This window comes from Uranotaenia lowii, chromosome 1, assembly GCF_029784155.1.
Source record: "Uranotaenia lowii strain MFRU-FL chromosome 1, ASM2978415v1, whole genome shotgun sequence".
In the NCBI taxonomy this organism is placed as follows: Eukaryota; Metazoa; Arthropoda; class Insecta; order Diptera; family Culicidae; genus Uranotaenia; species Uranotaenia lowii.
Window position 1 is genome coordinate 204,947,059 of NC_073691.1, and position 72,089 is coordinate 205,019,147.

Here is a 72,089-nt window from a genome sequence, read left to right on the forward strand (position 1 = left end):
TGTCATTTTTGTCATTTTTTGTCATTTTTGTCATTTTTGTCATTTTTGTCATTTTTGTCATTTTTGTCATTTTTGTCATTTTTGTCATTTTTGTCATTTTTGTCATTTTTGTCATTTTTGTCATTTTTGTCATTTTTGTCATTTTTGTCATTTTTGTCATTTTTGTCATTTTTGTCATTTTTGTCATTTTTGTCATTTTTGTCATTTTGTCATTTTTGTCATTTTTGTCATTTTTGTCATTTTTGTCATTTTTGTCATTTTTGTCATTTTTGTCATTTTTGTCATTTTTGTCATTTTTGTCATTTTTGTCATTTTTGTCATTTTTGTCATTTTTGTCATTTTTGTCATTTTTGTCATTTTTGTCATTTTTGTCATTTTTGTCATTTTTGTCATTTTTGTCATTTTTGTCATTTTTGTCATTTTTGTCATTTTTGTCATTTGTCATTTTGTCATTTTTGTCATTTTTGTCATTTTTGTCATTTTTGTCATTTTTGTCATTTTTGTCATTTTTGTCATTTTTGTCATTTTTGTCATTTTTGTCATTTTTGTCATTTTTGTCATTTTTGTCATTTTTGTCATTTTTGTCATTTTTGTCATTTTTGTCATTTTTGTCATTTTTGTCATTTTTGTCATTTTTGTCATTTTTTGTCATTTTTGTCATTTTTGTCATTTTTGTCATTTTTGTCATTTTTGTCATTTTTTGTCATTTTTGTCATTTTTGTCATTTTTGTCATTTTTGTCATTTTTGTCATTTTTGTCATTTTTGTCATTTTTGTCATTTTTGTCATTTTTGTCATTTTTGTCATTTTTGTCATTTTTGTCATTTTTGTCATTTTTGTCATTTTTGTCATTTTTGTCATTTTTGTCATTTTTGTCATTTTTGTCATTTTTGTCATTTTTGTCATTTTTGTCATTTTTGTCATTTTTGTCATTTTTGTCATTTTTGTCATTTTTGTCATTTTTGTCATTTTTGTCATTTTTGTCATTTTTGTCATTTTTGTCATTTTGTCATTTTTGTCATTTTTGTCATTTTTGTCATTTTTGTCATTTTTGTCATTTTTGTCATTTTTGTCATTTTGTCATTTTTGTCATTTTTGTCATTTTTGTCATTTTTGTCATTTTTGTCATTTTTGTCATTTTTGTCATTTTTGTCATTTTTGTCATTTTTGTCATTTTTGTCATTTTTGTCATTTTTGTCATTTTTTGTCATTTTTGTCATTTTTGTCATTTTTGTCATTTTTGTCATTTTTGTCATTTTGTCATTTTTGTCATTTTGTTCATTTTGTCATTTTTGTCATTTTTGTCATTTTTGTCATTTTTGTCATTTTTGTCATTTTTGTCATTTTTGTCATTTTTGTCATTTTTGTCATTTTTTGTCATTTTTTGTCATTTTTGTCATTTTTGTCATTTTTGTCATTTTTGTCATTTTTGTCATTTTTGTCATTTTTGTCATTTTTGTCATTTTTGTCATTTTTGTCATTTTGTCATTTTTGTCATTTTTGTCATTTTTGTCATTTTTGTCATTTTTGTCATTTTTGTCATTTTTGTCATTTTTGTCATTTTTGTCATTTTTGTCATTTTTGTCATTTTTGTCATTTTTGTCATTTTTGTCATTTTTGTCATTTTTGTCATTTTGTCATTTTTGTCATTTTTGTCATTTTTGTCATTTTTGTCATTTTTGTCATTTTTTGTCATTTTTGTCATTTTTGTCATTTTTGTCATTTTTGTCATTTTTGTCATTTTTGTCATTTTTGTCATTTTTGTCATTTTTGTCATTTTTGTCATTTTTGTCATTTTTTGTCATTTTTGTCATTTTTGTCATTTTGTCATTTTTGTCATTTTTGTCACTTTTTGTCATTTTTGTCATTTTTGTCATTTTTGTCATTTTTGTCATTTTTGTCATTTTTGTCATTTTTGTCATTTTTGTCATTTTTGTCATTTTTGTCATTTTTGTCATTTTTGTCATTTTTGTCATTTTTGTCATTTTTGTCATTTTTGTCATTTTTGTCATTTTTGTCATTTTTGTCATTTTGTCATTTTTGTCATTTTTGTCATTTTTGTCATTTTTGTCATTTTTGTCATTTTGTCATTTTTGTCATTTTGTCATTTTTGTCATTTTTGTCATTTTTGTCATTTTTGTCATTTTTGTCATTTTTGTCATTTTTGTCATTTTTGTCATTTTTGTCATTTTTGTCATTTTTGTCATTTTTGTCATTTTTGTCATTTTTGTCATTTTTGTCATTTTTGTCATTTTTGTCATTTTTTGTCATTTTTGTCATTTTTGTCATTTTTTGTCATTTTTGTCATTTCTTGTCATTTTTGTCATTTTTGTCATTTTTGTCATTTTTGTCATTTTTGTCATTTTTGTCATTTTTGTCATTTTTGTCATTTTTGTCATTTTTGTCATTTTTGTCATTTTTGTCATTTTTGTCATTTTTGTCATTTTTGTCATTTTTGTCATTTTTGTCATTTTTGTCATTTTTGTCATTTTTGTCATTTTTGTCATTTTTGTCATTTTGTCATTTTTGTCATTTTTGTCATTTTTGTCATTTTTGTCATTTTTGTCATTTTTGTCATTTTGTCATTTTTGTCATTTTTGTCATTTTTGTCATTTTTGTCATTTTTGTCATTTTTGTCATTTTTGTCATTTTTGTCATTTTTGTCATTTTTGTCATTTTTGTCATTTTTGTCATTTTTGTCATTTTTTGTCATTTTGTCATTTTTGTCATTTTGTCATTTTGTCATTTTTGTCATTTTTGTCATTTTTGTCATTTTGTCATTTTTGTCATTTTTTGTCATTTTTGTCATTTTTGTCATTTTTGTCATTTTTGTTCATTTTGTCATTTTTGTCATTTTTCATTTTTGTCATTTTTGTCATTTTTGTCATTTTTGTCATTTTTGTCATTTTTGTCATTTTTGTCATTTTTGTCATTTTTGTCATTTTTGTCATTTTTGTCATTTTTGTCATTTTTGTCATTTTTGTCATTTTTGTCATTTTTGTCATTTTTGTCATTTTTGTCATTTTTGTCATTTTTGTCATTTTTGTCATTTTTGTCATTTTTGTCATTTTTGTCATTTTTGTCATTTTTGTCATTTTTGTCATTTTTGTCATTTTTGTCATTTTTGTCATTTTTGTCATTTTTGTCATTTTTGTCATTTTTGTCATTTTTGTCATTTTTGTCAGTTTTGCCATGTTTGTCATTTTTGTCATTTTTGTCATTTTTGCCATTTTTATAGAATTTCGTACCACTAAATTAAAACTGAGGTAATCAATGAAATCTTGAGGAATTTTGTTGTTTTTAAAATTTTTCAACAACATATATAAAAGATCAAAACTTCATTCCGTTTAGCGGAAGGTTCACTTACCCAATGTTTGATTCCTGATGGAATGTCATTCCTTGTCAACAGTACATACATGAGCCAAACCATCACACCTGGAGAGTTGCTGCAAGTGACAACTGATTTGTATGCAAATTAACTCTGCAAAAACAGCAAGTTTGTTTCCCTCTTCATTGCATGAGAACTCTTTCAGACTTTAGATCGGTGTGGAAAAACATTCTGGTGTCTACCATTTGAAACTGAAACCACTTCACAGAAACTTGTAGTTTATGTCAGCCAATTGAAACTCAAATAAATTATCCAAAAGAATGTCTGTTTTTAAAGAGGCAAAATTTTGAAGAGCAATTACTCCAAGCTTTGAAGAAATTTATTGTCAGATTTGGATGTTTTATTTTCACATTCGAGAGTCCTAAAAACCTTATTAGCAATCGACTACGATACTCCTCTCCCAGATCACTCCACCCAATCGGACTGGATCAATCGATTAACGATCATCGTCGATCGGGAAGCTGCACCTGTCGAACCGATCAATCATTTTTTGCGATCGGTAGTTTTTTTTTCTTACTGCTTCGGTCTTCTGCTCTTGATTTGCGCCCAGGCAGGCAGCGGCTTTTGTGTTTGTGTACAAACAAATGGCCGACCTGAGAGCCGAGCAGAGAAAAGCGACCGCAAATGAAATGCAAATGAATCCCGGCCGGTTGTTGCCAATCACATCGTCAGACAGAGCTAAGAAAAATGACAACGTCCTTCGGCTATTTGAGAAAGGGTTTCGAGAAAGAGAGTTCGCCGAACGAAATTTTTAATTGGCATATTTAACTGTTTCACTGAAGAGTGTCACAAAAAAGTGAGTGGGGTTTCTGTCCTGGAGAATTGAAGTCTCCCAAGGTTTCAACGAGGCTAAGTTGGATCAGTTCAATTAGCAATCGGTTGAATGATGCTTCTTCTTTACAACTTTCAGAAAAAATATTGTGACTTCCGTTTCAATTAGGTAGCGAAATAATGAACGACCAACGAACGGCGCGGTGCAACTTTTTAATTAAACATTTTTCAAGTTTCTACTTTGTCGAAGTAAAGAAGCAATCGAACAATAATTGCCAAAGACAAAGCCCCGAGGAGAACCATCTTCAAAATTTATAGAAATTGAATTGCTGCTGTGGTCCAAATTAAGCCCGATGACAAGTGCTTTTTTGTCTCCACTTGTCTAGCGTTAATTTTCCGTCTAGCGCATTCAAAACTATCCATTTTGGACAGGTCTCTTCTTTTTTTGGAAGTTTTTCTATTCTGTGATTTTTGGTTTTTCGTGGATTTCCTCCCTTCCACAAATCATAATTTACCGTCTATTATTCAAATTGTTGTATCTTCACTTCGGAAAATAATTAGCTTTTTTCTCACACTCCAAGCGGTTGACTGCACGCGTGTGACGGATTTCTATGCAATTATTAAGAATGATTAAGATAAATGTGAAGAAATGACAGTCTTCTTTACATAAATATCAATTTTTTTTTAATTTTAATGAAATTGATTTGTAAATAAATTAAAATCCTTTAACGAAAATGACATCTAAAATCCAAAACTGAAAGACGAACTTATAAATCTTATTATTCATTTAATGAGTGAGCATGGGACTAAACAGATAGGCTGGATTTAACGTCTTTAACAGAAAAGTTAATGCTGCACCATAGAATGCATCCAAGCAATCGGTTTTCTGTGGTAATTTAAGTTATTTTACCAAGCATGAGTAAGGCATTCACAATGCATGCTTCGATAAGATACGTATTAGGTAACACTTAATTCTAGGTACCGTAAACTGGGGGAACTTTGATCAGCGGGGTAATTTTGATCAACATGAAATTTTTGCATATAATCACCATTAACTAAGTATAAAGTTAAAATATCAGATAATTGTTTACTGCGTTTGAAAGCCTGTAAATTGAGTTACAAATAAACTAAATTTGGTTTTTATTTGGAAATTTTTTATAGGACTTAAAATATATTTTTAAAACCTTAAAATATCCGGTTTTTCGAAGGCTCACAAACAAACATCTCTCCTGATCAAATTTAAGCATTTAGGAGCAAAGGGTTTGTTCAATGTGAAAGTCCAACTATTTTTCTTGGTTTAGGTTAAGTTTTAGAGTTATTTTTATGGTCATTTGATGATAATTTTTGGATTTTGAAAAAAACAGTCATTTTCCATGAAAAAGCCTGTATAGGGAAAATGGCTAAAAACCCTATATAATGGTAAAGTTTGAAGGAAAAAAGAATGTGGGAACAGTACGAGGATTTCGGGAATTACATGAAAGTAAAATTTTATTTGATTTCGAGGCCAAAAAATATTGAGAAATGTTTACAATTTTTGCCCCTAAATGTATGCAGCAACATTATCCATCTTTCGAGTATATTTGTATTTGATAGAAAACGTTGAAAAATTTAATTGAGTCCAAACAAAAAATTACTGGTATCGATGTTTTGAGCCTTCTGTGCCTAATGGCATCAAAACAATATATTTGGAGATGTTGAGATACGTAAAAACCATAGTGATCAAAGTTACCCCGAAACTCGAAATCTGGTTTTGTAACAAACATTTAATTATGACCACAAATGTCGTTCGAATTTACTGCAATCCATGATCATGTTTAAAACTCCTCACCTCAGTAAGGGTTTTAAAGCTGTTAGGTATTACGAAAAAGCAACCCCTTCCAAAATATTCTAAAATGAATGAAAAAAGTGATCAAAGTTCCCCCAGTTTACGGTACTCAATGCATCACAGCAACCATGCATGTTATGCACTGTTTCTTGGTAACCGCATGTGTTTTTTTTTTTTCAAAGAGCCTACTGTAAAGTGGCTTCGTGTACCGATTAGAATTATCATTTATCAGTCAGTGTCATTCCCATCGTGCAAAAGATGTGTCAAATAATGTGTCAAATTTTTTCTCTTCCAGTGAAGGAACATCAATGTCAGAAAATATACGGGGAGGTTTCCTAGTCCTGACAGAATGAAACTTTGCTGCTTTCTGTTGGCCGATGATGAAAAACCAACCGGAAACCAGTCCAGTTGTCGGACGACAATTGACAAGTTCAAAGTTAGAAAAAGTGATGTAAAATGAAGCGAAAGCTTAAAATATAGTATAATCAAACTATGAAAGTGAAATATTTTGTGACCTACTTTATTTCAAATCTGAGACCCTCTCTGCGTTTCCTGAGAAAAAAAAATTGTAAATAAAAAAGTTGACCGGTTCTTTTTCCACCAGTTTTTGCTAAAATTTGAGTAAAAAAATGCTTAATTAATTTCAAAATTTCCAGCTGCTCAAATTTGATCATAATTATGCAAAAATCCGGCCTCGGAAATTTTGTATGTCTATCCAAGTGTTTTCCGTTGCTGATCCAGAAATTTCTAATAATATTTCTGAACTTATGTACATCCAGAAAATTCTTTCACGATTTGTTTACATTTGGCAATTTCGCCCTTATGAAATTTTACGCGAAAGATTTGGAACGAAAGTGACAGTGGTGCTTGCATCTGACAGATTTGACCACAGGGTTGCTATATATGTGTTTTTTTCTAATGGATCAGATGGCGCCTTTTTATGTTTACTTTAGTCTCTTTAGTTTTTTTCGACCCTCGTGTATTTCTTTTTCGCAGATGGTATATTCTCGCACTGGTAAGTTTTTGTAAATTCAGGGAAGCTTCCTTTGGTATGAGCTACAATATAAATAATATTTAAAATCTTTGTAAAAAGGCTGCAGAAGAGCTTTATTAAGTCCGGCAAATAGTCAATGAATCATCACAACGGCTCAGGAAACAACTGAAAAAAAATTGTGTATGTTTTGCCTTTTATCCTCCGCTTAGCTATCTATTCGAACTATCACTAGTATTTTTTTTCTTTTTCAAAATGTCATACACAATGCCGGTTATTGCCACTGAGATTTGCTCATACAGGGCTTTTTTGACGTTTGAATGTCACCTAGCCTTTGGCGTGTGTAAATATTTTAAAGAGCTTAGAGGCACTTAAATGCAAAAATACAGCCCAAATGCAGCTTATAAAGGGTGTCAACGATAAAATTGCCACTCTATGAAATTGCTCTAATGTTTTAACCATTGGTTAGGTAGAATGTAATGAAAATTTGGGTGGAATTAGTTCATAGTACATTGTTTACATCCTGCAAGTTTTGAAGTCCTGTGATCAAAACTCGCGGAAATGGAGTCGAAAGAACAGCTCGTGTGTGATAAAGTCTTGCGCATTCATCACGAGAACAAGGATCTCTCGCATCGTTCCATCGCCAAAACCTTGGGAATCGCGAATTCCACGGTGTCGCGAGTGATTAAGCGGTTTGAGATACGATTGACCACCGATCGGAAGCCCAAAAGTGAAGAAAAAAGTATTCCGTACAACACCAAAAATCACAACCGTGTAGTTGGGGCCTTCAACCGAAACACGAACGCCTCCGTGCGGGATGTGGCTAAGAAACTGCACCTAAGCCGAAGTTTTGTCCAGAAGGCCAGAAGGTTTAAGGTACAAAAGGTCCCTAATCGCGACGAGAAACAGAACAAGTCCGCCAAAACCCGTGCCAGGAAGTTGTACCTCAACATGCTGACGAAAGTTGAATGCTGCATCGTGGACGACGGAACATAACGGGTGTCAAATAAAAAATGAGAATTTTTTCAATCACATATAAAAAAGTTGTTATCATCGATTTCAGTATTTTTTTATTAATAACATAATGTATTTTCTTCAAAAAAAATGTCAGTGAATGGTAAGTTTGAGTTTGAGTAAGGGCCGTGGTCTGATGTTCGACGCAACTTTGTCGCGATGCTCTCACAAGAACGTTGTACGGCACTTACGTCCATTTTCCGGATACAATTCCGGATTCTTGTAGTCAGTTGCTTCGTGTCCTTGGCCCTCCAATTGTTTTTATACACTAGGGCACTGAGTGAGCCAAAGAAATCCTCTATTGGGCGGCACTGGGGCAAGTTTGTTGGGTTACGATCTTTCGGCACGAACGGTATCTTTTTCTCCTCAAGGTACGCCAGCCAGCCAGAACGAAGGACGTCCCGCGGTATTTTTTGGTCATCCACCGACACTGTGATTTAACCGTCTCAATCTGCTCCTCCGTGTACTCCAGCGACCTCGTCTTCTTCCTACAGACGATTCCTTCCATCTTGAGGGTACGATGGATCAATACGTGGGAGCAGCCATATTTCCGACCGGCGTCACGTAAGCTGGTTGCGTCCTTGTTGTCAAACAGCTTCTTTAACGATGTCTTCCACTGCTTCGTCATTATCGTCACCGAACGACCACTTCCGACCTTCCGCTCTAAGTTCAGGGAACCCAGGATACGATATACCGTACTGACAGGTACATTTCCTTCCTTAAAATGTGCCACCGTGAACTTTTTTCCTTGCTGGAAATGCGTTTCGTAGAACCGTACAATGCGTTCGCGGAGCACGTGCTGTTTCGACGCCATCTTTGCTTTGACCAAATTCAAACTAGTAAAACCAAACACGCCTACTGTTTCTAGGGAGCCCAAAGAGCAATTTTCTTGGAGTAAGAAAATTTTACGCACTTCATATGAGTTACTGAAAGGTATTGAAAACATTCTCATTTTTTATTTAACACCCGTTATGTGAAGGCCGGCTCAAACAGATCCCCGGCAACCTGTTTTTCACTGCCAAGGATGAGTTCAGCGTTCCGGAGCATGTCCGCACTCAGAAGATATCCAAATTTGCGAATAAATTTCTGGTTTGGCAAGCCATCTGCACGTGCGGGAAGCGGAGTGCACCTTTCGTGACCAGGTGTACATGACAGGTGTACATGAAAGAGTACCTCCAGAAGCGGCTGCTTCCTCTCCTGAAGACCCATAACGTCCTAACAATCTTCTGGCCGGATTTGGCCTCATTCCACTACTCCAAGGACGTGCTGAAGTGGTATGCGGACAATAAGGTCAATTTCATGCCGAAAATGTTCATCTCTCCCAACACTCCAGAGCTCCGCCCCATCGAGAATTACTGAGTGATTATGAAACAGCACCTGAACTGAAGAAAGTATGAGTTTACATGCAAAAAACGGTTGATTCACAGCTTGTGCAGAATCTTATGGCCGGGGTTAAGGCCAAGGTGCGGGAATTTGCGTATGGACTGTAAATAAAATGGTAAAATGACGTTTAATAGTTATTTTTCAATCCCTGAAAATTTGACGGCAATCGGATGAAAACTCGAATTTTGCGACTCAATTTGTGTGTGGCAATTTCATCGTGGACACCCTTTAATAGTGCTTAAAGCTTAAAGGTTTGTTGGGTTGTTTCTGGAAAAATAGTACTTTGTTTATAAAGAAAACAATGTCCTTAAATGCATTTGAGAACTTCTACTTCATTTCACTGGCATGGATCGCCAATGTGGAGTCCTGGGTCTAGACCCTATTAAGGTCCAAATCCAGACTGCCGCACAACTGACTTGATTACTGGCAAGATTCTGCAAAGGTCAGTTGTGCTAGCGTATATCGAGTGTATACCGATACAGCCCTTGAAGGAAAAAAAATCAATTCAGTACATGGCAAAACTGTCATCCGAACAGTTTTTTTTTTTTTGTAAATTCTTTATTTGAAACGGCTCATACCTTTAGGCTTTAAGGAGCCAAACTCGTTTTGTTTGATAACAATTGTGTGCTTATATCTAGTTCACTTTAAAAGAAAAAAGAAGATAGATAGGGAAATATGAAAATAAGAAGAAATTATAGACGAAGATCAATAGCTTTTAGGAAAAGATATATTTCGAACATGTAGTCCAAGTCTCTCACCCCCAGCACATCTCTCACTGGAACATAGGGTGGTTTTCCTCGGGCCCGAAGGGAGTCTATGAAATTCGTTCTGGCGAATCCGAACAGTTGTTTGTACTTAAGTGTTTTTTATGAGTGCGATAAAAAAAAAAGAGTGAATCGGAGGTAAACGTCAAGTTCATATTTAGTCGGATGAATCGTGCTAGCAAACATAAATCTTAAACCCTACCGATTTGAGCTTCCAGTATTTTGACATGTTCTCACCTTTCAAATGGCAGTTCATCACACTTGAATGGATGCGGCGGCAGCAATATCAACAGTGCCATAGTCCACACTCGAGCTGGCCACGTTGCTAGTAGCATCAATCTCTAGACGAGCAATAGAAAGCGCTACCCGTCGCTTAACCTATCCGCTTTGCTCAGTAGCCAGCTCAAGCTCTAGCGGCGTCGTTCATCGGGTAAGCCGGAGTCGTGATGATCGAAGAAGCTCTGCAGAGCCATCGAAGCGGAAAAATATCCATACTCGACATCCACTAATTAGCTCTTTCCACTACTTTACGACCGACGAATCGTTTTGTTTTTGTGGCCGCTTCGCTGCACCGCATTTGCATACCTTCTCTCTCTCTTCAGAAAGCCATTACACGGCAAAGAGTGCAACATTTGACCACCGCACCCGTTTCCTCCCTTACTCAGCCAGCGCCATCTTTCGGCAACTTCGCCAAGCGAAATGTATGGTTGCATCGTTTGACTTCTATGCCCTGATGATCGGAGGCTTTTAGAAACACGCGGCCTACTGCTACTGTGTTTCGCCCGATGTTACGGGTACCCCTGGGATTCAGCATTAAAAGTAGCGTGAGTACCGGACGATCCATGAACTAGTGAAGTGAGAGATTTAGAGGAATGTCATCAAAGGAAAACTGATAGGTTGTTTTTGTTTACGTTTAACCAGGAGCTTAAATCCACGAGTTCAACACGCTGTTGGTTTATAAGAAGTCATCAGATTAAGCTGATATAAGTAACAACGTTAGGTGTGATTTTCTCAGTAGATCTGGTAAGCAGCCTTGCGATCCTTGAAGATAGACTAGTTAAACATGTTCCGTTTATCCCTAGATCGATTACCCATCCGTTAGCCCGAAGTTTGAGACTGTTTGCGGTAAGAGCTAGCGATTGCATCGTAAGTTAAAATTATTTCATTTATTGAGATTAGATTCAAAAACATCTTTCGTTTACAGCCTTCGTTACAAACATTATCGTTTAACTGAACTTAGCCTTAAAAGTAAAAGCGAAAAAACAAACAGTATGTATTCACTAAAACATTAATTAACAAAACTAAACCTATTGTAATAAAAATAAATAATATTTCAGCTTTTGAGCATCAGCTACAAAAATTGGTTTTTCCGTAAGGCAGTTCCGAACACCCGAAAAGCCCAAACTACAAAACACAGCGCAACTCCAAAGGCATACTTAGATGGTGTAAACCGTGATTTTTGCCCCGCACATCGTGCTACCATAAACGGCCATAAATATACCACCAGCTAACTCCTTGCCTCGATCGAGGGTATTTTTTTCTCTTTCGACTTTCAGGAGGAAACCAACCGCGCGCAGTCAAAAGTTAGGACCCAAAGATCGAAAGGTATGCCTCCAACAAACGGGAGTACATACATTTTTTTTTCGCTCCCGAGTTCCCCAATGAAAAAGCAAACAAAAACTGCACAATTTCCCTCGGCAGTTCCTACAAAGTGGGGAACTTGAGTGTGTGAGTAGTAGCAGAGTTTGTCGTCCAGCGAATGAGCCTAAACATGTTTGTGCTAATTTATCACTAAAAGTGACGGCACAATAGAATTGTCGAAGGAGTTATGGGCTCCGAACAAAACTGTAGCGTGCCCCAACTCGTCACAGCAGAACGGTGGAGGTCCGCTCTTTTTTTTGCTGCTAATATAGCTGGCTCAGGATGCGCCAAAAAAGGAATAATTGTTATTTGGCTACCCACTGTGAGAACTGCGATCGTTTTACGATTGGCGCTGCTGCGCTGATCTTTGAAATCATGACCATCCTTCCTAGCTACAGCTTGGGAAGCTTCCTTCTCTCGGCGGAAGCCACTCTAGGTGAGATGTCATTTTGACACATTGAGCCGGATGAGATAAGTACGAACGTCGTGAACATTTATGCTCACACCAGAACGATGAGGTGAAATATGGCACGCAGGGATTCGTAAGAATCGTTCCAATTCCCATGAAAATAAATCTCTCGAAGCTTATCAAAAGTCAATTATGGGTATAAAAACATCCAGAAAAAAAATTAGAATGAGGTATTTGCATCACTGGCTGGAACGTACAACCTTTTTTCAGTGAAATATTCTTCAAAATCTGAGAAACTCAAATGTATTGGAAATTTGGAGATTTCCATGAGAAATTTTCAGAAAACATTAATTCTTTTAAATTTACTATAATAATTTTTAAGAAGCGAACTCACCAAATAATATTTTGGGCCCTGACAGTCGGGGATCGATTTAACTTTCCAGTCAGCTCTTGATGGATTCCCGCTCAACACAGCGCCGAAGGAATACGAGTCTTTATTTCGCTGAGGACGACTATTACTTTCCTGACGATCACTTTTAACGATTGACATATTTTGGTGTACGATATTTAAATGTTTTTCACGTTTTGAATCAATTTAACCACTAAAATATTATAAAATAAAATTTTTCCCCGACGAAGTGAAAATAAAACGCGTTCGTTGTCAACGAACCATGGCCTCCTCTGTCATACAAAACAACAATCCGTACCTGGCATGAAATGTGAAAAAAAAAGTAGTTGCCTTCCAACTGAATTTCATCAAGTTACTGCACATCTAATTTAGAGTTAAAACTTCAAATATGTGCTTATGTTACTTTGTATGAAGTATTAATTGGTTATTTTTGTAGTTTTGGGTTCTTTTACATGTTATGTCACATAACATCTCACATAAAAATACTGGTTTTTTAACATTTTGGCTTACAATATAAGTTTCTCAGTCCTTTAAATTTTACTATCTGGGTGCGAATTTTCCCACACTTCAGAGACTACAGTTTCAAGCAGGCATAAATCTAACTCCTGAACCTGAATGGTCCACCCTCGCCCGGAGCTAAATGACTACCGAGATGCACCCGTGATCTCGCCAATGTGATGCAATCGCTCTGTTGCGCATGTAAAATAGCGCAAGTTGGTACTGCAATCGGGGAATAGTCTTTCTGCATTATCATCACCAACACCACGTCACGGACCCTAACGACAACCGGGGCTACCGACCACTATAAATGGGGCCCGTAGTGTGGCCCCAGGGATTTGCCATAATGTCCACTAATGACCGGTTGCTGAGAGGATTCCAAAGTTTGTGGCCAGATGTGGCCTCGCTCTGCCTGGGGAATGACAGGGGAGCGTTTAGCAAAAATGATAAATCTCGACGGTAATTTGATTTAAATGAACTGTTCTGTCAAGCGTTGCATGGATCATCTAGTGAGTAGCACAGTTTTTATGAGCAGTACGGTTATAATTGAGTTGGTCATTCAAGTTGCAACATCATTTAATCTGGCGGACTGACAAACCGTTGGACGGAGTACACTACATCAGTAAAAAGTTGATTTTGGAAAATTTTCATCCAAATACAAATAATTTGAAAAGATTTTTGAATAATTGACATCATTGTTGCTGGGGATGTTTCTGGGAAGTTCCGATCCAAAAACTTCACCAACGAGACAACTGGGCGAGCGAAAAAATTCGCTACTAATTTGGCAACCAATAAACTCGACTAAATTATTGGCCCATAAAGCAATAAAAGTGTTGAAAATATAATTCGACCGGGTTTACCAACCAACTTGAGGTGGAATAAAACCAACAAACCAGCCAACGACGACGACCGACGTCTGTCATCACCCGAAGATGATGCGGGTAAGAAAGATGGGTATTGAAAAGGGAAGTAGGGGGCTTCTGCAAAAATTTCACATCTCTAGATCTAAAGCGAGCAGAGCAGACGTTTTTGAAGGAACATCCCGTGTCATTCCGTCATCAAATTGCAACCGCGCCGCGTATTGATTCATGCAAATTATCGAGAGCGCGTGTGATCCTCGCTCTCGGCGATCGATAATTCTGGTTGGTGGTCAGTTCGCGAAAAATATAGTTATGTGGAGGAATAATGAAGGAAGCGACAATAAAACAGCCTCAAGCAAAAACGAGAAAGCAAAAAAAAAGTCAGCAACTTCAAACGAGCGCGTCATTGGAAGATGTCATCTAAAGTTGGAACTGAGGTTCGGTGGAATGTTAATTAGGAAGTTCGGGCGGAGTTGCGAAAAAATGCAACAAAGTTGTCCAGTGCATGAAGATGAATCAGAATTAATGGCTTGAGACGATTGATTATTTAACTGGAATAGAAAGATCTTTTCAAACATTCTTTGAACTACTTGTAGGGATGAGATGAAGGATATGCGTAAAATAAATCAAATTTAGTTAAAAATAAAATAAAATTATAGTTGTATACGGCAACACTGAAGCTTAATAAATGGCTGCGTTTGTTATCTTGATCTATTCTTGTGTGTGACAGGCTGCTGCTATGAACAAAATTGTTTCTAATTCGGCCATTGGAAAAAAGACGGAATAGCTTTGGAAGCGCAGATTTTTAAGGCCGCTGCTGCTAGTTGTTTGTTTTGGTTTGGCTTTCCGGTGGAAAAAAGACGGAATGGCTTTGGAAGCGCAGATTTCTAAGGCTGCTGCTGATTGTTTGTTATGATTTGGCCTTCCGGTGAATAAAGACAAAATGGCTTTAGAAGCGCAGATTTTTAAGACTGCTGCTGCTGATTGTTTGTTTTGGTTTGACTTTCCAGTAAAAAAAGACGCAATGGATTTGGAAGCGCAGATTTGCAGGCAGCTTCTTATTTACTTTGATTTGGCCTAACGGTAGAAAAAGACGAAATTGCCTTTGGAGGCGCAGATTTTTAAGGCTTCTTCTACTGTTTTTTTTTTGCTTTTATTTAGCCTTACGGGGGAAAAAGATGGAATTGGCTTGGGAAGTATTTATTTTAAGGTTGCTGTTGCTGACTGTTTGCTATGATTTTAATTTCCGGTGGAAAAACACGGAATGGTTTTGGAAGCGCAGATTTTTAAGGCTGCTGCTGCTGGTTGTTTGTTTTGGTTTGACTTTCCGGTGGAAAAAAAAAACGGAATTTGCTGCTGCTACGAAAAAAAATATTTCTGATTCGGCCTCCGGTAGAAAGTCGGCTTGGCACAAGGAGCACAGATTTTAAGGCTGCTGCTACGAAAAAAAAAGTTTTTGGTTCAGCCTCTGGTAAAAATTATGTAGTATTATGAGTATTATGATTTTGATTTCCGGTGGAAAAAGACGGAATGGCTTTGGAAGCGCAGGTTTCCAAGGCTGCTGCTGCTGATTGTTTGTTTTGGTTTGGCTTTCCAGTGGAAAAAGACGCAATGGATTTGGAAGCGCTGATTTTCAGGCAGCATCTGCTTTTTGTTTGTTATGATTTGGCCTTCTGGTGGAAAAATACGAAATTGTCTTAGAAAAAGCAGATTTTTAAGGCTGCATTTGTTGATAGTTTGTTTTGATTTGGCCTTCCGGTGGAAAAAAAACGCGCTTGGCTTAGGAAGCGCAGATTTTTAAGTCTTCTGCTACTGACTGTCTTTTTCGATTTGGCCTTCCGGTGGAAAAAAAATCGGAATTGGCTAGGGAAGTACAGATTTTTAAGGCTGCTGTTGCTGATTTTTTTCTTGGTTTGGCCTTCTGGTGAAAAAAACCAGAATTGGCTGAGGCAGCGCAGAGATTGTTAGATTCCTAAACCCTTCGTTGATAACGCAAAGGACGAGAAAACGACCGTTTTCATTTTCGATATTGTTGATTTGACGCAGAGGAGGAGGAAGGAATCCCGCAGAGGAAGATGTTGAAGAATCCCAAAAACGAAGGAAAAATTATCAAAATTTTAGAAAGATAAAGTTCAAAACATTAATCTGACATCAAATTAAATTAAACTTCAAATCTTTTAAAGTTTCTTCAACTTAACCTCGCAGCATCTACATAAAACAACAAACGGTTGATTGTTGTTTTTAGATTTTAGATGCGCCCACCCAATAGCTGTGGTTGCATTTTCGGGAAAGGGTTGAAATATCGAACCGAAATTAAAAACTTGTCAATGATTTGCCGCTTGGCATTCCATTTTGTCTGTCTGCTAGTAACGCCGATCTGAATATCCCAAAAACAAAAAAAAATCGGACTGTTTCTCCAACCGGCGCGGCGTCGGCGGCGGTCGATCGGTCGGTCTGGTTTCCCGCAATTTTATGGTTATTAGTTTACTGTCGACTTATTGCGGTCCCGATATCCGATATGAAGGCTGCCCGATTAGGTTCGTTGCGACTTTTGATAGAGCGAGGATAGATTTGAGCTGCGAATAGTTCCTAAAAAAAGCCGAATCAAAAAGATTCTGGCCCCCTTCAGAAAATGGAGAATGCATCGCAGCCAGGATCAATGTACGCCTTTGTTTCCATCCAGATTCGAACTCCCAACAGCGCCGGGAGAGGGTGGACGGTTTTGATGATGACGATTGATTCACCGGCACGATCAGACGATGGCGACGACGACGCGCGGTTGAGATTTAGCACTCATAAAACCAGAAAACAAAAACCACGGCCGCTGTCTAACCTTTTCATGTTGGACATTTTTTTTTATTTTTTCCACCATCTAAAAGTGCAACACAGTTACAATAGTCTCAATCGAACAACAGCGGCAGCAACCCCTCGGGTCACGATTTTCCTTTTTTTTATCGTTTGAGATGATTTTCCGGCCCAGATTTGGACGCAATGGCTGCTGTTGTTTGAAATATCAAGTTTTCTGCACTATAATTAACAATTATCGCCTTTAAGATTGCAGTTCAACTTTTCTGGGTAAAGGGCGGTTCTTGACTGGACCTACGAAAATTTGTTGCGAAATTTTACTTCAGAATTAGGTCTTCCAAGCCTTTACTAAGAAAAAAGTATAAAAACTCCAACAAGTATCCACGTCTATACAATCGTATTTCTGATGATTCTCGACCCACTGTAGATATTAAACTTATAACACCAAAAAATACAAACTTAATTGTTTTATTTTTCGTCTGCTGAGGTATACTTTTAATACTAAGGCTTTAAGTATAGCACAATCCATCATAAAAATATAGTTGAATTTACTATGTATGGATATTGGGGTCGCAGACAAACGGGTAATGTTGAATTGCGCAAACCGATCACCTACATTTTGCAGATTTTCTCTAAAACCAAACCTGGACAAAATTTAAGCTCAATCGGACTTTTTTTTATTATTTTTTTATTTATATTAATGTCTTCGATAATCACCATAAAGACATATCTTTAACTAAACACATCATATGTTCTAATACTACGAAAAATATTTCTAAATACGTCTTTGGATTGGTAAAAATTAAAAACGTTTGGCATTTCGTTAATTTTGGTCAAAAATCGACATTGTGGAACTTCCGGGTATCCGAAATATGGGGTCTGTAATATGTACCGTCAATAATATTCGATTTTAGCAACATTCAATTTTGGCACATTTCGATTTTGGCAACAGTCGGTTTTGGCTAAATTCCATTCTGCAACATTCGATTTTGGCAACGCTCGTGCTAAATCGTTCATTTTTGCTAACATTCCTTAAACACTTTTAATTTTCAATTAATTTAAAATAATACTCAATAAAAAACTAAAAAGGGTCTACAAAACTGATTGATTTTGACAACAATCAGTTTTGGTAACACAAAATTCACGAGCGTGCTGTCAAAATTGATTCGTTCGATTAATTTGATTCTTAGGATCATTCATTTCATTCGATTCTTGTGATTCATTCGATTCATTCAATTCATTCGATTCATTCAATCCATTCGATTCATTCAATCCATTCGATTCCTTAAATTCATTTAATTCAATCGATTCTTTCGATTCATTCGATTCATTCGATTCATTCGATTCATTCGATTCATTCGATTCATTCGATTCATTCGATTCATTCGATTCATTCAATTCATTTGATTCTCGCTGTTCTATCGACTCATTCGATAGATTCGATTCATTCGATTCATTCAATTCCTTCGATTCATACAATTCATTTGATTCTTGCTATTCATATGTTTCTTGCTAATCATTCGATTCATTCGATTCATTCAATTCATTTGATTCATTTGATTTATTTGATTCATTGGATTCATTTAATTCATACAATTCATTCGGTCCATTCGATTCTTGCGATTCATTGATTCATTCCATCCATAAGTATAATTTGATTCATACAATTCATACGATTCCTTCGATTTTTTCGATTTATTCGATTCATTCGATTCGATCGATTCATTTGATTCATTCGATTCATTCGATTAATTCGATTCATTCGATTCATTCGATCCATTCGATTCATTCTATTCATTCGATTCATTTGATCCATTCCATTCATTTGATTCTTGCTGTTCATTCGATTCATATGATTCTTTCTGTTCATTCGATTCCCTCCATTCATTCATTCATCATTCTTGATGTTCATGCGATTCATTCGGTTCATTCCATTCATTTTATTCTTGCTGTTCATTTGATTCATTCAATTCATTCGATTCTTGCTGTTTATTCGGTCCATTCGATACATTCGATCCATTCGATTCATTCGATTCATTCGATTCATTCAATTCATTCAATTCATTCGATTCATTTGATTCATTTGATTTATTTGATTCATTTGATTCATTTGATTCATTTGATTCATTTGATTCATTTGATTCATTTGATTCATTTGATTCATTTGATTCATTTGATTCATTTGATTCATTTGATTCATTTGATTCATTTGATTCATTTGATTCATTTGATTCATTTGATTCATTTGATTCATTTGATTCATTTGATTCATTTGATTCATTTGATTCATTTGATTCATTTGATTCATTTGATTCATTTGATTCATTTGATTCATTTGATTCATTTGATTCATTTGATTCATTTGATTCATTTGATTCATTTGATTCATTTGATTCATTTGATTCATTTGATTCATTTGATTCATTTGATTCATTTGATTCATTTGATTCATTTGATTCATTTGATTCATTTGATTCATTTGATTCATTTGATTCATTTGATTCATTTGATTCATTTGATTCATTTGATTCATTTGATTCATTTGATTCATTTGATTCATTTGATTCATTTGATTCATTTGATTCATTTGATTCATTTGATTCATTTGATTCATTTGATTCATTTGATTCATTTGATTCATTTGATTCATTTGATTCATTTGATTCATTTGATTCATTTGATTCATTTGATTCATTTGATTCATTTGATTCATTTGATTCATTTGATTCATTTGATTCATTTGATTCATTTGATTCATTTGATTCATTTGATTCATTTGATTCATTTGATTCATTTGATTCATTTGATTCATTTGATTCATTTGATTCATTTGATTCATTTGATTCATTTGATTCATTTGATTCATTTGATTCATTTGATTCATTTGATTCATTTGATTCATTTGATTCATTTGATTCATTTGATTCATTTGATTCATTTGATTCATTTGATTCATTTGATTCATTTGATTCATTTGATTCATTTGATTCATTTGATTCATTTGATTCATTTGATTCATTTGATTCATTTGATTCATTTGATTCATTTGATTCATTTGATTCATTTGATTCATTTGATTCATTTGATTCATTTGATTCATTTGATTCATTTGATTCATTTGATTCATTTGATTCATTTGATTCATTTGATTCATTTGATTCATTTGATTCATTTGATTCATTTGATTCATTTGATTCATTTGATTCATTTGATTCATTTGATTCATTTGATTCATTTGATTCATTTGATTCATTTGATTCATTTGATTCATTTGATTCATTTGATTCATTTGATTCATTTGATTCATTTGATTCATTTGATTCATTTGATTCATTTGATTCTTTTGATTCATTTGATTCATTTGATTCATTTGATTCATTTGATTCATTTGATCCATTTGATTCATTTGATTCATTTGATTTCTTTTGATTCATTTGATTTCTTTTGATTCATTTGATTCATTTGATTCATTTGATTCATGTGATTCATTTGATTTATTCGATTCAATCGATTCATTCGATTAATTCGATTAATTCGATTCATTCGATTCATTCGATTCATTCGATTCATTCGATTCATTCGATTCATTCGATTCATTTGATTCATTCGTTCATTCGATTCATTTTGGCTATTCATTCGATTAATTCGATTAATTCGAATCATTTGGTTCCTTTGATTCATTCGATTTTTACAATTCATTCGATTTATTTGATTTGTTTCATTGTACCAAAACGTATGGTATCACGATAAGGTAAGAGGCATAAAAAGATTTATCATCAAATTTATGAACAAATCAAATAATTCCCGTACGGAAAATCAAGATAAGTTCCTGATTTCAATCAATTGTGTTATCGAACAGTTGCCAATCGAGATGTTCCCAGGGCCGATTTCCCTCTGATTTGGTCGAAGAAAAGGCAGACCTTCTCGGATAACCTCTAACTTTCGATTGCTCAAAATAACCGTAATCAGAGCACAGGGTTTATGATTCTGTGATTTCCACGCAATTCGTGATTTCCATCACCGCGCGTCCACACAATCGTCATGCCGAAACGATAACGGCGGACGGACGGCAGGCAAATGTGCATCCGAATAATGATACGTCTGGTCAATCTGCATGCACACTTTTCGCTTTCGTTTCCAAGATTCTGGAAAGCACCGAAGAAAAAACGGAAAACTAATATTTTATCAAATTAACAATCAAAAAGTGCCGAACGTGATGGTTGACTGCATGTTGAGACTTCATCACCAAATTTCTGGATTCAAATACAAGAAACAAATGAAAGATTTTTTAAATATTTTTTAACTGTGTACAGTGGCTAATGATCGATTTGATCCGTGAATCGGAAGGGATAGAAATCGCAGCCAAATAACCGATCCGCCGATTTACAGAAGAATAAAAATTTTCCCGGGTCGAATATCGACGGAAGCAACCAACAACCAGACATTAGCAGTTTTGCACACGCATCGAGAATTAATTTGGATGCAAAATTACCTACCTATCTTACGGCTGGAAATGAACTTCTGGCGAGGAAATTGCACCCGGGTGGGGAGTTTTTTGAATTAGAAGTTTCGATTCAGGACCTTCAATGAGAGCCCTGAAAACAGCGAATCGATGCGCAGTCACAGACACTCAACATTAGAATCAAGGTATAATTTGAATTATACACCAAATTAGACTTTCTCTAAAATCCTCATTTTTTCTCCAGCTGCCACAGTTTTTTTTACTAATTTTATTCAAAACAACGCTAAAGCCTTAAATGGATTTAGTCTCTGTAAAGTTTGTAGATCGTCCCACGTGTCATTTGAGGTGTCAAACTTTAGTCTCCCGTTAGCCGAGTGGGCAAATTCACACGTTCTCGCGAATTGAGTTATAGATTTAAAGCAGCAATTTCACTGAAAGAAACCCCTTCGAACCCAAACAATCCAATCGTCTCAACAAAGTTTTAATCCTTAGAAGGGCATCATCATCCCGTGGGCCGAAAAAGGGATTTTTCCTTATAAAGAAACGGTTTAGTTAATTATATCTCACCTAATTAGATTCAAAAAGCGATATGCGTGTGAAATTCCTACACCCATGATTGAATCAATGGATCGTCTTTTTCCACGAAATCCTTTCAACGAACCAAACCACACGATCGGCCACTATTATTCAGCTTTTATTGGACCAATCGAGCGCCGCTTCGAACTCGATGGATCATTGTCATGTTTAATTGACGCGATTTGATGCGCGTTTTCCCCCCGTTCTGCCTCCAGAATGAATTTGAATATCAGCCAGCAGTGGCTTCTTACTTGGGTACAAGCAACGTCATCCTACCAAACCAAGGCAGGGGATGTTCCGAAAAGTAGCTCCAGCAGGCAGGCAGAACACAAAAGGGTAAACGCGCCGCGTCCGTCTGTGTCGTTCACAAAGTAGCAGCCAACAGGTATCTACATAGGACGTTGGAGCGGGGGCGACGACGGCACGGATGACTGGTAGACGTCAAGCTAGATCCGAAACGGACCCGAGAAAAGAGCCAAGACCAAGGAGGAATTTATGGGACACGACATATATTGAGTCGGATTGAAGGAAGGTATCTGGCTGCTAGATACAGAGGGTCTATTCAGAGAATGGGAATCAATTGATTGAAGGGGATCAATAAAATGAGAGAACAAAAAATAAACAGGGGGTCGGACGGACAGTTATTGGGCCGGGGTAGGAGCCCGATTCAAGCCGAGGTTTGTCGACGATTGATCGCGGAACAACTATGAATCGGCTAATAAGTCTAGGATGGCAACTTGTTACCGTCGATGATGTAGCGGTTTCCTTTCTTCCGTTGGGAACTCTGTTCTAGCAACTAGAGCTGGCTGGCCGTTTCTTGAGTAAACCTTGTAAGGTCACCATTGTTTCGGATGGTAATGCAGGATCTAGCAATTTTGTTTGTTAATTCAATTTTTTTTATCCAATTTTAAAAAAGTCACACTTGAAATTTGATTGGGTGGCCAACAAGTCAATTCAAATTGCGACTTGCGTGCTTCAAAGCAAATCGAAACAAAAATCCCTTATCTTAAAGACAACGGCAAGAAAAGCAAATTGATTTTTAAAAACATGAGTCACATAAAACCTTCAAAAGAATTTTTAGCAATTTATTGGAAATTTTTTGATTAAACATCTTTTTTCATGCTTGGTACGAAACTTATACAATATCACCTTTACTCGAAGTTTCACATTTAGAATAAGGCATTTGGAGCCGAAACGAAGTAGGCGATGGTTTGTTGGTATCGCACGTGTTTTTTTTCACTCCGTTTACTGTCAAATTTAAATATTTGATAATTAAGTAGTTTGTTATTGTTAAATTGTGATTTTTTCTTGGTTAGTGGATAAAGCATAGTGATGAATAGTTGCAAGATTCATTGTTTGTCCCGACCATTTTCTCGGTTGATTACATTCACCTCCAGCAGTTGACATCGTTGAATGATCCGCTACAAGAGGAAAAACACTTCCTTCATCAATAATTGGTGAGTTCCATGATCCTTATTATTCATTTATTCTGAACTGATGTTGCAATCCGAGAGCTTCTAGCAGAGAATTCTCAGTATTGAAAAATTCTGAAATACCGTTAATTGATTTATAAAGAGCCGTGAGTGATCTTCCTAATTTTGCTAGAAGCGCTGGGGAGTTTTTTTCTATTGCAACCCACTTTTTCATCTAAAGAAGTACAATGTCGGAAACATTTTCGGGCTTATTTAAAAAAATTGTGTTGAGATTACTTTTTTGTTTTTAAAACAAGTGAATGGAAAAAAGTGAAATTTGTTCATGAGCTCGTGATATAATTCATGTTCCTGGTTTACAATTTGCGATATTGACCAAAGTTTTCTTTGCTAGAGTTAAATCGGCGATAAGTTTTTAATTAAGTTATTTTTTCTGTAATCATTCGTTTGTATGAAGACACATTTGAAATTTTTTGGCTACTTTCTGCGATACATTTGTGATCTGTTTGTGACTGTGATACATTGGTCATATCGATAGTGAAAACTTTCACAATTATTCCACATAATCTTTTGGATGAGCTCATTTCGAAAAATTTTGTGATGGTACTAATTTTGTCTCTGTTCATTCAATATTAATTTTCAAGAGCGAGTGTAGGCGCTATATCCAAGGTCAATGACCAGTGATGATGATACACAAAAATCCCAAACATGTGGTTTGATTAGACGTTTAATACAGATATGATACAATAGACTGAGTCGATTTTGGGTTATTTGTGAATTTCTCAAACCCTGGGGTCTAAAAAGCATCGATTTGGTCCTAAACTCATCCATGATTTTTTGTGCAATTTTTAAGTAATGTTTACATGAGTAAATTTGAACTTTTAGGTTTGTATGGGAAAATTGAAAATTTTGTACTGAAAAATCAACATCATTTATGTTTTTTGTGTGGAACCGAGCCAGCTGAAGGTTTTTGTGTCAATTTATTAAATTTCTAAAGGAAATTTTCCGCTGAGCAACTTTGTCGAAGACCGTAACATCGTATCTCATTATGGAAAAAAAGTTTTAAGCTGTTTAATTTATGAAATTTCTAAAGGATATTTTCCACTGAACAACTTTGTCGAAGACCGCAACTTCGTATCTAATTAGGAAAAAAAAAGTTATTAGCTGTTTAACAGGGGTATGTCTTTTCGCACTGATAAACAATAAATTCAATTGACATCACTGCTCAAGCCTCGTGTAGTATTGCATGGGAAGTAGCCATGCAATACCTCATTAGGCACCCTGCAGTGATGTCAATTGAATTTATTGTTTATCAATGCGAAAAGACATACCCCTGTTAAACAGCTAATAACTTTTTTTTCTCCTTATAAGATACGAAGTTGCGGTCTTCGACAAAGTTGTTCAGTGGAAAATATCCTTTAGAAATTTTATAAATTGGCACAAAAACCTTCAGCTGGCTTGGTTCCACAGAAGAAACAAAAATTATGTTGATTTTTCAGTAAAAAAATATTGAATTTTCCCATGTAAACTTAAAAGTTCAAATTTACTCATGAAAACGTGACTTTAAAATTCTACAAAAAATCATGGATGAGTTTTGGACCAAAACGAAGCTTTTTAGACCCCAGGGTTTGAGAAATTCAAAAATTACCCCTAATCGACTCAGTCTAATGATACAATTACAAATTAAGAATTAATTCAAGATATACCATAATGTTCTGGATTTCTGTGCAGAAAAACCTCAACTCCATCCACAGAAGGACGAACTCTCAAAAGCCACCATCAAGAGTACAGTAAATTTTAGCAAATTTGCTTCCAACGTGATTATTTAAAACATTTTATAATCATGGAAACGTATGGTACTGTTGTCCACGTTTCTTCCTCCCTTGGTTCCAGTTGTCTCTGCTTCCAATACTGCACAGTGGGCCCGGCCAAGTTAAGATGAGTAGTAAAAGTAACTCAAGACAAGACAAGATCTGGCTGTGTATGTATCGTAAGCATAAGCATAAGCATAAAATAAGGCATTTGAAGCCGAAGGGCTATACGAAGTGCAAAAATCATTTAATTTTCCATATCTTAATCATTATCTGGTGTAAATTTTAAAGTTTTATCTTCATACCTATTTATCAAACAAAAACTACAACTTTCCGAAAAATGTATGGCAGACAGGCAACTTAAAAACAGCACGTTTTAACATCAATTAAACCAAAATCACACTTAAAAAACACTGGAAGATTTACAAGTGCAAACACGGTGAATTGCATTTCGTATTTCAAGTGACTCATGTACATTTCACTTGCCTTTCACTTGAGTTTTAAGGTACCGAGACAATATTCACCTGCTTTTCACTTGAGCTTAAAGCGACCGGCACTGAATTTTACTAAATATATTCTAGGCTCACTTTAAATTTACTTGACCGGACACTTTAGTTAATTTCACTTGCACAACCCTTTTTTCCGACCCCTGATCTAACTAATCACTAATCGTACTTCCATCCTTGATAAACTGATATAACACTGCACCACATTTCCATCAACCTTTTAAGCTTATAAGCTATAGCCTTATAACCTTATAACCTTATAACCTTATAACCTTATAATCTTATAATCTTATAGCCTTATAAACTTATAACCTTATAACCTTATAACCTTATAACCTTATAACCATATAACCTTATAACCTTATAACCTTATAACCTTATAACCTTATAACCTTATAACCTTATAACCTTATAACTTTATAACCTTATAACCTTATAAGCTATAGCATATCAGTACTTCCATATAGCCAGAACTTATGTCTGAGTTCCAAAGGATAATAAAGTGTTATTACTATTCATGTTTCAAATGATTTAAACATAAAAACATTCAAATTATCAAAAACCTAAGTGGTTGGGCCTACCGTGAGGCAGAGAACGCAGAGACATCTGGAACAATTGATAGGACTACTCCTAGGTGGCTGGAAATGGCTTATTTTGTACAAGCTATAATTTGCTGTTTTGGATTTCTTCGTTCAATCGTTTCTGGTCATTGACCAAGGATAAAACGCCTTTGCTCGCTCTTGCAAAGAAAAAAAAAAAAAGAACAAAAATAAATTAAGCAGAATAAAACCCATTCGGAATCTATTTGGAATTTGATAGGTTTCTAAGCAAACGATATCAAAACTTTCTGTGCTTTTTAAATACAAGAAAAAATAACTTTTCACTTAAAAAGAATTTGCTGTATTTAATTGTACATTTCCTTCAGCCACCAGATCTTAGTCTTTAATCCAGTTTACTATGATATATAAATACTTTTAACTCATATTAAGCAGAACAAGATTGAAAAAAAAACTCGAGTAAATTTAATACAAATCTTATCTTTTACACAACATTTCCAAACTTAACCACTGCCCCAAAATTTTTAACCAAATCATCACGACCGTCTTTCTTTACTAAAAAGTATTTCGTTTATTGGACATACAAAACGCAATCACTCAAAATGCAGATCCTAAAATTGATAAATAATAATAGAAAACAAATTCTAGGCCCAACTGTCTTTTTTTAAATTTTTTTCACATTAATTTTTCTTGCACACCAAGGGCTAACTTCAGTAACACAAACAAACATAAGCTCAAAGTAAATTTTAGGCAGCATTAAAACCAAAACCACAAGCTATCAAGAGTAACTTTCGATTTTAAATCACTGTGCACACATCCATCTACGCGTTAAAAACATTTTTAAATAGTTTTTCACAAAATTCCTATTTAAATAAAGAAAAAATTGATAATTTTCGCTGGAACGGAAAAACACGTGCGATCCCATCACTTTTGACTAATGTTATGCTGATAGTCTTCAAATATATTTATTGATTTATTAAAAGACCTTAGCCAGATAAGAAACAACATTTTTGAAAGATAAATATGACTTAAACACAATTGGAGCCAATCATATAAACTCGATTTCCATCTTCATATCTCTGAAATGATATTCAAACTGATGTTCTAAATCGTTTTTTTTGAAGGAATTTGAAAACATATGAAGAGTATAAACGGTCAAATATTTTGGTGTTTACTCAGAAATACATTGGAATAAAAAAAAATCGTGAATTGAACAATTGGAGAAAACTGGTGCCATAAGACCGATTTACCATTTCATTCAAGAGAAGTGACTGCGATCACATATAAAAACTATGTAATTTTTTCAGCATTTTTTATTGAGAGATGCATGTAACGACTTCCCGCCTTTGATCAGAAACATTAAGATTTAACTTGTGCCCTGTTTATTATTTATTCATTCAAGCTTTAAAGTTTTGAAAATTAAAATAAGGGAAAATTGAAGAGGGATTAGCAAAAGACAAATTTTGTAGAATATGATGAAATTGATGAAATAACGATTGTTTCGATAACATTAAAAATCATTCTATCAAAATTTCCAAAATTATCAATTTCGTCATCGATGATCACAGCCTACCGAGTTTCAATTTATTTAAAATTTTAATGCTATTGATACAACGAGTGTTGCACTTTGTTTTGACGATATCTTATTCATTTATTGACCAAATTACATAGAGTTTTCTGTAAAACATTGCAAAACTAATTCAGAACAAGAAAAAAGTGAGAAATTTAACCAAAAGTTTTCAACGATAAAATTGGTGCACTTTTCCTCGAACTCCCTTCATAAGCCTCTTTACAGTTTCCGGCTCGACTTTTCGGCTGGTTTTTGTCCACATTTTCTTGAACTCGTCGATGGACTGTGCTTCTCTACCATTCTCCCGAAGATTGCGCTTGATGATTGCCCAGTAATGCTCAATGCTCATTTCAATGGATTGTTTGTCATGAGGTACCTCCTTATCAACAATTGCGTTGAAAAATTGCGGCCCAGGAAGAGCGGTTGTGTCCAGTTTGCAATAAGTTTCATCGTCCATCAAAATGCAACAGTTACTTTGCTTCTTCAAAATCGTATCCCGTCTCCGACATCGCTGCGACGCTCGCTCGTTCGTGCTGTTCCGCGCTCCGTTTAGGATGTCTTTGCTTCCTGTAGGTCTTAATGTGGTTCCTTCGTTTTATGTTTTGGACGGTCCAAACTGAAATTTTCAGTTTCTTGGCAATTCTTCGAACAGAGTTGTGTTCATGTGACGACAAAAGCTTAACACATTTCTTCTCGATTTGTAGATTCACTGTGCCTCTTATGGTTTCGAATCTTGGCAAATCTTCAAGAGTATGATGCTCTCCAAACTTCCTGATGTTTGATAAACCGCAGACTTCGATCGTTTCACAAGCTTTGCTATATTTCTACACGATAGTTCAGCTGAGCAATTCTTTTGAATTATAAAAACACAGGGTTCTTTATCAATTCGTCCCATTTTAAGAAATCCAGTCGCTTTCTCACAAAAAAAATTTCAGTGCTTTGTTAACAAACTTTTATACACGATGAAACCAGTTTCATCAAATTTGGTTTAAACGTCAACTTTTTATCGTAACATCTTGGTGTCCGTTTTATAAAATGATCACTCCTTATCAAATTGCCAGCAGTTAAGTGTGATCGAATGATCCTGATCGAGAGCTGCAGCGTCTTAATAAATAATGCACACAACATTTCCCTCAGGTGCTGTACTGACCTAAAATCGGCTCAGACTTGAGGAAAAGTTGAATCATCATCAACTATCGGGCCCCAGAGATTATTTGGTGAATCCGTTTCACTTATTTCACGTCTAAAGCATGATTTCTGGAAGATTTTTCATGGAAATATCCAGTTTTTGAGTACATTAGAAAATCTTCGATTTACGAGAGTCGACTGCGGAAAGTGTACGTTTCAGAATTCTATAAAGCTGCAAATATTTCTCCCAAAATGGAGTATTTTGGTTTAAAGCATTTTGATTAGTTTTTGATTTAAAAAAACAACAAAAGTAACAATATATATGACATTCAAGTATTTTAATGATCAAACTGGGGGCTTGTTTCATTATAATCTCTTCTATGTAATCCATGTTCGCGTGAAAATGAAAATTTTTCGGAGTGCTGCGAATAGAAGTGAATTTACAATAGTAGGCCAAATGCAGCTTGCTGCTCAATTCCTCAATGCATTCTTTGTAGCGTTTTGTATTTACTTGGGAGGCGTTGACCATTTCAAGCACACGCTTATTCGCGCTTGTGATAATTTTCGGAAATTAAGGTCTTTGACAATAAATAAGAACCAAAAAAAAAACATAAAATATTATCATCTTCAAACGAAAACCACTTACATTAGTTGTTCTCATTGGTATTCGCTGGGGAATTGTTGTGGGTAATTTCCCCATGCTTGTTTTTTTTATTTTGAACGTTGCCTGTTTCTAACTTTCGATGACAGCGTAAAGATAGTTATCCTTAGCTGCGATCTACGCAACGATAATTATCCTTAATAATTTCTGAACTTATACAATAAGGCGTCAAATCACATCTTACAATTGATTCGCAGAGAACTATCAAGATTATATAATTGCTTCTCGGAATCGGAACATTTTTTCTGCGTCAGAACTGTTGGACAAAACAAATTAATGAAAATGTAGGTGCAATTCTTAAGAAATACAATCATTAAGAAAAATCATTGTCGATTGCTCTAATACAAACAATATCACAGAAAATGCGCTTTACAGGGAAATGTTGATAACCTGAGCTGAGCATACATTTTCACTCCAGAGGTCACTTATATTTGAAGTGAAAATTGTTTTCAATGTACAGTTTTTTTTTCCTTTTCTCTCTTTAGACTTTTTCCGTGTGATCCAGAGGTACACTCAGGTAAGTTTTATCATGATATTTTTAAATTACGTCTTATGAATCGCCTTCAGGAGTGAAAACTTATTTTTCATAAATTTTTCAATTTTCATTGGAACATCTCATGAGAAGTAGGAGAAACGGTATTGTGAAGAAATACAGTTCTTCATTTTTTTCATCGTCAAGGGAAACACTTGTTTCTCGTAAAACTACTAGTTTTCCTAATAGTTCAATTTGGTTATGATTTTCCGAATGGTAAGTTTGAGTTGAAGTTTTTTGGCGAACGTTTAGTTTATGGTTAAATTTATTCGTAAACTCAAATACGATTTTTTGTTTATTTTTTTCAGTATACTGACCGATAAAAATCGTAAACTCAAAGGATTGGATGCGGAAAAACCGGGTATTAATTTTGTTAAAATTATTTACCAGCTATGTTATTACAAACAAATTAGCCACAAAATAAAATAAAAGTTAGACGCGACATTTCCTTTTTACATAAGATCCCTATAAAAATCGACACCTTCTCACTGAAGTAGGTGTTTATCTCAGAATTCATTCGCGACAGAATTCGTTCACGTCATAAAGATAATTTTATGAATTCCTATGATTTTTCTTACAGCCCCGCGTCACCTCATAGAGAATTCCATGGCATACTTGAGAGTATTTTTCTGAGTGTACTACATCCATCGTAAGCTGCCGGTTATTAAAAAATGTTGAATAATATTTTACAATCAGTCAGGCTATAAGGCGGGAAAGCGTTTGCAGCAATGTTGCAGAAAAGGCATGAAAACGGCCAAACGACTTGCAAATATTTTCTACTGCCTTCCTCTTCAACGTCTCTCTCAATATTTTGTTCAAGAATCATCGCATACGTGAAAATGAGTGTGCTGTAGGAACGTTTCTCGCAAACAACCATTGTAATCTCCAACACACGATCTGGATATTCATTATGGAGCTCTTTTTTTGGGAGAAATTTTACCTTTACACAGCCCCGACAAGTCGTCAGCATTGAAAGGTGCGGGGAGCCGTGCCAGGTTGATCGTTCTGATTGTTACTGATCTGCATTCACCCCGGTATTTTTCACCTCTTACTTCATCCGATCATACCTCTGATCCCAGGTTCTTTGTGCAGGTAACAATCGATGGAGTCATTTTCGGGTGTCGACGAGAGTCCTGTCCGATCTGATGAGGGAGCATTTACTTGGTCCAATTTATTTTCTCGACCCGGACCGCGTCAAAATGCACTCGAAAACAACAACAAGGTCGAAAAACACTGATGCTCATATAATCGCTCCGGAGAGTAAAAGTTGCCGAGTCAGCTTGAGTGATATATATCTATAGAGATTTTTTGGTTTATTTTCCCTGATCCTGTCCCATGATCTGCGCGCTCGGTGAACGGATCCTGATCGTTTTTTCGGATGATGGTTGTCAAGATATTTTTTATCGTGCATAGCGTCGATCACTGATCGTAGGAGGCCAGGGAAGAATTCGCTCCCGAAAGGAAAACATCTCATATGCAACCCAACCAGGCCCCGGGGCCTTAGGGCGGCAATTACTAAGTTGCACAACTGTTACGCAAGGCCTACTGGGGCAGCAGCAACTGCCAAGTGATCCCGCCAATGAGTATGAGCGGGGGAAAAATGATAGCCCTAGCCCCTAATGAAGGGCACGGACCTTCAGGAAAGGTAACGATCGCATCGATCTTTAAGGAGCACAACACGCGGTCGAACGAAATGAATTATCTGGCGGGTCGGGTGGTTGCCATTGGAGCAAGTTAATATTTATGCCCCGAAGAACGTGATTGTTGATTGCGAAGCACTTTTTGTTATGACTTTCTCAAGGTGGATCAGTTCGATGACGGCTGATTCTAGAACACGGGAAGAGCTTCATTAAATGTAAAGTTTGTTTTCAACCTAGCAACAGTTTTTTAAATAGGTCAAAATTGTCAAAATACCAGCCATGATAAAACTGTCAAAATTATCAAAATTACCAAAATTGTAAAATTTGTCAAATTGTCAAAATTGTCAAATTTGTAAAAATTGTCAAAATTGTCAAAATTGTCAAAATTGTCAAAATTGTCAAAATTGTCAAAATTGTCAAAATTGTCAAAATTGTCAAAATTGTCAAAATTGTCAAAATTGTCAAAATTGTCAAAATTGTCAAAATTGTCAAAATTGTCAAAATTGTCAAAATTGTCAAAATTGTCAAAATTGTCAAAATTGTCAAAATTGTCAAATTTGTCAAAATTGTCAAAATTGTCAAAATTGTCAAAATTGTCAAAATTGTCAAAATTGTCAAAATTGTCAAAATTGTCAAAATTGTCAAAATTGTCAAAATTGTCAAAATTGTCAAAATTGTCAAAATTGTCAAAATTGTCAAAATTGTCAAAATTGTCAAAATTGTCAAAATTGTCAAAATTGTCAAAATTGTCAAAATTGTCAAAATTGTCAAAATTGTCAAAATTGTCAAAATTGTCAAAATTGTCAAAATTGTCAAAATTGTCAAAATTGTCAAAATTGTCAAAATTGTCAAAATTGTCAAAATTGTCAAAATTAACAATATGGTCAAAATTGTCAAAATTGTCAAAATTGTCAAAATTGTCAAAATTGTCAAAATTGTCAAAATTGTCAAAATTGTCAAAATTGTCAAAATTGTCAAAATTGTCAAAATTGTCAAAATTGTCAAAATTGTCAAAATTGTCAAAATTGTCAAAATTGTCAAAATTGTCAAAATTGTCAAAATTGTCAAAATTGTCAAAATTGTCAAAATTGTCAAAATTGTCAAAATTGTCAAAATTGTCAAAATTGTCAAAATTGTCAAAATTGTCAAAATTGTCAAAATTGTCAAAATTGTCAAAATTGTCAAAATTGTCAAAATTGTCAAAATTGTCAAAATTGTCAAAATTGTCAAATTTGTCAAAATTGTCAAAATTGTCAAAATTGTCAAAATTGTCAAAATTGTCAAAATTATCAAAATTGTCAAAATTGTCAAAATTGTCAAAATTGTCAAATTTGTCAAAATTGTCAAAATTGTCAAAATTGTCAAAATTGTCAAACTTGTCAAAATTGTCAAAATTGTCAAAATTGTTAAAATTGTCAAAGTTGCAAAATTGTCAAAATGGTCAAAATTGTCAAAATTGTCAAAATTGTCAAAATTGTCAAAATTGTCAAAATTGTCAAAATTGTCAAAATTGTCAAAATTGTCAAAATTGTCAAAATTGTCAAATTTGTCAAAATTGTCAAAATTGTCAAAATTGTCAAAATTGTCAAAATTGTCAAAATTGTCAAAATTATCAAAATTGTCAAAATTGTCAAAATTGTCAAAATTGTCAAATTTGTCAAAATTGTCAAAATTGTCAAAATTGTCAAAATTGTCAAAATTGTCAAACTTGTCAAAATTGTCAAAATTGTCAAAATTGTTAAAATTGTCAAAGTTGCAAAATTGTCAAAATTGTCAAAATTGTCAAAATTGTCAAAATTGTCAAAATTGTCAAAATTGTCAAAATTGTCAAAATTGTCAAAATTGTCAAAATTGTCCAAATTGTCAAAATTGTCAAAATTGTCAAAATTGTCAAAATTGTCAAAATTGTCAAAATTGTCAAAATTGTCAAAATTGTCAAAATTGTCAAAATTGTCAAAATTGTCAAAATTGTCAAAATTGTCAAAATTGTCAAAATTGTCAAAATTGTCAAAATTGTCAAAATTGTCAAAATTGTCAAAATTGTCAAAATTGTCAAAACTGTCAAAATTGTCAAAATTGTCAAAATTGTCAAAATTGTCAAAATTGTCAAAATTGTCAAAATGGTCAAAATTGTCAAAATTGTCAAAATTGTCAAAATTGTCAAAATTGTCAAAATTGTCAAAATTGTCAAAATTGTCAAAATTGTCAAAATTGTCAAAATTGTCAAAATTGTCAAAATTGTCAAAATTGTCGAAATTGTCAAAGTTGTCAAAATTGTCAAAATTGTCAAAATTGTCAAAATTGTCAAAATTGTCAAAATTGTCAAAATTGTCAAAATTGTCAAAATTGTCAAAATTGTCAAAATTGTCAAAATTGTTAAAATTGTCAAAATTGTCAAAATTGTCAAAATTGTCAAAATTGTCAAAATTGTCAAAATTGTCAAAATTGTCGAAATTGTCAAAATTGTCAAAATTGTCAAAATTGTCAAAATTGTCAAAACTGTCAAAATTGTCAAAATTGTCAAAATTGCCAAAATTGTCAAAATTGTCAAAATTGTCTATATTGTCAAAATTGCCAAAATTGTCAAAGTTTTCAAAATTGTCAAAATTGTTAAAATTGTCAAAATTGTCAAAATTGTCAAAATTGTCAAAATTGTCAAAATTGTCAAAATTGTCAAAATTGTCAAAATTGTCAAAATTGTCAAAATTGTCAAAATTGTCAAAATTGTCAAAATTGTCAAAATTGTCAAAATTGTCAAAATTGTCAAAATTGTCAAAATTGTCAAAACTGTCAAAACTGTCAAAGTTGTCAAAATTGTCAAAATTGTCAAAATTGAAAAAAAATTTCAAAATTTTCAAAATTTTCAAAATTGTCAAAATTGTCAAAATTGTCAAAATTGTCAAAATTGTCAAAATTGTCAAAACTGTCAAAATTGTCAAAATTGTCAAAATTGTCAAAATTGTCAAAATTGTCAAAATTGTCAAAATTGTCAAAATTGTCAAAATTGTCAAAATTGTCAAAATTGTCAAAATTGTCAAAATTGTCAAAATTGTCAAAATTGTCAAAATTGACAAAATTGTCAAAATTGTCAAAATTGTCAAAATTGTCAAAATTGTCAAAATTGTCAAAATTGTCAAAATTGTCAAAATTGTCAAAATTGTCAAAATTGTCAAAATTGTCAAAATTATCAAAATTGTCAAAATTGTCAAAATTGTCAAAATTGTCAAAATTGTCAAAATTGTCAAAATTGTCAAAATTGTCAAAATTGTCAAAATTGTCAAAATTGTCAAAATTGTCAAAATTGTCAAAATTGTCAAAATTGTCAAAATTGTCAAAATTGTCAAAATTGTCAAAATTGTCAAAATTGTCAAAATTGTCAAAATTGTCAAAATTGTCAAAATTGTCAAAATTGTGAAAACTGTCAAAACTGTCAAAATTGTCAAAATTGTCAAAATTGTCAAAATTGTCAAAATTGTCAAAATTGTTAAAATTGTCAAAATTGTCAAAATTGTCAAAATTGTCAAAATTGTCAAAATTGTCAAAATTGTCAAAATTGTCAAAATTGTCAAAATTGTCAAAATTGTCAAAATTGTCAAAATTGTCAAAATTGTCAAAATTGTCAAAATTGTCAAAATTGTCAAAATTGTCAAAATGGTCAAAATTGTCAAAATTGTCAAAATTGTCAAAATTGTCGAAATTGTCAAAATTGTCAAAATTGTCAAAATTGTCAAAATTGTCAAAACTGTCAAAATTGTCAAAATTGTCAAAATTGTCAAAATTGCCAAAATTGTCAAAATTGTCAAAATTGTCTAAATTGTCAAAATTGCCAAAATTGTCAAAATTTTCAAAATTGTCAAAATTGTTAAAACTGTCTATATTTTCAAGTTGTCGTATAATCAATTCAGAGTTTATCAATTTAAACTAAATTGTCAAATGTCTACAATGTTTTTGAATAAAACTTTCCCTTTTCAGTTCGATTTTTAAAAAGAATTTGTAATAAATGGGATAGGTTGGCAGAAATCAACTGACCGATCGACGATCGATGGAAACCCGCTCACCTTGCCAGTGGCGTTCCTGTTTCTGATCGTCCACGAAACTTCTCCTGTCCAATCCACGTGCCTTTAGAGCCCCCCGGGAAATCAATGCCGAAGGGAAGTGAACCACACCTGACGATCGATCGCCCACCACTCATGCACTTGAGTACCGTATGAATCTGAATCGAACTGTGACGTGTACCTGGGTTGGCTTTTGTCGTTAACTCAAGCCAACAGAACTCACACCAAGCATACTTTCGGGACCCAGCCGTGGTAGATTTATTGGCGTCCAGTCCTTACCCGACCATGAGCGTGTCTTATGGCGGCGAAGGGTGGGTCGGATAGTTGTGGAATGCAACAGCAGGCCTTGGCTTTTGGCCAACAATAATAAACGCCTTCATGATTGCATTTTTGCAAATCAGCATCCTCACATAAGCTGACTAGATTAAAGTCGCGTGAGTTGTTTCGATGAATTTTTTCATGAATGGTGCGTCAGCATTCGTGATGCGCCATATTTACACGGTAAATCAAAATAACACAAATAAAAATAAATATTATGCTTTTGTTAATTTATCGCGATTTTCATCTAATCGAGATTTCCATCTAAATCACTACACTTGATATTTTTCATCGATTTCCTTTATTTTTTATCCTCAATATCAATATTTTAAGTTGTTTAATTTTGTCGTGTAGGTTTTGGCGCAGTTATGCTGCTTCGTTTATCAAACCGGAATGGGGGTTCCGCATGAGGGATAAAAATTATTGAAGTGGCCATACCAATCACGGCCCTCGGATGAGGTTCCCTCGAAGATAAAGACTTATCGAGTACAAGTGCTGAACTGTTATCCCGGCTCGTCCGGGAAGCGTTCAACGGCTCGAACAACCGATAGCGCGTCCTCGCAGAATCTTGAAAACCACGACTCTCGAACTCCATTCGACTAGACCCAGCTCGACTCGATTCGCCTATTTACAACGCCAACCGTAAAACCTATTTCGAACCATAGCGCGCGCAATGATCGAAAAATAAGGCCCGCCACAAGATACGACCGTAATCACAATTTATTTCCAATATTAATTGTTTGACCTTAAACCTTCAATTTTCTACCGATACTTGTGAGTAGGTACTTGAGCGAGAGCTAAAGAGAGCGACAGGGAGGGGGAGTTCTTCGTCAACCTCGTGAAGGCGCGGACTTCTACTGGTAGAAATAAATTCTCACCAACCCGTTCGGTCACAAACGGTGTGATCCGAAGGGTATACCGCTTTTTGCCACCTTAAAATCAAGCCACTTCGGCGAGGTTTAAGCGCAAATTCTGGTTAAATTTTGATTCAAATACATTTGAAGCGCTGGAACTGATTTTTTTAATTTTCAATCCATATTACCTGATAACGATTTTTCATTTTGTCAACGAAGATAATAAAAACATAAACGTCAAATTTTTGTTTATCATTTGCTCTTGGAGTTGTATAAGTGAATTGGTAAAAACGCCGTGATGTGATTTATTGCGACATCTCGCTTGTCAAACTAGTTGGAAAAATTAAATCATAAGGATTGCTTCGCATGCATCAAATACCGACGACAGGGTTGCCAATGGGACGGATTTTTTCGGATTTGCCTGATTTTTGGAGGCCTAACCAAATACCTGATAAGATCCGTTTATCTGATTTTTGGAAATAAGCCTGATTTTCCCAGATTTTTGTGAAAATGATGGAAAATGAGTAGTACGGAACTGCATTAAAGACATGTGTAGGTCAAAATGTAGATCGATGATAAAAAAAATGAGGTTCTCACTTCGACCAAAATTTCCGTTAAACCATGTATCCCGATTTTTATTTCTCATGTCCCTAAATTTTGAAAAAAAAAAATGTCGACAACCCTGAATAGATAAAACCGAAACCTCCTCATTCGACATGAGCGTGCACGCGAGTCAGCAGTCAGTCGGTAAGTGTGAGCGGGCGAACGAGCTAAGTGAGACAGTGCGTGGTTCCCTCTGGTGGATGCAGTCAAGTGACCCGGCGACGCCGCTACCCAAGGCCAGGCCAGCCTGCACATTTGGTGACCGTGGCAGGTAATTTCTCAGAAGCTTTGAAAAAACGAGAAATTTGAAAACAAACGGACCGAAAAAGCAAAACAAACGCCATTCACGTTGAAATAATTTTCGTCAAACGAGGATGAAAATCAAACAGTTTATTAACTACCCATTGCAAATGAGAACTTTCAAAACTTTTAGATAACCCTTTATGCTGAAAATTGTTTTAGAAAAACGCAACGCTGTTGGAAAATTTTCGGAAACAATTTCGGTCAATGTTAGAGATAGGAAACGTGCCATTTGTGATAAAAAATAATCAGTTTTTGCGAATGAGTAGGTTACTAAATAGTGCTGAAACTGGAATCGAAGAAAAAATAGTTCAGCCTAATTTTCAAGTCCGTTGAGAAGAGGGCGAGTCGTAAGGGCAGCTTGATCATGTTTACAATTTCAATCGAGTGTAGAGAACAGCTTGAAATTGGAAGGCGTATTGAGAGAATAGCCTGAAAAAAACCGATAAAGATTTCAAGCGAGTTGAGAAGACAGCTTGAATTTGAAAATGAGTTGAGAGGAAAATACTAATTTCTGGAAGGCGAGTTGAGAGGGCAGCTTGGAATTAAAAAGCGAATTGAGAGAACAGCCTGAAAAAATCGATAAAGATTTCAAGCGAGTTGAGAAGACAGCTTGAATAAGAAAACTAGTTGAGAGGAAAATACAAATTTCTGATAGGCGAATTGAGAGGGCAGCTTGGAATTAAAAGGCGAGTTGAGAGGACAGCCTGAAGAAATCGATAGAAATTTCAAGCGAGTTGAGAGAACAGCTTGGAAATTGAAAGGCAAGTTGGCAGGAAAGCCTTAAGAACGAATTCAAAATTTTAAATATGTTTTTAAAAACATATCGAAAGTATTTAGGGCTTAAGATTTAAATATTTCCTAAATAGCATTAAAAAGTCTGCCAATTTAGCAACAAAACTTAGTTTCGTTGATTTTTATACCTCTCATAAAGATTTTTGAATGTAAATCTGTTAAAAGTTTGAAAGGTTTCTCTAAAAAAAATTGCGGGAGTGGATGGCAAAAACGACCGAAACATAAGGTAGTCCGTACCAGTTGAGTATTTTGGCATTGAAAGTTGCCTAAACTTTTTTCTATTTGCACCAAAAACGCTGAACCAACCTAACTTTTTCTAAATACGATACGGATGGGTGAGCGAAAACAGACAAAATCGCAAGCGCCCGCGTAAATTTTCTGGGGGCACAATTTTCCCGTATGTTTGGATAACGTGCCGTTTTTGAGCCAACCCTCTTATGAATATAAATTTATTGCGAAAATATTGCGTGAATATGCTCAAAATCCAGTGCAAAGATGAATTTAAGTGCAAAAAAAATCTGAGAAATAGCATATCGACAGAAAGTTTGAAAAAACAGCTTCATTTGAAAATTCTGTGTTTCGTATTTAGAAATTACGTCAAATTTTCAACCCTCTTTCCAAAATTTATTTGGTATGACTTAAACCATCTTGAAGGTTCATTGATTGAAAAGTACGGTTTTACACCACATTTTTACATTTTTTGTGGTCATGATCTTTAAAAAATTCTAAAGAGGTATACCCATATGTGTGAAATAAAGCCTCTAACTTAAGCTTTCTTGGACACTAAGTGAAGTCTTTTTTCCTAACCATGTTTTTCTAATTTTTTTTTTTTAGACTATAAATAATGGAAAACTGAAGTGTTGTAGCTAAATATGGTCTGTAAAACATATTTGAGTTAAATTTTTTTCTTAAACTATGAATCATGGAAAACTGAAATGTTGTAGCTAAATATAGTCTGAAAAAACATATTTGAGTTACATTACGAGATTTCAACAACTAAAAGTTTTGTAAAAAGCGGTTAAGAAACAAGAGAGACATAGCGGTTTTAAGCGAAGAGTGTCAAATTGACACTCTAGGTCTGATTACGGAGTTTTTTTCCTGGGCTTTGAGGGCGGGTCCATAAAAAAGTAATGATGCAAAATTAAAGATTTCAAGAATTTATAGAGGGCCTCTGAAGATTTTTTTATTTGGATGCACCCGAATAAAGCTACCAAGCCGCCAAACTTCCTATAGTGTCACATTGACACTCAAAAGCGGATTAGGGTTACAAAATTTGATAAAATGTTGTTCCTTTATGAAAAAAACTACATAAAAATATTTATTGCAATATGACAATCATTAGAGTATACTATGAACTTCACAATGCCATATTTTTAAGGTTACAGTCAACTCTAAATTTCTGTTAAAAAAAAGTTTTCCAAAATGAATGGTATGGGTTCAACTGTTCCCTAGAGTCCAAAAAGATATATTTTTCTTTTGAATGGATCGTGATCATTGCTAAGCGCGAAATTACTGATATTCGATCAAAAACTAACAATTATCTTGTCATAACCTGAATAAAAAGGATTCAAAAAACTGTATGCAATGACTATAGGGTAGAAGACAAACTTTTAGAATTCTCTTTGTCAGACTCTTGCAAACTGTGAAATGAGAATAAATGGCCAAAAATAGTCAACTGACCTCTTATATTTGGATTTTGCTTGATTTTTGCCAAGAGTTAAGGCTTTTTGAATAAAGGATCAAGTCTTCTTTAGTAAAGTCCTTCAAAAAACATCACATTTTTTCGATTCACAAAAACGTTTCTAGTTCATCTTTGGTTTCATCTTTGGGTATCGTTCTAACTCTTGGAGCATTTTAAATTGAAGTTACACGCTATCAGAAAATGCAAAAATTGGCAATTTTTCCAAAAAAATATGATGAAGATAAGAAAAGAGGATCTCCCGTAAAGTAAGTTTTTTTTTACAAAATTAAGACAACCGGGTTCTTCAGCTAAAGGGAAGATTTTTTGGGGTAAAATGGGCAATGCCAATCTTCCCCAAAAATACACTAACCTATGGCTTCTGATTATGTTTTTCTTCATTTTTATTGTAGTCAACAAGGTTTTTCACCATTCATTACATAAAAATTCATTTAAACATTTATGCTACTAGATTAAATTTTGGTGATATAAGGGGCTTAACGAGTCTTATAGAACTATTAGTGTTACTTGGATAGTTTTTGAAAACAGAAGGATTAATGGAATCAACATGAAACTTGTTATTTTTCATGGGCAACATGTCAGGTTCTATGGTAAAACAGCCTGCGCAATCTGATGAAACTTCAGCTTATCGTTTTTCCACTCGTATGCACTTTCGGGAGACTATAAATATTTTGTTGTATTTTTCAAACTTCTCACAAATTTCAACTGAAATCGATTATATCAAAATTGGGCAGAATGCCCACAAAACCACGTGTTTTACGTTAACATTTTGAATGCTGTTAACTTTTGAGAAAACCCGAATACCAAAATAAAATGCTATTCTTTATTTGCTACTCCCAAATTACGATAACAATGCTTAATTCTAACAAATTTCGTTCGCGATATCAGTCAAGAAATTAAGTTATGTTGCCTACCTGAAGGCGTTTTACCTATAAGGATGTTGAAAAGTGTATTTTGAACAGCGAAATTTTCAATAAGTTTAGCGGTTTGTTTTCTGGCTATTTGAGTTTTTTTTTTACAAAAATATAATCTAAACTGTTTTATCATATTTTTTCTTTATGAAAATACGTAAATCTGATCCCTGAATCATCGTAAACTTTCAATTTGGTTCTTCGATGATTGGTATCGCTGTTTATAGCGACTATGCTTAACTGGTGCGTCTCGAAGAGTTTTCCCCTATACACGGGAACGAAGTTGGCTTCGTCGTGATTTATTTCTCCTTCATGTTTAATGACCCAGTTTCAACAATTTTGACAGTGCGGTGAATTCTTTGTATATGTCAATTCTTCAAGTGAAGTGCAATAAACCCAAGTCGTAATCGTGTATGTAATTGGTGGAGGTGGACGAATCATAGGGGCTGGTATTTCGCCTTCCGAACCGAATCCAAGAGTTTTCAAAACGACAATAATCATAAAAGATTAATTTGGAAAAATTTGTGTCTAAATGTTACAGTCTAATTCATTTTCATTTGAAGTGGCTTTCCGTCTTCAACCATCAAAGCCCTTATGTAAACTCTTTGCTTCAACAGGGATCACAATTAGGGAAAAGATCTAGCTGTGGAGCTAGTTTATCAAGGAAGAAATTCGGATGGTATTGATTTGCCTCCAATATTTTACTGGATCCATTTTTATTGGATGTTTATCACATGCCTCACAGAAATAGGAGCTTCCATAGGCAATGTCTAGGAGCATAGGAGGTGTAGAAAAATCTTGATCGCACCATTAGCCAAAAAAGACCCCCTTCCTTGGATACTTGAAAATGGATTCGCAGATGGTTTCCATAGTTGGTGATACTAACTTTTCTCTGGTTTTGACTATTTCAAATTTCAACAATTTCAATTTTTTGTAGTATGCAGGAGTGAGAGGTTGCTAGTTGAACTTAATGAGTATCTTATTAACAACCCAAGCAACCGAAAGTCTCGTTTAAAAGGTCAAATACAGCTTAATCAGCTTAATCAACGTGCTGAAGTACGTTTTGTTCAGCCCAAAATTTAAGTTCTTGTTGAAACTTTGAATTACCATTACAGATTTGAACGGCCTTCGGTTGTTCAGCTCACAAATAATCGGTTAATCAGAAAAAAAAATCTCAGACTAAATTGCTTTATTTTTGATTTGCAACTTCAAGTCCATAGAAGGCTATTTGAGACCCAATTTGTAACTTGAAAGCTGAATGGAAGTGATTGACATGTCACAAAAAAGGTTATTTGAGGAACTTCTTGCAACTTCAAATCCACGGCAGGCTTTATGAAGAACTTTTTGTAACTATCATGTTCGGATTCGAGAAAATTCGGTTCCAATTCCTTTTGGAACCTTTGTTCAGCGAAAATAAACGCTTAAAACCCGGAACTGATTCAGTAAAATAAAATAACGAACTCGGCTGTTACGATTTACTGAGAATAACTACAAAGATGTAGTCAATTTTACTGCTGTGTAAATCATGCGTTTTTTTTGTTTCATTTCCCAGATATGAATTTATTTAGTAAAATTTTAACATCACAGCAATCTTTGAAGATGATTTTCAGAGTCTCGAATTGCGCATGATAATCAGAGAAAATGCGGTCCCAATTTAGACATTTGAGATTCATGAATGGCTATCAATTTGATTAAGTCGTTTCATCCAGAACTGCGAAACCGACCGAGTCCAAAGATATGACAGACGCAAAACGCTCACAAATCGTGTAAACCGCAATCGCCACTCACAGCATCCAGTTGAAGATATTAATGGTGGCGCTCTCGAGTCAATTGACCGCAAATTTGCGGTTTGGGGGATCGATTAATTGCACCAGGGCGATGGCGATGGCGATGACGATGATGATGATGTTGTGGAAACATCATCCGTCAGCCTTCTTCGGGTTCTCGGCCTTGAAGATCTACGACGCGCTCTCCGATAGCCTGTCCTGTAGGTACTTGTGAAGCCCCGGTTTTATGTTTTTGTAAGTGCTTAAAGATTCGTCTGCACAGCCCCACACCCGATATCAACTAGTTTAAGATAATAAATCCAATCATCGGACCGGTCACCGCAAACAGACAACCGACCCAATACCTCTCTCCTGCTCAAGTTTTTAGCTGAAGTCTACCCGACAATGGAAAGAAATGAGAGAGAAAAATAATCGCTCAAGGAAGCGAGGTGGGTGGAGACGACCAGAAGTTGGAAGATTGCAATCGCTATCGGATTGATTACATGTTCGACGTCCAACATGAGTTCAGGTTCTGGGGACGCCAATCGGGATCGTATCGGCAGAGCACGAGTAGAGAACATTTTGGCTTGTACTTGTACCTACGTGTATGTAGGTATAGGAGAACCGCGAGAATTGTGATCCAAACCGACTGCATTCAAGCTGGTCCAGCAACAAAACACGACCGGCAGCCTCCGATCGGATGCAATTTCTGCGGAAAAGGAGCAACATCAACAAAAAATAAACCTCTTGCAGCATCCGGTTTGACGGGGATGCGAATTGATTCAATGAAATCAGATACTGGGTGGTACGATTTCCAGATGTTTTGTCAGATGAGGTTCTTAAACTTTGCGGGGATCGTGTTGCATTTGGACTCAATGAATCGAACGACCATTCGAGAGTCTTCGACGATAGCTGATTATTTTTAAACAATTACGATAGGATTGGTTTTTTTATCAATTAACGTAGGACAATTTTCGTGTCATCAAGAGAAATTCAAGAAGATTTTTCAGATTTGGGTAATTAATCACTTCTAGAAAAACTGGAAAAAGGTGTTCTCGAAATCGATAACCTCCAAACCGATTTTATTACCTTTGACTCGTTCGATGAGCGGTGTTAACCATCATTTTCCCACCGATTGGAACATCAGCAAAACCGATCCACTGAAAGCGAGCGGGTAATGAAATTCTCATTATGGTTCGATTTCCTCTCGGTAAACATCACCTTGTAAACCAACTATGACATCGTTACGACGACGACGACGACGCGGAAAGCGACACCCATCGTTGGTCCCATCGTAAGTGACGAATCCTCGACACCTCCTACGGTTGGTCGACCGACCGAGAGTCAGATCAATGAGAGGGGGGGAACATTTAACAGCCCCTCGTAAATAAGTAGGTACTTAATGTCTGGCCCCTGTCAAAGAACAGGTAGGTACTAGCTATGCAGGAAAAAGTTTGTGGAAGCGTCTCAAGACTTTAATATCCTCGGTTGATGCATAGTGTCTCGAAATTTATGTTCCCTCCTGAGACAAATGTTTGTTCGAATGTTTGTTACCGTATCCATTGATTCCTGGAGAAGTCAGGTTAGAACCAAGAAATTTTCGTTAAACACATGAGTTCAAAATAAAGTCAAAGTTTGAAAATGTATTGTTTTAAGAAAATTCTAAGTATACTTAGCCACTTTCAACATTTTTGTCATTTTTGTAATTTTTGTAATTTTTGTAATTTTTGTCATTTTTGTCATTTTTGTCATTTTTGTCATTTTTGTCATTTTTGTCATTTTTGTCATTTTTGTCATTTTTGTCATTTTTGTCATTTTTGTCATTTTTGTCATTTTTGTCAATTTTGTCAATTTTGTCATTTTTGTCATTTTTGTCATTTTTGTCATTTTTGTCATTTTTGTCATTTTTGTCATTTTTGTCATTTTTGTCATTTTTGTCATTTTTGTCATTTTTGTCATTTTTGTCATTTTTGTCATTTTTGTCATTTTTGTCATTTTTGTCATTTTTGTCATTTTTGTCATTTTTGTCATTTTTGTCATTTTTGTCATTTTTGTCATTTTTGTCATTTTTGTCATTTTTGTCATTTTTGTCATTTTTGTCATTTTTGTCATTTTTGTCATTTTTGTCATTTTTGTCATTTTTGTCATTTTTGTCATTTTTGTCATTTTTGTCATTTTTGTCATTTTTGTCATTTTTGTCATTTTTGTCATTTTTGTCATTTTTGTCATTTTTGTCATTTTTGTCATTTTTGTCATTTTTGTCATTTTTGTCATTTTTGTCATTTTTGTCATTTTTGTCATTTTTGTCATTTTTGTCATTTTTGTCATTTTTGTCATTTTTGTCATTTTTGTCATTTTTGTCATTTTTGTCATTTTTGTCATTTTTGTCATTTTTGTCATTTTTGTCATTTTTGTCATTTTTGTCATTTTTGTCATTTTTGTCATTTTTGTCATTTTTGTCATTTTTGTCATTTTTGTCATTTTTGTCATTTTTGTCATTTTTGTCATTTTTGTCATTTTTGTCATTTTTGTCATTTTTGTCATTTTTGTCATTTTTGTCATTTTTGTCATTTTTGTCATTTTTGTCATTTTTGTCATTTTTGTCATTTTTGTCATTTTTGTCATTTTTGTCATTTTTGTCATTTTTGTCATTTTTGTCATTTTTGTCATTTTTGTCATTTTTGTCATTTTTGTCATTTTTGTCATTTTTGTCATTTTTGTCATTTTTGTCATTTTTGTCATTTTTGTCATTTTTGTCATTTTTGTCATTTTTGTCATTTTTGTCATTTTTGTCATTTTTGTCATTTTTGTCATTTTTGTCATTTTTGTCATTTTTGTCATTTTTGTCATTTTTGTCATTTTTGTCATTTTTGTCATTTTTGTCATTTTTGTCATTTTTGTCATTTTTGTCATTTTTGTCATTTTTGTCATTTTTGTCATTTTTGTCATTTTTGTCATTTTTGTCATTTTTGTCATTTTTGTCATTTTTGTCATTTTTGTCATTTTTGTCATTTTTGTCATTTTTGTCATTTTTGTCATTTTTGTCATTTTTGTCATTTTTGTCATTTTTGTCATTTTTGTCATTTTTGTCATTTTTGTCATTTTTGTCATTTTTGTCATTTTTGTCATTTTTGTCATTTTTGTCATTTTTGTCATTTTTGTCATTTTTGTCATTTTTGTCATTTTTGTCATTTTTGTCATTTTTGTCATTTTTGTCATTTTTGTCATTTTTGTCATTTTTGTCATTTTTGTCATTTTTGTCATTTTTGTCATTTTTGTCATTTTTGTCATTTTTGTCATTTTTGTCATTTTTGTCATTTTTGTCATTTTTGTCATTTTTGTCATTTTTGTCATTTTTGTCATTTTTGTCATTTTTGTCATTTTTGTCATTTTTGTCATTTTTTGTCATTTTTGTCATTTTTGTCATTTTTGTCATTTTTGTCATTTTTGTCACCCAAAACCGCAAACTAATTGTCTGGTAATGAAATCTAAATTATTTTTTTCCAATCTGTATGGATTCATAAAGTCAATGAATATTATTTGAATTTAAAAAAAAATATCTGAAGATTGTAGTAGTGCAGATTCGAAAGAATTATGGTTCAAATTGTAGGCTCCCTCTGTTGTCCACGTTCCCACATATCTTTTCGCTGACCAACAAAATGTGATAAACCGCAATCACCCGTACGTACATGACTGCCTTCTGGTAGTTTTATCCGATGGATGACTTTTTGGTGTTTTTCCCTGCCCACCAAATCAACCCAAGGATCCCGATAATCAAAAGGACCATTCTTGCGGCAACTCCATCGGTAGATGTAGTTTGCATCGGCAGTTTCTTCCAGCAGGCATGATTTCCATCCCAGGGCTTATCAATTCCAGGAATCTGCTCGGTGTCTCCCACCAAAATCAAGTTGGGTGTTTTTTTCTGTTTGTTTTCCCCCCGCTTCACTTGTTTATCTTTTTGGGGATATGATCAATGAACCGACTCAAATTTGAAGTTTTTCAAAGACATTCATCTTTTCCATTTGTTTTACTGAAATCAACTTTTATTTAGTGAACCTTTTTCTCGAGTCGGTCTAACTACGCGCAAATTACTCGGGACACTTGCGCCTTTCCCGCGGATGCGGGTTAGCAGTTAAGCAGCTCAGTTGTTTGTTGTTATAACACCAATTTATTTTTGGTAATTTTCCTTGTTTGTTGTTTAAACGAGATCTTCTTACCGTAGGAGGGGTGTTACGGATGCTCCCAGCAATTGCTGGTTGTTGAACGTGCCGTTTTTTATTTTGGGAAATTTCCGCGATAAGTATCGTAAATATAAGTCATGGGATTCGCTTAAGTCGCACATCGCGCGATAAGTACACGTGCTGTGTCCTCCCAACGGACAAATTACTGCGTTCCAACGTTTGCATGATAAATGATCTTTCAACACAAGATTTTCGATCTCAACAGTACAAGCCCTTGGTTGTACGTCGAGAATATCTTAGAAACAACTATTTGTGTCATATTTTACTGTTCACCCTACATTCAAATCCGGGTGTAGATCATTTCCACAACCTTTTAGCAGAATCGCGATGAAGGTTTCACGTTTCAAGTATAGAAAAATGGATCCTACTTATCCGAACTACGAGTTTGCAATCAGGTTCAAACGCGCGATGATAGGTAGCAAGTAGATACCTACTTGCTTGTTGTATACTTATGAGAGGCCCTCAAGAAGCCGTCATCGCCTTTTTCTAAACTGCAACGGTTTTGAGGTATCTAAATTCTGAGATCTAGCCCATTCGCAGTGGCAGCAACTACGAGATGGTAAAAATGCGAGCGCGAGACTCGGAAAAGCCAGCCGCAGATCGTGTACGAATGCGCTAAACGAAGCTTAATTTCCAATTCTGAATCATTTTTCATTGAATCTTATCGCGAACGGCGCTGCTGCTGCTGCTAGTTTACGACAAGAATTAAATTACAACATTCCCGCAACCAAAACCAAGAGGACGACGATGAGGACTCCGCGTCTCGGTTGGTTCCATTCGATATGGCCGTTGTGGCACTTGTTGTCGTCCGTCGTCGTCGTCGGTGGAGCAGGCGGGGCCCGTACTTGAACCGTCGGAATCGATGGACGCCATTTAAGATAATCGTGGTGGGGTTTCGGGGGGAAACGAGGATTGCTTGAATAGTGTGAGATTTTTTATTGACCGTCAAAACTTCTAATCTGTATGGAAGGGTTGCCCGTTTTGCTAAAAGAAAAAAAATCAGAAATTTCAAAGGTCGATAAAGGAAAAAAAGAACTTCGAATCTTGCAATAGGAAGATTTGGTAAAATTCCCGTGTAACCTGTTCCCTTGATTCTGTCCGCCAGAATTTGACCTTTAGCTGGTCAAGGTACCGGAGAAAGTTATAGTTGGATCCAAAGAAACACCATGGGTGAAGCATTACTCTCCGATAAACAGTTTGATTGCCGTTTTGCGGTAGTTCAGTAAACGCCATTTGTCCTGTAATGGGTAAAGAAGGTAGCACCAAGCTAAACAAAAAGAGAAGAGGTCACCTCTACGGTGTAGTCATCCTGGATGTGCTGAAAGCACAGTTCTATGATCGCCGGGTAAAGAAGATGAACGTCTTAGTAGGTGGCCCTTAATTCAGAACTGATGGCAGATCATCGATGCTGCATAAGCAGTTAAAGTTGAAAGAAGAAGAAGAAGTAGGTGTTCTAAAAAAATATACAGGGTCCGGCAATTGAAGTGCTACATTGAAATAAACATATAAATTGATCAAAACAACAACTTTTTATTTCAAAATCATTCAATTTCTCTTGAAAACAAATAAATTTTTCAAAATTCACTGGTAAAGTTCGATTTGTTCGCCCTTCAGTTTAACCACTCGTCGCAGACGGTCGAGGAACGCATCGTATGAGGCCCGCAGGTGTTCTTGTGGTATTTTATCCCAGGCTGCCACGAGATGTCGCTTCAAGACCTCCACACATTCATGTTTCTTAAAGCAGACTTCGGCCTCCCACATACTCTAAACAGCGAAGTCCATAGGGGTTAGGTCTGGCGAACTCGCCGACCACTCGGAGCTCGAAATGAACCCTGGAAAATGTTGCCCAATCCAAAGTTGGGTTATCGTCACTTTGTGAGCCGGCGCCGAGTCCTGTTGGAAAACCCAATCCCTGGAAACAAAATGTCGACGTGCCCACGGTTCGACAACATTCTGTAGAACTAGCTCCCGATATGTATTCTGGTTGATCTTCACTCCTTCAGGGACAAAAACCAGCGGAGTTCGGCCATCACGGGTGATTCCGGCCCAAACCATCACCGATGCTGGTTTCTGTCGCCGGATGGCCGTCAGCAAGTCGGCACTCCGACTTGCTTCTGCTTCACCGTAAGGTCTTGAACCTTTTGGATCTTGTAGGGCTTGTTTTGAAGTTTATCTTTCAGGATCCGACGGAGACTTCGATCCGATATGTTGAGATCCTCTGCCAATTTAGTGGCACTACGACGAGGATTTCTCTTAAGGCGCCTTTTTAACGATCTTCGCCATGGCAGGTGTCACCACAGTAGGTCGGCGTCCTCCACTCCACCATACCGTTTTTTGGCACTTCCGGTCTCCAGGTATCTTTTAACTGTGCGGTATACAAAACTTATGCACATACTTACTCAGCTCACGAACTATGTCCTTCTGCCGTTTGCCAGCTAAGAACAAGGCGACCACAGCGCTACGAAATAACGAAATAATTACTGTTGAAGTAATGTAGCGGTTCAATTGCCGGACCCTGTATAATTTATCCTCCCTGACCCTGTGGAACATTCATTTCGCAGCCTTTATGCGCCACCATAACGATTGAAATACAGGAGAAATGTGCGCTCCTTGCTCACTCATTAACGAGACCACTTTCAGCAAACCTCTGAACCCTCCTCTACGACTTGAGAACCGACATCTCGTCGAAATTGTCGTAACCGGTCGGTTTCTTAAGGCGTCCATCATGGCCGACCACTAGTCAGCAGGCCGGCCCGATTTCCATACGCGTCCGTTCCCTGCAAATATCTTCATTCAACTGACTCTTTACCTCGAAGTTCATCTGTTCATCCTGTTCGAATTCAACTCACTAGCGTGAGCGAGAGAGATTGCCTAAATCTAGCTTGAACGCTCTCTTTTTGTTTGACGCAAGTCAACACAGGGCTGTCGTCGACCTTACTGAGCATTTCATCTAACACGGTTGGTTACATTTGCACATTTTGTTTTAATAATTATTTTAGATTGCGCATTTCATATTACTTGTATTTATAACTTTTATATACCACAGCAATGACTCGAGATTCCCACATTAACCTATCCTCTTCGCGACTCGAGGCCCGATCTCTCCTCTTACGACTCGAGATCCGACCCCTCCTCGCATCGACTAAAGATCTGACCTCACCTCGTAATAAAACGAGGTAGCCACTTATATCCCTCGTCTTATTGATTAAAGACCTGGTCTCTACTGGACTCAAGACCCGACCTGTTATAGTAAAAACTCGGAATTGACCACACAAACCTCTCCTCCTGAAGACTCAAGGCCTGTCCTCTTCTCTAACGACTCGAAGCCCGACCTCTTATCTCCAGGATTCGAGGTTTGCCACCTTTATGCCCGTCATGTGCCGATCCAGAGCAGCTTATCCTAGACCGCGTCTGTCACGGCACACGCGCTGGACGCAACAGCTCGGATGATTCCCGACGAAGAAGTTATCCTACACCGACTCGAATGACTCAGCCGGCTTCGAGAGCCACTCACCCGTAGGTATTCCTCGATCCTGGAATAACCGTTTCCCAAATATTTCCGCTGCGAAGAAGATAAAGTCTCATTCCCGCAGCTTCGACCGTTGGGAATCGCACAACTCAGATACTCCCCCCGAAGATGTAGCATCCTACGCACGGATGTTGTCTCAAACTGTGTCAGTCTACTCCGACCGTTGTCCGGTCTTTTTGTATCCTTTTAGCTGGCAACCCAAGGATTTTTGGCCTGCAGCCTGCAGTTTTTTCTGCCCGTCGTGTGCCAGATCGAAAGCAGCTTGTCCTGGACTCACGTTTGTCACGACACACATTCGGGACTTTGAACACTACGACTAGGATGTTTTCCGACGATGACGACATCCTACACCGACTCAAGAAGCTCGCTGACATCAAGAACCTTTCTACCCGTGGGTATCCCCCGACAGTGGTTTACTTCCTTCCTACGAGGTCCACTACGAGGAAAGTTTTATCCCCACGGTTTCCCCAGTAGGAAGCGGCACTACTCGGATACTCCCCGGCGGCGGTGGGGTATCCTGAACACGTTCGTGCCGCACCCATGTCCACCTCTACGCAGAAGATGATGGCTTATCTTCGAAGCTTCGATCAAGCGACCGGACGCAGCACAGTACTCAGATGCTCCCCAGTTCCTCTGCAGGGTAGTCATGATCCGGGTGAACACATTGCTGACCGTATGGCAAGTGTTGACAAAGGGTTTTTGGCTTTCGGCAGCACAATAAATAAAGATAATTCATTTTAAATTTTGCTTATATTGTGCAACCTTTCCCATTTCTCATTTCCCGTTTTGCATGTGGGTACTCACGTTTTCCAAGGCCTCTGGGGCGTTCACAACACAACGACACGCTCTCCCTATGATTCACAAAAGATTGCGATGCATTTTGGTAGTAACCGTTCCTTTAGATGACGTCACGGGTGGCACTTGATCCAGGGTTGTCACAGTGAATGCTGATCCGGAATCGTACATCTGTATCTTCCTGTTAGTAGCTCTCTTGCCAACAGTTAGTGGTACTTCACTTCATGAAGCATCCTTGACCAGTCAGAAATTCCGTCAAATGGAAGTCCACTTCACCGTGTCTTTTTCCGATCCAGCTCCCGATGTGAGGGATCAGACGATGGGTCCACAACTTCTTGCGTATATGTAGACGCTATCCTCTAGCCATACCGAGATAGACAAGATGCTCGAAACCTCTCTGGTAGATTCCGGAGAGATGGTCAGTATCTGCTTATGATCTTACAGCACGTCTACTTATTATCCTTAGCACATGCTGGGTCTGCTCTGGGCCGGTAGTTTCACCTTTAAGCGTTACTAGTCAGTCGAGGAAGGTCGCAGTGATCTTGTCGTAGTTTTAATAATTGCTGCAGTGTTGTTTGTGGGGGTTAAGGGGTTCTCTTGGTGAAGCAGTTCGCCAAGCCACGCTAACCAAGCAAACAACCTGGCGAAAGATGGTCGTTGGATAACCCGCCGCCAGAAAGCAGCGAAGAGATGTGAGGCGCAGCCTTGGAGCGAAGAGGCAAAGTTTGAGATAGAGCGAGGTGAACACGAGGACGGGACGGGGGCAATGAACGGCAATGGGATCAGAGCCAGTCAAAAAGAGAATGACCATTAACTCTGCTTTCAGTTCGCAAACACCCCAAACCGATCCCAAAAACGCATTGGAGGATCACTGATAATTTGGAAATAAAACTGTGGTGATTTGTTTCAACAGTTTCATAAAGAAACAGGAATCACCACCAGCAGATTCCCAAAGAGAATTGCAGTCTAAGCCGTATTTAATTGGAACTCCAGGTATTTGCGCCTGCCCAAAAACATCACTGTAATCTGATCCTGAACATTACCAGGACTACGCTGTTTCGGTTTCATTTTGAATCAACCAAACCACGAGAGCGTTAAAGCGCTCTACAACCTCAGTCGACCGTCATCGGTGTTGCACCTGTACCTGGTTCAGCACCCAAGGTGGAGCTAGGTAAGATATAGCCGCTTGCCGACCCGGCGATTGCAGAAGTACGGTTAGAAAACTATCACAAAATCCACTAGAGGCCTTCGAAGGATTTGCCAAATCTGCGCGGTAGAAGTGCTGCACCTGTGTACTAGTACTCGGGTGTAAGTTGTGAGGGTCCGACACTCCTTTTTCGTTTCGGGACCTCCTAGACCCGACTTGAAAAATGAGAAGTTGGGCAAAGTGGCGACTACCTACAGGTCAACACTTAGAAATGGGTCTGGCACAAGACGTGTCAGACGAGGCACAGGGAAGTGCCTGAGATGTTCTACACGCGTTTCGGGATCACACACGTTCCGCAAATCGAGTAGTTGGCAAAGTGGTGACTTAAGTTATCACTAGAGGTGTCAGAAGACTCTGAGTTTTACACGTGGTTCGAGGGGTCGTTTCCCCTAACTCGCGTGTGAGGCCAGAGAAGGTGTCGTTGACAACTCGTTTTGTGTCTCTGGACTTCTTGGACCGGATTCTCAGAGCGAGTAGTAGCGCAAATATGGAGTCTTCGTGTTGAAATGAGGTCGTTTGCTGATTAAAGACCCAGAGTAACAAAATGGGGGAACGCGGTGGCTCACCGTGCCTTTGAATGCAATCCGTAAAATGGATTTACCACCTGGGTTATCAACTAATAAAAAAATATTCCGAGTCTGGCAACAACAATGGGACATCTTAGAGAGAGAAAGACAGAACCATCTACCAGGTACCTACAACCATTTAAAGAAGTATGCAGATGTACTCTAAGGAATTCGTTCATAACAGTAATGAAAAAACACGGGTCTTAAATGACTCCCTTGTTGTAAATTTCTGTTGACCGAGAAGGTCAACTGTATCCCTTGTTTACAAATTGAATCATTTTTAACAAGTACAAACGTCCCTAGACCTAGAGTATATTGAAACAAGTAGCTAGACATAATTGAGGACTAAATAGTCAAGTATATTTCGCAGTTCTGCTTTGGGTGCGCTGCTTATATAAATTACTTTTGTTTATCGTTTCTCCTTGAGCACTTTTAAGTGTTAACAGTTATTTTATGAAAATTAAGAAACTACTAGGGATTACAACCTATCATTCTATTCTTCTTTCCCAGAACCCAAACCGGCATCACTGTACTCCAGTGTTCTAGTACACCGTAGACAAAACGTCTGCAAGTCATATGAGCCGATTTGTGCCAATCGCTTACAAAGTCAGCAGCCAGTCTGCCAGCAACCGATATGTGAAGTGTCCACCTCACGAGAACATTCCACCTGACGGAGCTGGAGCTGGAGCAAGATCACCGACGAAAGATTGACTTCGAAGTGCCTGAAATTTATACCACCCGATTAGCTCTCACGCTTTGCCACATTCACTTGCCCCGTTCCGATAGTCCTGGCAGTTGCAGTTTATTGGGAGGTGTCAATATTTTTCTGTTTTTTTAAAGAATATTAAGAAAATTATTTTAGAAAAGTCTTGCTAGCTACATTTTTTTTGACTCAATTCTCGGAAATAGAAGATTGAGAAATTGATGGATTACGTATAGACACGTACTACTACGAATTGATCTACGCTGGATCAGCTCAAGGAGTCAGCTAAATATCTTTGTTCGGTAGTACGTATGTGAACATTTACTGCCAGAATGATATAAAGTAATGCCACCATCAGAGTAGAGTATAGAAAAAAAAAGTCGGTGAACGTAACGTGTGGATTGAAATCAGAAAAACAGAAACAGGTCGCCTTTTAATTCATACAAAAACTGTCTCGTAAATCCTGCACATTTATCCACAAAGTCAGTGATAATGACAAACGCATTGCTAAATCAACTGCCAACCAATCTCAGGCTCAGAAATGCAACAGGTGACCCACTTGGCATTTGCTATGAGAACGTGAAAAAACATCTCTCAGCTAGAGGGTGTGGCGCGCGCGATCCGGACGAAAAATTGACTTTAGTCACTAAGATGCATGTTTGCCTGTCAAATAAGCAATAACATATGCAGCAAGTTGATCTGCTAGCGATTGCAGCATAAATCTATCGTTTTGGTCAGGACCGGGACAACAAAACGCCATGAATCAACATCAATCAGCACCGGATTAGGACAGAAACCGCACCGTGAGTACCCCACACAGCAGCTTCCAAATTCGATATGATATTGGAATCATAATCACGAAAGCCTTTCGAGATTTAACTCTATATGTATGTACGCCGATGGGTCGCTGATTTGAATTCAATCGAATTCCGATCCAAAATCGAGCATCATCAAAAACGTATTATGCAGAGCAAGTTTCCCGGGCTGTGAGAAGATGAAATCAGACTTCAACGTACAGTATATATATATCCAAAGAAATGTACATCAAGTTTTGCTCAGGTAAACCCAATAGAGTTATTTCCCATTGACTATCATCAAAGACGATTTTTTGTATTCTCGCAGTTTTGGTAGCATCAGTCCAACTTCTTCAGCTGGATGAACAGTCACAAGTTAACCATGAAACTTTTTAAAACAAATATAAATAAATAATAAATAATAATAAATTAATAAGAATAAATTTGAAAAATAGTAATTCGGAACATAAAAAATATTTCAAATTTTCTTATCATGAGAAGTGTTGTTTGGCATCACTTCAAAAAGTGATGTGTCGTGTCTACATGTTTGATTCATGATCAAGAATTCTTCCAACACGATTTTTAAGAATAAAAGGAAAACAATTAATCGACCGGTGACACATTTTAATAAAACATTCTATGGATCCACTAAGCTTGGGGTTGTAAAAGTGTATGAAATCCCCCAAGATTGCGTAACATTATGTAGAACTGAAAAAAAAAAATTCTTTTAAGATGATCCTACCTAAGAGAATATGGCCTACAGGGAACTAAGCAAGCCTTGGTCGAGTGCGGTCGTGTTTTTTTCGCTCGTACATTTTATTTTCGTTGCAGTTTCCGGGAAAAATGAATAATAATATTAACCTGCTGTTGAAGTTAACTCCGGTGTTTTCTGAAAGTTTGCAGAATTACTAGATGGAAATGTGTGTTTCTTCAATGGAAATGCGAAGTAAACGGGCTCGCGCTAGCTTTTCAAAGATGTCTTATAAATAGTAAAAAATAATTGTAAATAAATCATCTCTTGTGAAGTTTTAACCCATGGATGTATTCTCGCTGGTATTTCATGTCCATAACTATGTTCAAATTTCAGTGAAGAGTAGGAAAAGTCAAGGTTAAAAAGGAAAAAAAAACCTCGCTGTAACGTTGAAATCCAAATCGAGTCCTCAGGAATCGAAATACAAATTTGATTGAAGTGAACACTTGTGGCATTCCAATTGAGTTCCCCGGGAAAGATAAACAATTTACTGTGGGCCTGTGAGTCATGTTCTGGTCGTAATATTACATGTGCTAGAGGTAATCTCAATCTAGTGAATAACTGTTTATTTTAAGGATAACATTTTTGAAAAACTTTTAAAGATTCACCGTTTTTCTTTTTCATTTTCAAGAGCGTGTGGAAGCGCCATATCCTTAATCAATAACCAGAAATAAATGTATACTGAAATACAAAAAAAATTATAATGATATCAACGAATGGATTTCTGTCTGTCTATTTGTCTGTCTGTCTCTCTCGGACCCGCAAACTACTGAACAGATTTACGTGAAACTTGGCAGGTGAAGGTATTGGAGGCCGGAGGAGGTTCCTATTATGATTGGAGACCCCTCCCATTAACAAGAAGGGAGGAGAGGGTCTCCCAAGCAAAAGACATAACTCGAGAACCGATCAAGCAAATGGTACCAAACTTGACATGAGACGGTAAATTAGACAAAATTTAACATTGAAAATCATTTTGGTATGATTTGATTATTTGACAGTGTAGAGAGGGCAAAAAAAAAGGAGGGCTTCATCTTAATTTTGTTGTAAAGCTTAAAAACTTATCAACCAATGGAACTATATTTGATATAAGAGGATTTTTGGGTACGAAAAAATGGGTATGATTATTAAAGACCACGGCCTCCATTCAGCAGGGGATAATAGGAAGGACAGTATTGTGGAGGATTAATGAAATGATAAACTGGTTAAATAAATAAAATAAATAAATTCAATAAACATAAATTATTAAAAGTTTAAATATTTAATTGATGATTTAATGTTTAACCCGTAATTGAGTTTTGAATTTTAGCGTGTATATTCGGCTAGCTTTCAGGGCGCCCAACAAGCAAGGAAAAAATCAGTTGATTAACGGCCATTCTTGAAAACGGTTGCGACTAGAGATTTGTGGTTTGCGTTTTAGTATTATAAAATAAGTGATAAAAAAAAAATGGACTCAACAGGCGGATTCGACAATGGCGCAGTGGAGACTCCCTCCGCCAGGTGAGTAGAAATAAAAAGAATGTACCGGAGAAAATTACGTTTTTTACTCAGAATAATTGTTGCACAGAAAAGATTTTAATGGCGGAACTCCGACGCAAGGGCGGAGTTTCATGTAGTCGCAAAAAGTGGGAACTCTGACGCAAGGGCGGAGTCCTAGGTAGTGGCAAACGTGTGATGTTGGAAGTGACTTTTAAAAGGAAAGAAAAGTAATGAGAAAAAAAAAACAGTTTGAGAAAGGATCAAAAAAAAAAAAAAAAAAAGAAAATGAGACTCTGACGCAAGGGCGGAGTCCTGAATTCAGGGATGAGCTTTGACGCAAGGGCAGAGCTCTAACCCTATTGCAAAGCTCTAAGAGAAGAGCAAAAAAAAAAAAAAAAAACAGTGAAGTTCTGACGCAAGGGCAGAACTCGAAAGTGAAGACTGAGCTTTGACGCAAGGGCAAAGCTCGAGAAAACAGCAAAGTTTAAAAAAAAAGCACTTCGATGTTACTGTAAGTTATGATTTTACTAAAGCGAAGTTCTGACGCAAGGGCAGAACTCGAGTGTAAAGGCTGAGCTTTGACGCAAGGGCAAAGCTCTAGAAAACGGAATACTTTAAATAGCACTTTGACGCAAGGTCAAAGAACTAGTATGATGTCACTATAAGCTATAATTTTTTAAAGTACGAACTTAATTTGATAACACATAAACACAATAACATGATTCGTAAAAACATTTAAATTGTAAATGAAAATTGAATGTGAATTATGATCGATAAAATAATTAATGTTGGATGTATTTTGTTTCAGTAGAAAAAAGTTGTCCACGACCGAGGAGCGGTTGCGTAAACAACTAAAAAAGTTTAAGAAGGAAAACGAAACGCTGAAGGCTAAGCTTAAGGAAAATTCAACACTGAATGAAAAAGAAGCAAACGATTACAGAGCAGCCCGCTCTAGCACGATGCGTGACGATTTTCCTTATGGTAATGATTCTTCAATGATAAACAATATTTCCCTAAGCACAATGGTTATTCAGGAATGTAAACCATCCGAGGGAAATTCAGAAATCGACAAACAAACTTTTGATCAATGGAGAGAAACTTACGAGGCTTCAATGAACTTAATAGGTGAACCGGATGAGCGAACAAAAATGTGTATGCTAAAAGTCAAAGCTGGCCCCAAAATATTTGAGGTTCTTAACAGTACAGTGACTGCACAAGGTATGCCAGACGAGCTGTCCAAGCCATATTCGAATGCAATTGCACGTTTGAACGGTTATTTTGGTTCGCCATCCTACACAATGGCTCAACGAAGCAAATTACTGAACATTTTGCAAAAAAAAGAGGAGGACAACCTGAGTTTTGTTAGGCGCGTAGTTGCTGCTACTAAGGTTTGTGGTTATAGAGGAACTGAGGAGTTGGAAGCTATAGTTCGTACAATCACAAAAGGAACTAGTGACAGTCACGTTCGCAGCATGGTTACTCGTATCTGGGTTAGACAAGGTTCCCTCAACGACATCATTGAAGCGGTTAGAGAAAGTGATATAGAAAGAATCAACGAAGAAGAATACCAGCGAGCTTTAGGCAATCGTTACAAAACTGCAGTAGCTGCAGTTTCGTACGAGCAAGGCCGTTTTAACTTTCGTCAGGACAGCTTTCAGAATAGACCAAGTAATTCTGGAGCACAATTCGACAGGTATACAAACAGATATTTTAAAATTTATTAAGTTCTTAAGATTTTAACATCTGGATGTCATTCATCCCTCAAAACAAACAGGTACGACCAAACTCGACAGCACAGGTATTCAAATAGATCTGATAATTACAACCCGGGATTCCGTAATTATCACACACCAAGTCCAAGCGGTTCGAGAAATACCTACCCCCAGAACACCGTAGCAAAATTTCCCTATTCGAGAAATAGAAATCAGGAAGGTCAGTTTCGAGCACAACCCATTTGTGGGAGATGCAAAAGTTACGGTCACATCACTTCTAATTGTAAAAAATGCCACTTCTGTGGTGAATTTGGACATATCGCACGGTATTGTAATCATCCTTCGAACAATTCAAGAACAAATCCAAAACCAATCAAACGAAACACTTCGCTACCTGAAGGCGCTCCAGCCAGTAAAATTGCTATGGTACTGGACGATATTGGGAACGCCGAGGAGCAGGATGACGCAAAGGTAAATGTTGAAGACGTCGAGCCTTAACATTCAAAGAGCATATTTAGTTTAATATTTAACATACTTGATACTTTCTTTGCATCCATTAATCATTTATAATTAATCAATCATTCCTAATAAAATATTAAAAAAAAAAAAAAACTAGTAACTAATAAATACTTTTCCGGACATTGAACTGTTCTATCGTTTATAATAGAAATGAAATGGAATCAGCTTACCTGCAATTGGTTGAGCATTACATCTGAAACCTTTCCATTAAAATTCGTAGCACCTTGGAGATTCATAGGGTTGTTAGAATCCACTTTGTTAAATTTTGTGTCCCCCAGACTCCATCGAATTTGTGGCATTAGGACTACATGGTAATATTTTGCGTCACAATAATAATCACACGACTGAACGGGATGGAAATGTATACACCTCATGAGTTTTCTTCTTCACCACATAAGCTTACTTTAAACACAAAAGAAGAAAACTCTTTGAATCATTTTCTTCAGCACCAAACTAAAATTAACATTTGAATGTAAACAAACTGTTGCGATGTTTTGTAATATTAGACAGTGCGATGTTTTATGTTTGCTTTCAGCGGTAACATATTAGTAGGGTGTATTAGCTAACGTTTAGTGGGTGCGTCTAAAATTATTAGATACGTTCAAAAAAAAAAATATTTTTTTTAATGATAAAATAATAAAATTTTGAAAATATACTTAAAATATTAATTAAATATGCTCATTGAATCTTTGCTAGTATTATTGAAATAAAGATAGTTGTTTGGTAAAACAATTAGAAATGAAATAAATATTGATTCATAGGTGATGTTCACGGCTCGTTTATTGGAACCGAATAAACCATCAGAAACGAATAGCACTCAGTTGCAAGCTAGGAGCAAGTCTACAGAAGTAAGGGGGCAACCATTGCAACATGAAAGCGAGGCATTTATCACGGCTAAAATAGCTGGGGTCGAAGTCCGTTTCTTTATAGATTCGGGAGCTCAAGTCAACACAATTACAAAAAATTATTTCGATTTGATTCTTAAGGATGAGTCGTCTAATAATCTTTTGTATGATCTGAAGTACGGATCGGATAAGCCTCTGAGAGCATATGCTTGCCAAAACAAAATTGATGTATTAGCAACGTTTTCAGCTGAACTTTATGTTTCCGAGGATAGACCAATTTATACAGAAGAATTTTACGTTGTCGAGGAATCAAGAGCTCTACTGGGTTTTAACACTGCTTCAAGGTATAGTGTACTCATTGTGGGTCTTAACGTACCGTTGTTATGCTTGGACAATTCGTTATGGAGGTGCGAATTGGGAATAATTAATTCGGTAGCTACAAATCAAATTAAAGAGTTTCCCAAATTCAACGTTTCCCCTGTCGTGCTAAATTATGACAAGAATATGCCCCCTTCACGAAGAGTGTTTACTTACATCCCACCAGCCTATAAAGAATTAACCAGGACAAGACTTAGAGAGCTTCTAGAAACAGGCATCATTGAAAAGGTGACCGAGGACATGGACAAGGCCTTCTGTTCCTCTTTGCTTGTCGTCCCAAAAGGAAAGGACGATGTGCGGTTGGTCATCGACTTGCGTGGCCCTAACCGGTGTATATATCGTACACCTTTCAAAATGCCAACGTTCGAGTCGATACTCATGGAACTTCATGGATCAACCCATTTTTCAACGATCGATCTCAAAAGCGCATTTTTCCACGTGGAGCTTCATCAAAACTCACGCCATCTGACCAACTTCTTCGCCGGCGATGGGTTATATAGGTACTGCAGACTTCCATTTGGACTCTGCAATGCACCAGACACGTTTCAGGAAATAATGCAAACGGTTGTCCTAGCTGGTTGTCATGGAACTATTAACTACCTTGACGACATTTTGGTTGTAGGGAAAACAAAAGATGAGCATGACGTAAACTTAAAGATCGTTTTAGATTCTCTATGTAACCACAATGTACTTATAAACTACGAGAAAAGCTGTTTTGGTCAGAAGTCGGTGAAGTTTCTCGGATTTACGTTGTCTGATAAAGGTTGGAGCATAGAGGAAGAGAAAACTAAAGCCCTGCAAAATTTTCGTAAACCAAATACCCAACAGGAGGTGAAAAGCTTCTTAGGTTTGGTTAATTTTGTAGAGAAGTTCATTCCGCATAGGGCAACCAAAACAAAGTGGTTACGTCAAATGGCGAATGCTTCAGAATTTTATTGGAATGACGATTTGGATCAAGAATTTGAGCACCTTAAAAACGAAGCTTGGAAAACAATAAGGACCCTGGGTTATTTCAATAGGGATGACAAGACAGAGCTCTACACGGACGCCTCTCCGTATGGCTTGGGTGCGGTCCTGATACAAATTAACGAAAAGGGAACAACTCGAGTAATAGCGTGTGTTTCGAAAGCGCTAACATTAGCTGAAAAGAAATATCCGCACACTCAAAAAGAGGCGTTGGCTATCGTCTGGGCAGTCGAAAGACTTTCTATTTACTTAGTTGGAAAATTCTTCATAATTAGATCGGACGCAGAAGCAAATACTTTTATATTCAATGGAGAGCATAGAATAGGACGAAGAGCGGTAACTCGGGCCGAAGGGTGGGCTCTGCGGTTACAGCCTTTCGACTTCGTAGTAGAACGGGTTCCGGGAGAAATGAATGTCGCTGATGCATTGTCGCGCTTGGTGGTTGGTTTACCAGAAATTCCGTTCGACGATTCTTACGACAAACATCTCTTGCATTATTTGGACGGCGGAAAGTTAGAAATAACCTGGGACGAAATATCTGCGGAAGCTGAAACGGACGAAGAACTCATAGCAGTGAAAAATGCAATCAAAACAGGGTATTGGCCTGAACGTTTACGACGATACGAAGCAGAAAAGCATAATTTAAAATTCCTCGGTTCGATGGTCTTCAAAAATGAGAGTATAATCCTGCCACGCTCTCTGAGAGAACGGGCTTTTGAATCAGCACATCAGGGACATGTTGGAATAGTATATGTGAAAAAAATTCTTCGGGAATACTTCTGGTGGCCCAATATGAGCACGTGTGCAGAGCAATTCGTCAGAAACTGTGAAACGTGCTTACTTCTCTCACGTAAAAATCCTCCGGTTCCTCTCACTTGTAGGAGACTACCAAATGGTCCTTGGGAAATCTTACAAGTTGATTTTTTTACAGACCGTGATTTTGGAAAAGGAGAATTCCTAGTATTAGTTGATACCTATTCAAGGTACCTATACGTTGTTGAAATGGGTAAAATAGATGCGGAGAGCACGAATGACATTCTCATGAAAATTTTTGCGGAATGGGGCCTTCCACTTGTATTACAAAGTGATAATGGGCCTCCATTCCAAAGCGAAAAATTCGTTTGTACATGGGAAGGAAAGGGAGTTAAGGTTTGGAAGTCTATCCCTTTAAGCGCTCAAACCAACGGCGCAGTAGAGCGGCAAAATAGTGGTATTAAAAATGCCCTTGCTGCTGCTAGACTCGATGGCCGGAACTGGAAAGAAGCATTGCAACAATATGTACATATACATAATAAAGTAAGGCCACTTTCACGCTTTGGCGTTACGCCGTTTGAATTATTAGTCGGCTGGAAGTTCAGAGGAACTTTTCCTTGTTTGTGGGAGCAGAAAGATGATGATTCTGTGGACCGTCAAATGGTTCGAGAACAAGATAAATTTTCAAAATTACAAAGCAAAAAGTACGCGGACAATCGAAGAGGTGCAAAATATTCAGATATTAATCCTGGAGACACTGTAATTATAACCCAACAAAAGAAAAGAAAATCGGACTCAGTATTCGGATCCGAACGGTATACAGTTATAACAAGAGAGAATGCAAGGGTCGTAGTCAAAAGTAAAAGAGGAGTGCAGTTTACCAGGCATGTTGATGAAGTGAAACGTGTTCCAACATTGATTGCGGATAAAGAATCACCACATAGTACAAATAATGACGACGAAATTTTGGATGATCATCAGCCAAATGAACGGCCAAAACGAATTCCTAAGCATCCGGAAAAGTTTAAAGATATGGTTCTTTATTCTATATTCAACTAACGACGATCGTCGGCGTGGTATGATAACATAAAACAGATATTAGAAAATATGGCAACTAAAATTTTGATTTTCTTTCAGGTAGAGAGTAGAGGAGGAGATGAATGTGGAGGATTAATGAAATGATAAACTGGTTAAATAAATAAAATAAATAAATTCAATAAACATAAATGATTAAAAGTTTAAATATTTAATTGATGATTTAATGTTTAACCCGTAATTGAGTTTTGAATTTTAGCGTGTATATTCGGCTAGCTTTCAGAGCACCTGCAACGGTTCAGGCGTAAATATTGGTTTTAAGTATACCAGTTTTAGCACAATTTGAAATTTTAGAATCGGCTAAAACACCCACTCCCCACCGGTGTAGGAGCAAATTTAAAACGGAAACAACTTCATTGCGGGCACTCAATAATTGAGAAGAAAAAACCCATTTTATTAGAAAAATTGCATAAGTTTTGAGTTTCGACGGTTAATTGTCTTAAAATTAATTCTACGAATATTCTTTTTGACAGAACAATGATTTCAACTATTCTACCAGGATTTCATTAATTTAAAAGCAAAAATGACTACACCACGAGGAAAAGCGATCAATTGAAACAATTCTTCAATTAATTCAATCAAATTGCTTTGAATCAATGGAATAAGGTTTTGTTAAAATGAAATTAAAAGCAATATTTTCTTCAAGTTATTGCTGACATTGATAAAGGAAATGAGAAATGTTTATCCCTAAGTCAAAGGAAATTTTCCTTTGATTTGTCGAAATTTTTATTTGACAAAAACTTGTTTCACTTGTAAATTTATGTATGGATACAGAAAAATATGCTGATATTGACGAAAACTCCGAAAAATCTATACGAAACTAAAAATCTCTCAATATTTCAAATAAAACAAAAATTATAGAACAAACGATAAACATTTATTTTACCTCATCGAAAAAGTATTAAAATTTTCTTTTCGTTTATTTTTTTTTTTAATTTTAGAACGCTGACTGGATTCACTAATTCGTCGAGCCCAAATGAAAAGCTATTTATTTAATTATATTAAATCGAGAATAATGTGACATCTATATTATTTATACTTGATATGGTTTTTATTAACATCTATTCTCAATTTATGTTACGTATAGGGTGGTTGAAGCGAAAAAAACATTCAAATAATATCTCAAAAAGAAACTATTATCACACCCAATGTTACCCAAACATGTGTGAAAGAAATCATTGTTGGCTAAAATTTTCTCACCGTGAACTAAATCGGTCTGTCGTATATTTTGAAATCCTGTTCCAAATTTGCATGAATTTGGAACAAAGGCGTATAACTGTTGGGAATTTTGAAATCGATAACTGTGCTAAAACAGTAATATACGCCACCGGTGCCAGCCGAAATGTTTTAGCGTGGTCGAAAACCGTGTTTTGCATCTACCGTTGGGACAGCCCTCAGGGCGCCCAACAAGCAAGGAAAAAATCAGTTGATTAACGGCCATTCTTGAAAACGGTTGCGACTAGAGATTTGTGGTTTGCGTTTTAGTATTATAAAATAAGTGATAAAAAAAAATGGACTCAACAGGCGGATTCGACAAGTATGGCTTTCTTATTAGTTTTTTAGCATAAATCCAGAACATTTTAAAGCAATAAAAACATATTTTATTAGTTAGGTTGTTTGCGTACGAATAATTTGAGACCTTCCATTTTCAGGGCGAAGCTGAAAGAAACAGATTAAAATTATCAGACCTTTAACACAAATTTATAGATTTATAGAAAATTACTTCATCTTCAAGTTATCTTTGTATTACATTTCGAAACTCCAGCTGGAGCCCTCATTTTATAGCGGTTGCTTTTAAATAATGTTATATTTTGATTTAAAATAATGCCAGAAAACAATAAATTTTGAATAATTCCTGAAAATATCATTTATTTTTTAAAGGTGTAGCAAAGCACACCGGGTCAGCTAGTGAATTATAAATAAGAATTTTAAAAGTCTTTTATTCATTTCAATTAATTACAAAATACTTTTGCTCGTAGGTTTGTGATTTCTGTATACAAAATAAATCATTTCCAGGCGCTGAAAAATGACCATAAATAGTTATATTATAACAAATTTATTTTACATTTTGATTGGTTGCTTCATCAAGGAGCCCGTGGTCCACGTTTCTTCCTGTTCCTGTGTTCCAGATGTTTCTGCGTTCTCTGCTCCATGGTATGTTTATGCTTTCGATTATTTTAATGTTTTTACGTTAAAATAATTGAAAACATGAAAAGATTTTTTTTTTGAATAGGAACAATCATTGATGAAAATTTAACTTTTTGGACAATACTGAATATTTCATAAAAGAGAGAGTTCGGGAGCACTGGCTTGTAGCGAACGGTAAAAGTTAACGTGAATTCTTTGGTGTTTTAGCAATAATTTAATCATTATTTTTCGTGAAACCAATAAATCAAGTGTCTGGGAACGTATTTAGTGTGAAGTTCAAAAAAATCGATATCGTCTAATCGAAGAAATTAGTGATTTTTGTTTGTGAAAAATGGTCTTTGGATGACGCTGCGTTGCTACGGTGCCGTGCCGTGCAATACACATACATCCCTACTTCAAAACTTCAGAAAATTTAAATCAGATGGCGCTGTAAAAGTTTTAAAGAAGGTTTGGATCCTTACTTACGCCTGCGCAACGTCTGGAGATGATTATATTCTAATGAAAATCAATTTTAAGAAACGGTGGGCTAAACGGATTTGGTGACCCTGATATCAAACCAAGCTAAGTACATTTTCAAAATCATATATTAATTACTTACCTATTCCAGTTAAATTAAGATGTTTTTAATCATAACTAATAATTTCAGTTTAAGATTACCGTAACAGTAAATATCTTTTTTAAAAGCAAGATCTTAAAATTATGTTAAAAATGCTATTGATAGCTTTATATTTTTAACTGATCGACCTTTTTATCGTTATTTAAATATGAACAAATCAGGTGCTGAAAAATGTAAATGATTTCAACAAAAAAAAAAAGAAATCAAAATGTAATATCATGAAAACTAACATCATCGGATCAATTTGTGTTACATTGTCAATATTATTTTATTTTCCGGGATTAATTTAATTCCTCATTCCTTATGTAAATTTTCAATTGTTATAGAATTTCTTATAGCTCAAACAAAGGCATGTAAGTGTTAACATAATAAATTTTGAGTGAATGCATAATGGGTAAGGAGCATAATTTCATGCATTTATGTAATACTGGTTAAATGGTACAAGTTTTTTTTGTGTATTTTACTATCATCCCTCTTATTCTTGTATAGCATATTTGAAATAACACAGTTTAGCATACTTTAGTGAAGGCTAATTTAAACACTATTCACTGGTTCAACCTGACCTCAGCTGTTATTTAAAAAAATAATAAAACGCATTTGACATATCGTAAAAGGATATGAAGCTTTCCAAATTAGGGTCAAGTGACTCAATCGATGTATCGTAACAAAGTTTGAAGTGCAATCCGTCGACGAATTATGATCAATTGAAAATTAAAAGTAATAGTCAAGTTCCACTATAAATTAAAAAAAAAACTAAGAAATTGAGATAATAAATCTTTCGCAATGGAACTTTCAAAACTTTGATAGCAATAAGCTTGCTTACTGTTCTTCAATAATTCACCTGCAGACTGTCCAGAAAGCATCAAGAAAACATAAGCAATTGTTTTTATGAATTACAGCTTTGATTGATTTAGTTTATACAAAAAGTAGCTACATTATAGAGTTCTTCATTACCAGCGTTTTCGAATAGTTATGTTTATAGACACATGCATTATTCATTATTTTCTGAACTCAAAAAACGAAGATATGCAAACCCCTAGAATTTAATCAAAGTTATCAATATTCATCGTGTTTTTATAAAATCACACAACGTTATGACATCGGAGATAGTAAAATTTATATAAATTAAAGTAAAACAAAATCTCTATTATCATGCCTAACTTCACACAAGTTTAAAATTCAATTAATGGTTGTTCGTTTATCTACTCACGATTATTACTTCTTGTATAGTTTTTTTTTATTTATTTTGATATCTTCCTTATATACTTTAGGAACTAGTAAAAATTATTCATTGTAGTGATTATAACAATAAATTGATGATGAACTTAAGATTTCGTTTTATAATTTTCTTTTCCTAAATATTTTTTTTCAATTCTTGTTTTTATCTGTTCCTAATTTATTAAAATAACTTAACGCAGTTTTGAGACTGATAAAAATAATAAAGAAAATCTTGAACCATTTGATTTCTACTAAAAGTTGGGTACATATTATGGTTTTCTTAGGTAAGATTTGCACTCAAAGTTTCATAGCAGGATTAGATAAAATGATCAATGATTAATAGCAAAAAAATCCAGACTTAACTGTGATTTTATAGTTTAATAAAGTATCAACACGAAATTATGGAAAAAATTATTAGTCTTAGATGATAGCACTAGTCAAAAGTGCCTCCTGATCATATCCTTTCACCCATACTTCCAACAACAATTTTTTGCTAGGATGCAGAGGTGACCTCGGTCCTAAAGCACGAGTTATGAATCTTTCAATCCTTTTTCTCTATTTTCCCTCTATCCATTGACTACTAGGACGTGGCCGGCGCCGTTATTGATGTTCAAAGAGAGAACATCAGTTTTGTTCATTGTGAATGTGCTGTCAATCCCAGACACCCTTCTTTTGACCTCTGGGCAAAATTGATGGCCTCGGTCAATCACGGAGTAGCAACCATTGGCGATGTGGAACTAGTTCTACTGAGCCACGCCAGCGATCATGGAATTCGAAATGTGTTAACCTTCATCAAAATTAAATTGATAAAAAAAAAAATCTAATAGCATCGAATTTTTATTGCCTAGTGAAAAAAATGTACAAAACATTTCGGGTTCAATGATTTAAGGTGGATGTGAGTAGTCGATCAAGCTAAGCTAAGCTAAGCTGAAATAATTGAAAACATGAAAAAAGATTAGAAGAATAATAAAACACTTTTATTGATCTTTATAGGACTCAGACGTAAGTTCTGGCTGTGGAAATACGATTAGAAATTAGTGAAAAAAATCATATTTTTTCATCACTGTTACTGAAAAGATGAACAGTTTTCTTTTCAGCTTGAATATAAGATTTGAAACTTTCGTTGAAGCTGTCGTTGAAAAAACTGAGTAAGCTTCATATAGATACCGGTTTTACGAAACTTTTGATTACTTGGTGCTCGTGTTGAGCTCAAACTAAGGTCGAATTCACAGTGAGCGCGGTGCGAAGTGCGAAGCGAATTTCCAATTCGCGTGAAAAACCGCTTCTCATTCAAACACATTGAAAAAAACATGGACCGGCCACAGTGCAAGCGAATTTTCGTTCGAAGACCCGGCTGGATCGCGCGAATTCATCCTGTTCATCCGGACATACACTGAAAATATTCTCTCGGATATTTTTTATCGTAAAATGATTTATCAAAAAAAATTTTTTCAAAAGTTTATTTATTTAATTATCATTGCCGTTTCTGTTTTGGTAATGAAAAATGCACGGTTTTTTAGCGCGGATTTTCGAAACAAACGCGGTTTCAGTCTTTTTCTATTGAAACAAATTATAACTGGCAATAAACGACCGGTGGCATGAAAGCCCCACAATATGTGTATAGGGTGAAGGGGCTGAACGGATAGAAGTTGGAATTTGTTATCCGACGCCACCTTGAAATCCAATATGGCCCCTTTCACTCAACTTTAAAATGCTGGAAGTGACTGAAAAGCACATGAAACTCCCACAATATGGGTATTGGATGAAAGTACTCAATAAGTAGAAGTCGAATTTGGCTGTCCGACGCCATTTTGAAATACAAGATGGCGGTTTCCGCTTAATTCTAAATGCAATAAATAACTGAAAATCGTAAGGTCCATCCACAATATAAGAAATGAGTAAAAGGGATAAAAAAGTAGATGAAAAATAACTGACAAAAATTAAACAAAAATTTTGAGAGAACTGCAAAAAAGCACTGAAAAGAATAAACAAAAATATAACAAGTGTTATAAAACTAAAGTAATATTGACAAAAATAATACAAAACTGTGGGAAAATATGAATAACTATTACTAAAATTAAAAAATATGACTAAAAAAATAGTGACAAATGACAAAACTTTGAATAAAACACGCTAAATGTGGTTAAATAATTAAGCCGAAAAAAATGACAAATATTACAAAATTAGACAAAAATATGAGAAAAAAATCACAGAAATGGCAAAACTATGACAAATGAGAAAAAAAAATTATGATAAAATTATAATCAAAATTTGATAATAAAATTACCTGACAGAACTAATATAAGGACCAATATTTGACAATAAATTTACAAAAATGACAAAATAATAACAACAAATTTACAATAAAATCACAAAAATCTGACAAAAAATAAGGCAAAATGACTAGAATATGACAAAGTTCTGAAAAAAAAATATGACAAAAATTTGTCAAAAATAATGACAATAATCTAACAAAATTATGAAAAATGAGATAAAAATATAACAAAATACTTTCAAATATATGTAAGAAAAATGACAAAATGATGACAAATACGACATAAAAATCATAACATTTAAAAAAAAAGACAAATCCAAACATATAATAATAATAATAATAATAATAATAATAATAATAATAATTTATTAATGATGAATATGTAAAAAATATATCGCAAATACGACGAAAAAATGACACAATCTATACAAATCTATGGGCTTGTGATATGTGTAACTCAGTTGGCATGTTAGTTCCCTCCTAAGCCAATGTCCGTGAGTTCAAATACAAGAGTAATCATCGAATGCATTTGTACTGGAAAAGACTTTCAGTATGAAGAGAAGGTGGTAAAACGAATATAATCGAACGAAAAAAGACAAAACTATAAAAAAAACTTACAATCAAATGAACAAAAAATCTGACAGAACTATGACAAAAATATGACAAACGAAAACATGACAAAATTATGACAAAAATTAAAATAAAATGACAAAAATCTTACAGTACTATGACAACCTTTGTCAATTGTCATAGTTTTGTTTTATCATAGTTTTGTAACATTTTTTCATACTTTTGTTGTATATATTTTTATCACATTTGTAAGATTTTGGTCATAGTATTGCCAGATTTATGTTATTTTATTTCAAAATTTTGTCATACAGACCCCGCTTGATTTTGGCAACATCCGAGCAAAAACCGTTCGTTTTTGGCAACATCCAAAAAAGACTTTTTTTGTCTTTTTTTTATTTTTTATTTTCATTTCAAACAAATAAAAATTAATGTAAAACGTAATATTAGCATGAAATTTTTTCATTCGGCTTAATTATGATAGTTTTAAACAGTAAAAACATGAATTTTTCCATGTTTATTGCACATAACTAATATAATTGAGTCAAATTGAAAAATTGTATGCTTATAAGGTTTTACATAAATTTTGACTAATTTGAATTAAAAATCAAAAATAAAAAAGTGACAAAAAAAACCGTTCGATTTTGGCAACATTCGATTTTGGCAACATAAAATTTTCGGCCGTGTTGCCAAAACGAACGGGGTCTGTATTTGTAATTTCTGATTAGTTATTATATTTGTCATATTTTTATTTCATTTTTCATATTTTCCATAATGTTGTCAAATATTTGTCAAAGTTTTTAATTTCGAGTTTTGGCATTATTACTAATTTGTTGTTATTATTTAGTCAACTTTTATTAATTTTTGTCAATTTTTTTTTTAAATTTGGTCATGGCTTTGCCATTTCAATGTCAAATTTATCATAGATTTGGTATATTTTTCTAATATTTTTGTAATATTTTTATCACCATTGCCATATTTTTATTAAAGTTTTGTCAGCGTTTCGTAATATTTGTTATTATTATATTGTATTTTTTTTCAAAATTTTGTTATATTTATGTCATAGTTTTAGTAGATTTTTTTGCGATTTTCAGTCATTTAAATTATTTTAAAGTTGAACGGAAGCCGCCGTATTGGATTTTAAGATGGCGTTTCATAGCGTCAGACTGCAAAATTGGACTGTTACAAATGATTGAGGTTTTCGGAATTAACGCGGATTAGTTTTTTTTTTTGCGCGATGCGTATCCCTCGCTCACAGTTTTGTTAATTTGCAAAGATTTTTTTCACGTGTGATTAATTTTTTCAACACCGAAGGTTTTTTTCAGTGTTGAACCGCTTCGCAATTCGCGTGCACTGTGGCCGGCCTTCAAAAGCGAACTTGCGAAATTCATCCGGTGAATGAATATTTCGCTTCGCAGTTCGCTTCGCGCTCACTGTGTTCGTACCCTAAGCCTAAACATCCCGAAGGCACAAGATCTAATTAAAATGCTTATTTAATTTAACAGTCAACTTGCGATATTACATTTGTTCAAAATGATTTATGCACCGCAATATGATAATCAGGCTTCTAAGGAGAAATTTGCTGCAGTTGAAAAAAAATCTTCGAACGAGGCGTTCCATGTTTTCCCATGCATTCTTTCATTCGGAGGCTGCTGCAGCACTGATTTGCATATAAAATGACAGGCTTCGGATGGCTTGCGCAACCTTTTAACAACCTCTTAAAAACGTTAAACAAGGAGCGGTGTTACAGAGACCCAATTGAAATTTTATAGTCCATATTATCGCCGGGTGTCACACACAAGTGCAGTCTGTGCGGTCGGTTGTTCGTTCATTTCTCGGTGCCCAGGATACGCCTCCCTTTTAGTTTTTTTTTTTCCTTGCCAGGTTCAATCCGGGAGTCGCAAAAGGTAGTTCTAAAGTGTCCCCTAAGGGAACCGAAAATTGGTTATTAAGTAATTCACACCTGATGAGGACGTCCGAGGTTGGTCCGACGGGATGCTGGAT